The sequence below is a fragment of the Pteronotus mesoamericanus genome, unplaced genomic scaffold (genome assembly GCF_021234165.1).
Source record: "Pteronotus mesoamericanus isolate MK-2021 breed Mesoamerican mustached bat unplaced genomic scaffold, CSHL_Meso_final scaffold_21, whole genome shotgun sequence".
Classification (NCBI taxonomy): Eukaryota; Metazoa; Chordata; class Mammalia; order Chiroptera; family Mormoopidae; genus Pteronotus; species Pteronotus mesoamericanus.
This window is the reverse complement of record NW_026555310.1, coordinates 6,429,758-6,498,038: the sequence shown is the minus strand read 5'-3', so window position 1 is coordinate 6,498,038 and position 68,281 is coordinate 6,429,758. Positions and strand designations below refer to the sequence as shown.

At 55.9% G+C, this 68,281-nt stretch overlaps 3 protein-coding genes across 3 annotated transcripts in view; 1 reads left to right on the top strand and 2 right to left on the bottom strand.

Annotated features, from left to right (window-relative positions):
• RAPGEF3 (Rap guanine nucleotide exchange factor 3) overlaps positions 1 to 10,145 on the bottom strand; it is a 22,987-nt gene extending 12,842 nt beyond the window's left edge. The window contains exons 1-10 of the mRNA XM_054591186.1: positions 9,842 to 10,145; positions 9,166 to 9,378; positions 2,864 to 2,917; positions 2,668 to 2,774; positions 2,342 to 2,463; positions 2,020 to 2,188; positions 1,313 to 1,397; positions 912 to 972; positions 724 to 800; positions 398 to 544 (exon numbers count right to left, since the gene is read on the bottom strand). Of these exons, the coding sequence (XP_054447161.1) occupies positions 398 to 544; positions 724 to 800; positions 912 to 972; positions 1,313 to 1,397; positions 2,020 to 2,188; positions 2,342 to 2,463; positions 2,668 to 2,774; positions 2,864 to 2,917; positions 9,166 to 9,378; positions 9,842 to 9,847 (1,041 nt within the window). The 5' untranslated portion in view covers positions 9,848 to 10,145. The remainder of the gene's footprint in view (positions 1 to 397; positions 545 to 723; positions 801 to 911; positions 973 to 1,312; positions 1,398 to 2,019; positions 2,189 to 2,341; positions 2,464 to 2,667; positions 2,775 to 2,863; positions 2,918 to 9,165; positions 9,379 to 9,841) is intronic.
• Positions 10,146 to 22,664: 12,519 nt separating this feature from the next.
• Positions 22,665 to 30,203, top strand: SLC48A1 (solute carrier family 48 member 1). The gene is made up of 3 exons (XM_054591185.1): positions 22,665 to 22,906; positions 28,262 to 28,429; positions 28,994 to 30,203. Exons 1-3 carry the CDS (start codon positions 22,771 to 22,773, stop codon positions 29,128 to 29,130), a joined length of 441 nt encoding a protein of 146 aa, XP_054447160.1. The 5' UTR covers positions 22,665 to 22,770; the 3' UTR covers positions 29,131 to 30,203.
• Positions 30,204 to 31,447: 1,244 nt separating this feature from the next.
• Positions 31,448 to 66,580, bottom strand: HDAC7 (histone deacetylase 7). The gene is made up of 26 exons (XM_054591184.1): positions 66,440 to 66,580; positions 50,828 to 50,878; positions 47,361 to 47,548; positions 47,132 to 47,222; positions 46,722 to 46,833; positions 45,988 to 46,103; positions 45,720 to 45,845; positions 45,293 to 45,384; positions 44,987 to 45,103; positions 44,666 to 44,846; positions 44,254 to 44,450; positions 43,847 to 44,020; positions 42,487 to 42,706; positions 40,804 to 40,937; positions 40,518 to 40,638; positions 40,210 to 40,259; positions 38,824 to 38,931; positions 37,799 to 37,854; positions 37,575 to 37,662; positions 36,592 to 36,711; positions 36,266 to 36,363; positions 34,955 to 35,073; positions 34,149 to 34,282; positions 33,793 to 33,877; positions 32,514 to 32,649; positions 31,448 to 32,362 (listed from the first exon to the last, which is right to left on the bottom strand). The coding sequence occupies exons 1-26, from the start codon at positions 66,456 to 66,458 to the stop codon at positions 32,317 to 32,319; spliced, it is 2,979 nt and encodes a 992-aa protein (XP_054447159.1). The 5' UTR covers positions 66,459 to 66,580; the 3' UTR covers positions 31,448 to 32,316.
• Between the last annotated feature and the right edge of the window lie 1,701 nt (positions 66,581 to 68,281).

The window sequence follows — 68,281 nt, the reverse complement described above, 5'->3', positions numbered from 1 at the left end:
GTTCAACTCCCACAGCTTGGATCTGCTCCTCACGCCCATCCCTGCTCAGCCTGAGCCCCTCCTCTGCTTCGTCCCTCTGTGGTTCCAAGCCTCCATTACCCTGCCCCCTTGCACCCTGCTCCCACCCCTCTGTAGCCCCGCTACCCTCTACGGTCTCCCACAGAGCCGGAGCCTCCCACAGAGCCGGAGTTCATGGGGCTCACTGAACTTCATCAGCATGCTGTGGGCCTCTTCACATGCCCAGGGCTGTGCTCCCACCTCCCGCTCTCGATTCTGAGCTTCTCTGTCTCCTCTCTCTCCCTCCTCCTCACAGGGCTCTCTCTGGTCCTTCCTCCTGCCCCACACTTCTCCACAGAGCTGTCCTCACCATATCCCCTGCCCTCCCCACCCCCAGCACCTTGATGATACGGTTGAAGTCCTGCTTGTCCACTCGGAGAAAATGACAGTTGTCTTCTCGCAGGATGATGGTGGCCGCCCGGGGTGCGTCGTTCACCAGAGCCAGTTGTCCAAAGTCATCTCCCTCGTGCAGTGTGGTCACCAGCCCCTGTAGCCAGATCTTAATCACAGCCCAACTGCCCGACCCCCAGCCCTCATGGAGCAGACGCATGTCGGGGAGAAGCACTGAGGCAGGAGAAGCCCTGGGAGATCAGCAGCCTTGGGTCTACCAGAGGCACTGCCCATGGAGACACGGGCCAGGGAGCTGGAGAAGAAGGGAGGACTCACCTTGCCATGGGTCACCACATTGACAGAGCCCTTCCAGATAATGTACCATGAGGTGCCCTTGTCCCCCTGGCTGAACACTGAGAGGAGCACAGATCAGGCACACCCTCAGCACCCACCACTTCTTCTCTGTGGCCTCCACCCATGGCCAGGTCCCTGGCGCCCAGCTTCCTGTCAACTGTCGGACTTACACACGGTGCCCGCCTTGCTGTGGGGTTCAAAGAGCAGAACTGCCGCTAACTCCCGCTTCACCTGTGGGGCAGGAAGAGGAGGGTCAGTGGGCAAGTCCCAGAGGCAGAGGGCCAGGTTAGAGGTGAGGAATAAGACATGAGTGCTCGGGGGCAGAGATGTAGCTAGGTCAGTCGGCCTGGGGTTTGGCAGGAGGCAATGCAAAGGGAGGCAACAGGCTAAAAGGGGCAGAAGGACCTTCAGACAAGGATGCTGGGAGCAGGAAATCAGATGGAAATTTCCAAGCCATAGGCAGAAGGGGAGGGAAGTATCTTCTGGCCCAGCAGCTGGTGCCTCCTCGGGTGGTCACAAGGGGGGAGAGGAGGTCCCGGGGGAAAGGGTGAGGCGGGGCCTGCGGACTGACCGAGTTGGAGAGGTGGGCCACAGCCTTGATGTGCAGCAGCTCCTCAAAGATGAGCTCCAGCTCCTCGTCTGTGCGCTGCCCTGGGCTGCAGGCAAGGGAAGGCCGGAAGCAAAGGGTGAATTCTGGGCCCAAGGCCAGGGGTGGGGACTACTCACCCACGGAGCACAGGCCTGGGGTCAGCCGGTGCCTCAGCAAGGATTGTTATCACTAACGGGCCAGCCATTCCCAAGTGCACACTATGTGCCAGACACGGGACTAAGCACTTCTCACGCATCATTTCAACCTGCCCTCAGGACAACCCCATGACATGGGTATCCTTATTCTCCTTTCAGAGAAGAGGACGCTGGCATGGAAAAAGGCTCAAGGCCACCCACTAGTAGCCACTAGGACTGGAATATGAACCCTGCCTGAGGACTCCAAAGGCCACCCTCTCAGCCTCTGCTGCCCCTCAGAGGGGGCAGGGTCTTCAGAGGTCATGCACTCCACATTCTCAGGTACAGAGGAAGAAATAGGGAAAAGGGAAGGTTCAGATCACGCAGCAAGTCTGTGGCAGAATGCACATCAGAGCTCGGGCCTCTGGTCCAGCCAGGGTCCTTTCCCTCAGTGAGAAGTGAGGGATCCTTCTGGAGAGGAAACTGAGAAACCAGAGTCTGGGAGCCACGTGGGAGCTGGGGCCACGGGGTACAGGGTGCAGAGTGCCCACTCACGGCTTCCGAAGTGCCACAGTAAGCAGGGCATCAGGCCCCCGCTGAGAGAGCAGGGCCATAGCCTCAACCAGCTCCTCCTCCAGCTCGTGGACTCCTGCAGGCTCTGGCTCCCTCCCCGGGAAACGGTAGAATTGGGTATCTCGGTCCTGAAAGGTCCAGTCGTGTTTGACTGGGAAGAGGCCCAGACATGCGGGAGGAGAGGAAATTGAGGCTGTGTGGGTATGAGACCCCACTGCAATGCCCACCCCTCCTTCCCCCCCCGCTGACGTCTGCTCCCCAGGGCTGCCCAGCCCCAGGTCCCCTGCCCTGGGCTCAGGCTCACCATGGCAGAGGGCACCTTCATCGAGCAGGACCTGGCAGATTCCCACGGCTTGGCTCCGTGAATGGACCCCGAGCCCCAGGGCCAAGATCCCATCCACCAGCTCCCGACCTGAGCAACATTGCCTACAGAGTTGAAGGGGACGGGGAAAAGGAAGGACAGTCAAACGGCAGGAGGGGAGAGGGAGGGACTCTGTATCCAAAAGTCATCTTCCTAAGCTCAGCCCCAGTGCTGTGGGAAGCAGAGCTGGGCCCACATGCCTGGAACAGAATGAAAGGAAGAGAAAACAGCAGGTGGGCGAGGAGACAAGCAAGGCCTCCTCCACTCACCGATAGAGCCTAAGGTGGTACTTCCGGTCTCGGATGAGGTTGGGGTAAGTGGCCAGGAGATGCCGATGCAGCTGCTTCCCAGCCCTGAGCGCCCGCTCTGTGGATGCCTGGGGCGGGGGGTGGAGCAGAACATCTGGCTCAGGCCCTGATGCCCTGGCCATGCTGCCCCCTCCCAGATCCACCCTCAGGCTTGTACCTGCTCCAGGCTCACACTGAAATCCAGGGACTCCTCGCTGTTGGTGAGTGGCGTCTGAAGGCAAAGGGAAGAGTCCAAAGGTCAGGGCCAGGCCTTCACATCCAGCTCCTGGACCCCGCCTCTCCCCCTTCTCCCCGCCCCTGTCCCAAACCCCAGCACCAAACACATCCATTTACCTACTAATTCAATAAATACAGTTTCCCCCTTATCTGTTTTTTGCTTTCCGAGGTTTCAGTCACCCACACTCAACCGTGGTCTAAATGGAAAATTCCAGAAATAAACAATTCATAAGTTTTAAATTGTGCACCATTCTAAGTAGTGTGATAACATCTCCCTGGGATGTGAATCATCCCTTTGTCCAGCACGTTCACATTGTATAAGCTCCCCACCGGTTAGTCACTTAGTATCCATCTGGGTCATCAGATCTACTGTTGTGGTATCCCAGGGCTTGGGTTCAAGTAACCTTTGTTTTACCTAATAATGACCCCAAAGCCCACTAGCAGTGATGCCAGATACTTGAGTATGCCAAGGACAAGCAGTAAGGTGCTTCCTTTAAGTGAAAAGGTGTGTGTATCTAGGGAAAACATAGTAGATATAGGATTCAGTACGATCCCTGGTTGCAGGCATGTGCTGGGGGTCTTGGAAGATAACCCCTGAGATAAGGGGGGACAACTGTAAACAAATACTCACTGAGTGCCCCAGGAGTCTGGCACCACCTCTTCCCCACACTGGTACTCTGTCCCCAGACACCTAAGCACTGCGTCCCCACAGACGAGCACCCCGAGGTGCCAGCGCTGCTTACTCAAGGCGCAGGCGTGCCCAGGCTGCCTGGTATACCGCACCTGGAAGAGCGCGGGGACCTGAGAGGCCAAGGAGTGCGTGGCTTGGGAGGCCTGGAACGCTTGCTCCTGGGCCTGGGCCTGGGCCCCGAGGCTGATCCTGGAGGCAGGGTCTGCTCCCCGCCACAGGACCCTGGGCAAACCTCCTGCCCTGTGTGGGCCTCGGCGCAACCTGTCAGTGAACACAAACCTCGGAGCCACACTCCCGGAGTCAAAAGCCTGCTCCTCCATTCACCAGCAGCGGGGCTCTGAACACAACCGACCCGCTCCCTGCCTCAGTCTCCTTGTGTATAAAATCTATAAAACACTCCTAATACCAACTTAGGCTTTTGGAAGGGTTATGTGAGTTAATATATAGTGAATGTTCAAAGCACTGCCTGGCATGTAGTTGTTATGTATACGTTAGCTATTACTAGTCACCTGTGAAGCAAAGGGTGGCGGCTTGTTTGAAAGCTCTTTTCCTCTCTGAGATGCTCCTGCTAGTCCATAACCCAGCAAGAGCGAGGACGGCTTGGTAGCACACATGACTGGCTCCGGAAGACCGGTTTTATGGAGAAACATGGGTTAACAAGGTTTCCTGCCTTATGAATTAATTATGCCACCCACCCTATGTGTCCTGGGATGTCGGCCATGAAAACCTCTCCCACCCCCTTTTTTTTTTTCTGCCTTCTGCCACCAGAGAACTGAAATTTGTAGACATCTCTGGACAGAATACCCTGCCCTGTGAGAGCCCGCCCAAAGGCAGGCACTTTATGAAGCATGGTCATCTCTGTGATTTCTTTTGATCCTGTATTAAACAGGATCAGATGTGAACTAGGCGAGGCAGGTATTTCTTGTCTTCTTTGATTTATGAGGAAACAAAACTCTTGAGGTGAAGTACTAGGTAACTCAGTCATACATACTTGAGACAGCCAGGCGGCCATGGATGAACTCCAGTTCCTACCAGAAGTGCTCACATTCTTGGTCTTGCTCCACCCACCACACCTGCTGCTTCCTCTTCCTTCCCCCTGCTCACCAGCACTCTCCTGCTTTCCCATCTGCACTCAGGTCCCTGAAAATGACCTGGCTGGGGAGCTGGGTACAACCAGGCCTGGAGCCAAAACCCCCTTCCCTGGCTCTGGCATCTTCCACCGTGTGCTAGGCAGATGCCTGAGGTCTGGTGTGTGTAGGCGCCTGGCCCAGCACTGGACGGAAGTCACTAGGTGTCCCAAGGGTATCCCTGCCTGGGTCATGGGGCCCAGCCTGGTGCCAGACACAGAGCCCTGGAGACTTAGCAACAGGAAATAAGGAGGAGGAGGAGAAGGAGGAGGAGCCAGGGAAGGAGGAAGGGCAGGAATGCTACCCGGCCAGCCCCCAGAGTTGGAACAAACAGTGCTGAGTGCTAATGACTTGTTGTTGTTCATGTCAAAATGCCCAGGTGGCTCCAGTCCCTGCCTCAACTCCCTTTGGTGCCCACGACCCAGACTCCAGCACACGCTCCCTTCCTGGTATTATTCTGACCCCGAGGGCACATCAGGAGGGGAGGTGCCAGGTCATGTGGTCAGGCTGGTCGCCACCCAGATCCCAGATCCCAGATCCACAGGCCTTGCTTAAGCCATTTCCTGCCCTGCCCCAGGGGATGGGCATGAGGGTCAGAGGCTGGGGGCTCTGGCCCATACAGCTGAGAAGGGGACCTGAAGGCAGCCCTTTCATTTTGCCAAGGGAAACAGGTATGCAGAGAGATGAAGTAACTTACACACTGCTTAGAAATGAAAGATCCTTCTGAATAACCGCTACCAAGGTTGACCCTGAAAGTAGGTGGTTGTCTCCTCTTTCGTGCTGGAGAGTCAGCTCAGAGGTTAGTTACATAACCAGCCCTGAGAGTAGGTGCATGTGAGCACCAGGATTCACACTGTGCCCGTCTGATCCCAAACCCCAAGTTCATAGCCCCTATGCCTTGCTATCTCCATGGCAGCTCCCCCATGTTCCTCCCACTTGCCGCGGAAGTTGAGGTAGTAGACGTTTTCTACCCTCAGGAAGGCTCTGGGCAAATAAGAACTGGGTAAAACAAAGTTCAGTAGGTTTGTTATCATAGTCCCTCTGGGCTGCCACCATGTTGTTGCGGGGCTGCTATTCAGGGGCAGTGGTCAAGTGCGTGGGCTCTGGGGCTGGATGCCTAGGGGCAAATTCTGGCTCTCCCACCACCAGCTAATTGTGTGACCTTGGGCTGCTTATTAGCCTCTCTGTGCTTCAGTTTCCTCACCTCTACAATGGGGTTGGTGATAAAACTATCTACCCCATAGAGCTCTTATGAGGATCCAACCAGTTAGTAATAGAAAGCACTTGGAGCAGCGCCTGGCTTTTAGTTACTGCTTAGTAAATGTTAAGTAACTTGATTAATCTTTATTGCATGTTGGGCATCCATTACCTGGACACTGCAAGACAGGGACCTCGGCTGACCCTGTCCCTGACCTGAAGACCCTGAGCATCAGCTTAGGGGTTCTCCATGGGAAAGAAGTAGCAGGTATGGGTCAGGGTGAAGGTCCTCTCCCACTGCCTCCTATCATGCCTTCACAGGAATGACTCGGGGCAGAAGAGCAGTTGCTAGCTCCCTCCTGTGGCACCAGCGCCATGGGCTGACCCACACTCCCTCCCCATCGCTGAGTGTCAGAGCCCCACTGGCGGGGCAGGCACAGAGCCAGACAGTCACATGGGGCCCTGTCTGACCAGTTCCATTAGGCCATGGCCAGGGTCTCAGGCCAGGGCTGGGCAGTGTGGGTCACAGAAAGGATGCATGTGGCGGGGTGTTACCATTTGCAGCAATAAAAAGTATACCATGAGCTTGGACTCTGCAGCCAAGGTACCCAGGACTCAAGTCCAGCTTTGTCCCTTAGCAGCTGTGTAACTCTGGGCCTGTCAGGTAGCCTCTCTGTGCCTGTTTTCTCATCTTTAAAATGAGACAATGACATTAGCACCTGTCTCACAGGGCTGTTGCGAGAGTATATGATACAATAAAGGTCTTCTGTCCCAGGTGCTCTTAGAAGAGCGTCTGGGACGTAAGTCCTAGATACCTATCAGCTACTATCATTATTTGGACAGGTTGGATGGAAGCATGTTTTCTGAGTCAGAAATACTACCCCCCAAACAATTACTCAGAAGCATCCCCAGGTTTCGCTGAGCTCATAGGACCCACCGGAGGTCATCCAGATCTTGTCCCTGCCTCTAGACAGATTGATCCCTAGAAACCAGACAATCTCCTCTCTCCTTCATATTTTCCAAAGGAGATATTCTTCCATTCCATTCCAGTGTCACCTTTGTCAGAGCTGGCAAGTTCTTTCTGTATCTAACCTCAGGCCTTCCTGGTGTAACCTGCTTCTATTTACTCTTGTCCAGGCCCAGTAGGAACAGAAAGTACTCTCCTTAGGCCTCAGGAAGTTGATGGGTTTCACGCTGGGTTTTTATTTATTTATTTATTTTTTAGAGAGCAGGGTAGGGATGGAGAAAGAGAGAGAGAGAGACATCAATGTGTGGTTGCCTCTCAGGTTGCCCCTACTGGGGACGTGGGCCACAACCCAGGCGTGTGCCCTGACTGGGAATCGAACCTGCAACCTTTTCGTTCTCAGGCCAGCACTCAATCCACTGAGCCACACCAGTCAGGACACCCCCCTGCCCCGCCTTGATTTCCTACAAGGTAGGCATGGGCTGCATAACTCCCAGCACTGTCCTCCAGGGACTATGGACTCTAGCCCCTCACAATGTCCACCCTTTACTCTGTGTGTACACATTCCCTGCCTGGCACCGTCCCTCATGTGAGCTCTTCATGGGTCAAAGGCATCATCCAGAAATGAAAGGTGCAGCTCTACAGGTACCCAGAGTCTCAAACACAGACACAATGGGCTGAAACTACCCCACCCCCATTCCCCAGAGCCGGTCATCAGCAGAGGGTGTGGCCACTATCCTGGCCTGAAAAATCTTAAATTCCTTCTAATCACCAATCCCCACTTGCCCCCCTACCCGGTAGGGGAGAGGCCTTGTTTCTGTGCCTTTGACCCCATTTACTCCAGCAGCCCTCACCCCCACCCTTCCGGCCTCCCCAAGCACACCAGGGGTTGGAGGAGTCAGGAGACAGGCTGGCGGCCTCCTCTACGCCCTCCCAGACTTTGGGTCCCAGGGGATCCTCTGGTGACCTCATTGTCCTAGCACCTGACCTTTCCTCCGCTCCCCACCTTGCCTCTACAAGCTGGGAAGGGGACAGGAAATGCATAAGTAATTATAGCCTGAGAGGGAAGGAGGGAGGGAGTGTTCCAGCCCATTGGCTCCAAGCAGCAGCTACTGCCAGTGACCCTGAAGGGGGAGGAGCTAAGCCCAGAAGTGACCAGCTCCTTTGCCGGCTCCAGAGCCCTATCAGGAGCAGCACCCAAGCCCAAGAGGCCCCTTATCAAGAAGACATTGGGACGGAAGGTTTGGGGGACTGCCTCCTAGATTCTCCTCTCAATTCTGATTGCGAGGATGACCCCTCATATTGGTGGGCCTCCGTTTTCTCAGCTCAGCCTCACGTTTTGGTAGCTATAAATGGAGGTTGAGAGAGGCAGGAGGAATGAGGCAGAAGGACATGGTCATTCCATTCAGTGGGACTTGCCCATAAGAGATAAGCTCTCCCGGGTCTGTCACCTGTTCCTGCTTTCCCTCCGCTTCTCCACGCCTCTACCCAAGTGCCCTCCCAGTACCCCCATACACAGGCGGGCACACAAGACACACACTAAATCTCGGTGCCGTCACTCTATTCAGTCTGGGTGGTGGGGGAGAGGTTCTCTGCTGATTTGAAGCCCGCAACCTTTATCCTGCACCCCACCCGGCCATGACCCCCTCCTGCTCTCCGCGTCACCCTTGCAGCTCCAGAGGTGTTCTTTGCTGGCAAGCGGGGCTCCGGTCATCTCAGACCCTCTAAACTTCTCAGCATCCTTCCCTGAGTGCCCCCAAAGCCAGACGTCAAGCAGTGTTCACACGACCACCTCACCCCAAAAATCAAAAGGCAGAACTGGTGCAGTTCAGTTGCTCACTCAGAGAAGGTCGCCACGGTGATATGTGGAGAACAGTAGCCAAGCTCCCCTCACCCCTGACTTGACCCGATCCCCAGTATTTCACACGTGTCACACACCCCCACCCAGGGAACATACAAGCACCTAACCCAAGGCACTCAGAGGTGACAGATAAGTGACAAATCTTTTGCTTCTTCCCCTCATGCTTAAATGGTGGCACTTGGACACCACACACACACACACACACACACACACATGCACACTTGATGTCGCTGTGTGAGCCACCCACGCACACCGCAGCTAAGCTGCCTGACCCGCTGTCCATCCGGCAGGACTCCCTACACCCCCGGTGCAAGCTGGGCCCCTTCCAGCATGCCTGTGCTCCCAACCAGACCCTCCCCCCTCCGACCCTGGGCCCTGGCCCGGGCAGGCAATGGGCACTCACCCAGCGAAGCCCCTGGATGCGGCTGGGGCGCTGGTGCTCAAGGAGCAGCTGGTAGGAGCAGCTTCGGGGCCGGTGCATCCTCCTTAGCACCATGTTGAGCAGTGTCCCCTCAGGCACCACGTCCGGAAGGCCTCCCACCTGTGGTGCTCCCAGAGTTGGACTGTCTTCCACAGTCAGGCCCACCTGCCAGCGGCTCTCACCTGGCCAGCCAACCTGTGAGGAGGGGAGGAAGGCAGACAGCCATGGGGCTGAGGCGGCTGGACCAGGGCACAACTCCCCCAGGCAGCACCGCTTCCTTAGAATCCTCGGGACTGATCAGGCGGAGGTGCTGCAGCCCTGCCAGGAGCTGGGGGAGGGACAGGAAGACCTTCACTGGGGCCTGCCGGTCTGGCGCACTTAGGGGTCTCCTGCTGGCTGGCGGGAGATTGGGGCCTCCTTCCCGGTCTTCTTTTGAACTTCTGCCCCACCCTGCTGCCCTAGTCTCTGCAGAGAGATCCCCCAACTCCCCGTTTGAGGCTATAGACTCATTGGATCCCCCAGAAATGCAGCTTCCGCTCAAACCCTCCTTCTTCCCTCCTCCCTCACCCCAGACCAACCCTCAACCCTCTCTCTCCCACCCAAAATCCCCATCGGGTCAGCTTCCTCTCCTCCTCACCTCTGGCCCCACCTTACCCACCTTCATGTTCCTTCTCAAGCTCGCCCAGCCGTGCAGGCTCTACCAAAAGGCTGGGGGACCCCCAGCGAGCCCTGGCCAGCTGGGACTGGAGAATCCTGAAGGGGGTGCAGACTCTAAGTCCCAGGCGCAGTGACCAGGGCCAGCTTCTAGCTGGACAGCCTGCCAGAGCAGCCAGAGGCAAGTTTGGGAGGAGAGGCTCCTCTTGGGTGGGTAGAGGGCTGAGGGGTTGGGGGGGAATCCCCCCCCCTCAGCGACGAGAGCCCCGAACCTCCGCCTCGGTCCCTAACGAAAGAGCCAGCTGGCACAGGGCACTGAAGCGAAGCTGCAGCTGGCACTGGTCCGGGCGGGAGCTGTCACACCCCCTGTGCTGCCCGCCCCCTTCCCCTCCCAGACTTGCCTAGGGGGCGGGGAAGGCGGCTCCCGGAGCCTCACCATCAGGGTGGCGTAGGATGGGGCAGCACAGGCTGGAGTGGAGACCGGACTCCGGGGTTTGCAGAGCGGGCAGGAGCCACAGCCCTGAGAAACCCCAGGGGGCAGGAGCGGCCTGGGGGGGTGTGCCGGGGCACCCGGGCGTGTGCGGAGGCCGCTAGGCCCAGGTGACCGGGTAGGGGCGGTGAGTGGCTGCACCGGCCGCCACGTGGCCTGGGAGAGAAATGCAAACAAGGAAACTGGGGAAGGGGGAGGGGGGTGAGTCATTGTGGCCCCACCCGGGAGGGAAATCCGGGCTGGGACCGCTTCCCGCGCTTCCCGGCCAGGGCGTCCAACCTCCTGTTTCGGTTCAGGGTCTCAAACAGCCCAGGAAAGGGATTGGGCTGCTTTCCGGTGGGGAATCCCGCTGTCCGGCCCAGCCTCCCACCGCTGCGCTCCCATAATCACACCACAAGCCCCTACTCCCCGCCCTACATGCACACACCAGGCGGGCGCGGTTGGGAAAGTTGAGGCTGGAGAGAAAGGAATGCGCCTTGGGATGGATGAAGCTGTGGCTGAGCTTCAAGAAAAGAGGGGGTTTTAGAGGGCTACGCCCCCCACCCCACCCCCACCGCGTTCCCAGGCGGCGGTGTGGGTGGAGGCCCAGCCCCAGACGGCAGAGTCCTGTGCAGGCTCTGTACCAAGGCGTGTCCTCTCCTTGGGCCTCAGTTTCCACCACCGTCCTCTTCTCCCCACTCCTGCTTCTGACAGGGCGGAGAGACAGTGGCTCCGCGACAGCGACTCGACTCCTGCAGCGCCGGGTAATTGCTCGGCAAGTTAATGAGGGTTTTAGAAAGAGGCGCACGCCCCGCCCCGGGCTTTCTAGGACTCGCTCCCTTTCGGCCCCATCTCTGTCGCTTTCCCTTTGCTGCTGCGCCTGCCTGGACTGGGGGAAAGCACATCTCTAACAATCCTTCCCCTGGCTCCGGTGGAGGCCCTGTCTTCCACCGAGGATTGTTTTCTTGGAGCTGAGGTGGGGCTGCTAGTTTTGTGATTAAAATCTCAATTATAATGTATATTAGAAAATCTTCCCAGGGCCTTATCAAAACGCAAATTCCATCCCCCAAATTCAGAGTCAGTCCTATTGGTATGACACGAAAATCTGTATTTTGAGTAAGCACTCCCAGGTTCTCTGCTGGGTCCACACTTTGAGAAACCACGGTGGAGTCTTAAATGCCAGGGAAGAAGGGGGACCTGTGGATGAATCTGGCCTCAAGCCCAAAACCACCTATCCAAGTTCTGGGAACCTGGAAGAAGGAAGAACAGCTCAGATATTGATTGGCAGGAAGGGACAACAGGCTGGGGTCACAGGTGGGCTTGGAGCAGAGCGGTCCGGGGGAGTTGGGTGTGGAGGTGGGGAGTGAATTCAAGTTTCAGGTTGCTGTGGCCAGTGGCCTGGTCTAGAAGCTCTTGCAGGGGAGTTTCTAGAGACTGTCAGTGGAGTCTGTATCCTATCATTCTGCTCCTGCTTTGGGCAGGTAGAGAAGGAGCTGGGGAGTGAGGCAGGACGTCTGCTTCTATAGACCTCTCAGCAGGCCACAATAGCCTGTAAGTGCCTGGCGTGGTCCCAAGGGCTTCACATGCCTGTAACCTCTGTCACTACCCTATGAAGTAGTATTATTGTTATTCCCACTTTGCAGACGAGGAAACTGAGGCTCAGAGGTATTAAGTAACTTGTCGAGGCCACACAGCTGTTATTTAATGGAACTGGGGCTTAAACGCAAGTTGCCTGGCTTCATTTAACCTCCATGCAATGCTGTGTTGTGTATACATCATATTCATTCTTCTAATCTGGACTGTATGTCTAAGAGAGGAAGCTAAGGAAAGGGAAATTGAGTGGTGGAGCATATGGTTTTAAAGATATTCATTCAAATTGGTGAAAGTGTTCCAAACCCACTTTCCCCCGTGTATGTTCCCCCTCAACACTACCCTTTCCTTGTCTTTCTCTTTTCATATCTCTTTCTCATTCCCCTCCCCTGGAAGGCTGAGAAGACGGCCTGGTGATGAGCTGTTTACTGAGAGCCAAAGGGGACCATCCGTGTTGGACCTTCCACTTGTCTCATTCTTACAAGTGGCAGGCAAGGCCTCTGTCACACGCCAAGGCCGGTGATGGAGCATGTTGTTATGGCTCAGGATTCCTGGGAGGGGGCTGGCCGGTGGAATGACTGCTCAGTAGATATTTGATTGAGTCTGAGTCCTGGAGGGGACAGGGGACTAGGTTAGTGTGTCTGAGGAGGACATCCCAAGGCAGACAGTGAGTCATCTTGAGGACAATCATGCCATGCCCTGATGTAGCCTCCACCCTGCTCTGACTGTTATTAGGTGCCTGGCAGGTGTGTTAGACAGACAAATAATAATAACAGTTAACATGCAGCAAGCCCTGTCCTTGATACTTTACATACATACATTCACTGATTTAATGATTACAACAATTCTGAGACAGGCATGATTATTACCTCGCTTTACAGATGAGGAGGCTGAGACATGAAAAGGCTAAACGATGTCCCCAAGATCCCACAGCTAGGAAGATGTGGAGCAGCGAGTGATTCTACCCAGGCAGATAGAGTCTATATGCTTTACCACTCTGTGATCCTGTCTCTCAAATATACTGACAGATCCCAGCAAGGGGGAAAAGCCCACATCCCGAATCATTTCCCCCATGCCCGGGTGCACACCGGCTGCAGAGTCGGGGAGGAACAGGCAGGTGATGGAAGCTGAAGAGCAAGGCCCCTTGATGCAGTCTCCCCCTACCAGAAGCATTTTGCCCCATTTCCTTCAGGCAGGTGGCAGGGGACTGCAGAGGCTCCCAAGGAATAGCCATGGAGAGTGAACGGGTAAGGGGGGGGTTTTCAGCCCCTTAGCTTTGATTCTGGGCTCTATTCCTTCCACCCAGGCCTCTTTGCTGAGCTCTACACTTTGCAAAGTCCAGGATCTTCACAGGTCTCTCTCTCTAGGTGGGCCTAAAACTCCCTTCCTACCCACCTGCCCTCCTCCTGCCCTGCCCCTCTTAGCTCCCTACTCTAGGAGCCTCACCACTACCTAAGCAATGGACCTCATTCCCTCCTTCTCCCACATCCGATCAGCCACCAAATCTGGTTGATGCAGCCAATGAATAATATGTCGCAACCATCTATTGTGCCCCATCCCCATTGCACCTGCTCTAGCCCAGGGATAGTCTCTTCCTGCACTTGCCAAGTGCAGGGCACTCTGTTTGCCATTTTATAGGTATCATCTTTTAATCCTCAGAACAATCCCTATTGGCAAATGAGGATACTGAGGCTCAGAGAGGTGGAGTAACTTGCCCAAGGTCACACATTGAATTGGCCAGCGCCAGACGCGGGCAGTCTGAGTGCAGAGCCCACACTCTTCACCACTACTTTGTACTGCCTCCCTGACCACTACACTCAACCTTGCCCTCCTCGTCCTCCCTGTGTAATGCCTCAAAAACCTTTCATTCAGTCCACAGCCTCCACTGCAAGTGCCAGGAACTCTGCTGTACACTAAAGATCTAACTGACCAGTATCTAACTGAGAGATACTGGGCCTCTGCACCACAGAGCCTAGTGGAGTTTCCTTTTATCTCCCTAACACACAAATCTGATTGGGCCTCCCTGCCCAGCACAATTTCTGGCATCAATAGGTGCTTAATGATTATGGGTGGAAATGAAATGAATGGGAACTGTGGGAAGTAAGCTGGTGCCCACTGAGGGTCTACACCCAGCCAGGGTGGGAGGGATGGGGGGTGGTTTTTCAGGTCATTTTCACATTATTCCATCTCTCTCCCTCCTTGCTGCTTCTTTGTCTCCCACTCTTTTCTCTTTTTGCCCTATGCTGCAAACTTTGCTCACAGACACAGCTATGTCATTTCAGGTCAATTGGTGGAAAGGAAAGTGGGAGGTTGGAGAAGTTTTAACTAACAGGCCTCCAGTGTGCCAGGCTTCCTGCAGAAAGCACCAGCTTGGAGACCAGAGGGCGTAAGGGCTCTGCCTGGCACCTTGGCCACTGAGCCTCCTTCAGCATCCCTGGGACTCTACCTTGGCCATGCTGGGTCTACGTGAAGAGGGACTGAGAAGAGAAGACAGGTCCCAGCATAGGGGCTCTACCTCTTGGCTCTGGAAGGCTCAAGGTCCCATGATGCTTGCCCAGGCTCTTTTGCCCAAGGGTGGTTCCAGTTCAGTTCTCCCACCTCCTCCGTGCCCATTCCTGGGGTGGGGGCAGAGACAGGGAGCTGGAATGCTGATGGGCACTCAGCCAAACCTCCCTAAGACTAGCAGGTCGCAGCCAGTCACTCAGGAGCCACTTACAACAAGTGGTGGAGCAGGGAAGCAGAGGAGAGATAGGCTCCTGCCTTCTCCAGGTGGAGGTGAGCAAGCTAGAAGGAGGTTCATGAGGACTAGACAGGCCTGGGAACCAGTGGGGAGATGAGCAAGGCAGGAGGGGGAGCCCACACTTTCCTGGAGGCACAGTCTTCTAGCTGGTGCTCAAACTACCCATGTGCGAGAAGAGCAAGGAAACCATCATGGAGCAGGACTCTGGTGGTGACGGGATGGCCACAGGGGAGGAGGGGCAGGGAGAGCAGCGGAGAAAAGGCAGGGCAGGCCTGCAGCTGCGCCGAGGGAAGGGGAACTGGCCTGCCTACCAGGGAAATCTGGTGTTACACGAAGGTGCATTAATTAGCAGCTCAAATCTCCCACCAGCTGCTGCTTTTCAAGGTGCGTATGTGTGCGTGTTCCAAATACCCAGGAGACACGGCTTCTGACCTTGAGTGATCAATGTTCTAAAATGGTGGCTCCAGTCTGGTTGCGGCCACTTTTCCTCAGGCTCAGGTGTCCCTTTCTCTCACTCCTGCACCCATGTCCCAGCTTCTGGTCCGTAGTAGGCTTTCCCCAACTATGCCACCCCCCAGCCACCACCCACTCTACTTCCTCCTCCTTCCCTCTTCCCCTTCCCAGACTTTCCAAACCCGAGTCTCAAACACTCACATCTTCCAGCCTATGCTGGTCAGCCTTTGCTCAGGGCTCAAACTCTCCCCACCCTGTCCACATGCTTCAGAGACTTGGCGGGCAGCCACAGGGGCCTGAGAGGGGCTCTGGTAGAGCCCCAGCCCCTGCTCATAGATGCCTGGTTCTGTCTGGATCCAGAGCATTGGCTGAAGAGGGGACACAAATGCGGGCAATCAGGACAGCAGGCCAGGGAGAGGGGCCCCTTCCTAGCATCAGGGCAGACCCTCATCCTTCCCCTAAAACCCACTCAGGAAGCGCTGGGGCCACAGAGGAAGCCGAACATTCAAAGACTTCCGGGCACCAGATCCACTGCTCATTTCCTCCCTCCAGAGAGGACACTGCGAAAGCCCAGGGAAGGCTGCAAAGATGGGATTCAGAGGGCCAAGTAGAGAGAAATGGAGCCCAGAGAGGGAAATGGAAAAGAGAGGGAAGTCTGCAATTCTGAGGTGTCAGTTTTTCCCTCCCTGAGGAGAGGCAGCACCTGGTGCTCAGGTGTCAGATGTCCCATCCCAGGTCTCTGGGATGGCCTTCCTGCTCTTGGCTGCCCCTCTTGGCAAAGGCCTTGAAAGCCCTGAATCCCCATTTATTCTTCCCTGGGGCTTCAGGCTCAAGCACCTTAGCTGAGCGTGCTTGCTGGGGCTCAGGGAGCCTCCCAAAGCCATGTTGACCCCAGCCTGGTTCTTCTCCCCTGAGAATGCCACAGCTTGTGCCAGAGTTCTCCCGATGACCCTGCCAAATGCCTGGCACTCCCCACAACTGAAATTAAATCATTGTCCAGTTATTATTAGCGATCCCTCCTCCAAGAGAGTGTAAGTTCCCAGGGGAAGGAACTGACCCTGCTTCACTCCAGGCTCACAACTTGCATAGTGAGGGCCTAGGACACAGGAGGCCCTTGAAAAAAGTTTCTTGAGTGAACTAGGTAAACCAGCTTCCCCTCTCCTGGCGCGGGTCCTTTCCAACTCCCTCATACCCGCCGCCACCCCACCCCTGCCCCGCTCCGCCCTGCCATCTTTCTTCCTAGTACCTTTCCACAAAGTTCTTGACCAATGTCCATGCCTCACTGCTCCGTCCATCCTCTTCCTCCTCCTGGAAGCACCTTAGATGTGGCCACGTGGACCTCTCTAGGGTGTTACTCTTGAGTCCCATGCTCTGGACTGAGCATAGGTGACAGCCTTATTTCTAGTCCCTTTACTTTACCCGGTGCTCTTGCAGCAGGACCAGAGGAGGATCTGTGTGTGTTGATTAAGCTCTGTGGTTAACTTTCTCATTCAATAAATCAAATCCAAAATTCAAATCTAAACGACAAATAGATACTAATCCCTGTGCCAGGCTGCGCCCTTTAGGAAGAGTTAGTGCCCTCCCCTCCTGCCCTCAGCCGTAGTATTGTCTCCCTCCCCGCTGCAGCAGATGCAAGGCCATGTAGAGCTTAATTGCAGGCTTTACCCCTCTCCTTCTCGCTCTCTCCTTCCTCCCCTCACCCAACAACAACCTTGCAGTGAAAGGGAAAAGAGAGTTGGAGCAGGTACCTTGATTGGGGTGTTCAGGTCAGGACATGCAAGCCACTCGAGAACACTGGAAGAGGTGGGCCAGCCTGGGCCCCTCCGCGCTGCCCTCCCAAATGCTACTGCAGCTGTGGTGACACATGCGCTTCCCCTGTCCCCACTTTGATGCTTCTCACCCTGCCTCAGCTACTCTTGAGCACCGAGGACTGTTGCTTCCACTCGACATCTTCTCACTTAGCACCTTTTCACTCAGCATCCTGCGCTCTTTGTGGACTTCCTGGCTGTCAGTGCGCAGGCAGAGGAAGTGGGTCTCTGTGAGAAGCCCGCTGCTGAGCACTTTCACTCTAGCCCTGAAAGGTGAAGATAGCCCCTTTTAGGGTCAGTAGGCAGCCACAGCCATGGGGCGCAGCACAGTGGAGCCACGGTGACCCTCTGGATCTGAGCCCTCCATTTGGGATGCCTTCCTGCGACCTGGGCAGCTGAGATGCTCATGATGGGGCCAGCTCCTCCTTACAGGGAGCCACCTGCTCCTCCTCTCTAAAATACTTCTGCTCTGTGGTCTGTAAGCCTGACCTCAGGAGGATGAAGCTGCAGGAGGCTGGCCACGATGGGATGGGGAGAGGGGACCCATCTCTGTGTCAGGCACATCCTCAGGCTGCCTTAATGAGAGCCACAGCCTTGAACTCCACAAGGGCTGGGAGTGGGCAAAGGGACCGCATAAGGTCTGGGGAGAATCCTGTGGAACTCACCACCTAAGTTGATGCAGAGGAGATTTTAGCTCAGCTTTGCAAAGCTGGGTCTCAAGGCACAGGTTGGGGAAGGCTGCCCCCTAGAGCCAGTAACAAATAATTCTTTATGCACAACCAGCCTTTCTTTTCTTGATTCATTGCGCAAGTATATATTGAGATCACCCTATGCACCTGGCATTAGTCTAAGTACTGGGAATGCAGTGATCAAGGCAGGAAATCAGGTGACCAACCATCATGGTTTGCTCTAGACTGATGGATTTTCTAGGACACGGGATTTTCAGTGGTTAAACCAGGAGAGCCATGGACAAACCAAGAGAAGTTAGTCCCTAACAGATAAAGCCCCTGCCCTCATTAAGGTTATATTCTGATGGGGTGGCAGGGGCATGGGTAGGAAGGATAAACATATACATAAGACAGTTTCACATAGTATAAGTGCTGTGGGAAATTAGTCAGGTGAGGGATCATACTTCAAATTAAAACAGGGTTGCCTCTCTGAGGAGGTAACATTTGAGCTGAGACCAGAGTGGTGAGCGATCTATCTTACGAGCTCTCAGAGAAGAGCCTTCCAGGCACCAAGTACAAAGACTCCGAGGTAGGAACAAGCCTGGCACATTTGAGAAATGGAAAGGCCAGAGTGCTGGACGTGAAGTGAGCAGGGCCGAGACTAGTGAGACTTGGCGAAGCCCTGGTCAGTTCACCCTAACTGCTGTGGGAAGCTCTTGGAGGGACTGCCGCAGGGGAGTGCTATGTTCTGGGTGTTATTTTTAAAGATCACACCAGCTGCTGGGTGGAGAATGGAGTGGAGGGGAAGGAGTGAGCAGAGGAAGGCCAGTTGGGAAGCCGTGGCAGGGGGCAACGGAGGTGATGATGGTGGCTGGACTAGGGTGGTGGCCGGGGGAATGGCAGGACAGGACAGGGCAGACCAAGCTGTGCTTGCTAACAAATTGGACATAAGGGGTGAAGGAAGGGGAGGACTCAGTAATGACGCCTCGGTTTGGGGCCGGGGCCATAGAAAACAAAGACATGCCCCAGATGGCATCCGGCTGGGTAAGGAGAGGAGGAAGCCCTGACAAATCTAATCAAGTGGAATATAGCTTAGCGCGGGTAACCTTGCCACAGCATCGTGGGAGAAGATATATGTGTGGAATGTGCCTGCTGTGGGGGAATGAGGAAGAAATGTCTTAGGAGGCAAGGTCCCTGCAGGTGGGAGTTAGGAATCTGTCTTAATATTGGTGGGGCCCAATTCAAAAGTGACTTCAGAGGGACTGATAGTTCAGACAGGTTAGCCATACAGGACATGTTTACATGAAGTGGAATGAGGATGGTGTGGTGGATAATAAGGTTAGCTATAACAAACAACTCTGAAATCTCAGCACCTTAGCCCAACAAAGGTGCATTTCTCACTCATGTTCCAGTCCGACGAAGGTCTGGGGGATGGAAGGGGTGGTCCTGCTTCATTCATTCATTCATTCTTTCAACATCATTTGACACTGCTGTCTATAACATATGACCTCTAAAATCATCCCAGAATAGGAAGAAGGAATGGAGGATATATGGGAGATTTTTATGGATCCAGCCTAGTAATGATACACATTGCTTCTGTTTGATTCCGTTGCTCAGAACTTGATCCCATGGCATCAATTTAACTCCAAGGAATCTGGGAAGTGTTCAGAGTTCACATTTAGAAGGTCATGTGCCAGAAGAAGAGCTGTTAATGGTGGGCATTAGTCTCTGCTGCAGGCAATTGACGTGGCTGTCTGTCTGGGAGGTGCGGGGGGCAGCGGTATCTGATTTGGGTTGGGATGGGAGTGTGCTTTCTGAAAGTACCTTGGGAAGGAAGCTGATGGGGGAAAAAGAATATAGGGGGCACATCCATGTGCTTGTAGCTCCATAATCCTTCCATTCTTTTCCATTCTCTTGGCCTTTCTCCAGGTGAGATCTCAATTAACTCCCACCTTACCACTGAAATAACCTTGTGAATGCCTTCTCTTCTACAGTTTTCTTTCCCATCAAATCTAACCTGGATATCACAGTCTAACTAAGTTTCCCAAGACATAGCTTATGTCATGCTACTTCTGTTCAATAATAACATTAGTAACAATTTCAACAACAATAAAAATGTGTTGAGTTACTGTGGTGAGTGCTTTAACTGCAGAAACTCAATATAACTTAACCATCACAACAAGCCTGTGAGGTATCATCATTCTCATTATATAGATGGAGCAACAGGGGCTCTGAGAGGTTCCCATGCTAATACAATAGCCACTAGCCATATGTAGTTATTTTAATTAAAATTAAAAACAATTAAAAATTCAGCTAGCCACATATCAAATACTCAATAGCCAAATGTGACTGCTACCATTTTGGACAGCACAGATATAGAAAAAAAATTTTTTTGGTAGAAAGTTCTGTTGAATTACGGGCTCAGGGTCACAAAGTAAGTAGTATCCCTATCTGATTATGAAACCCATCAACAGTTAAGAAAAAGTTTCAGCATCCTCTTAACATTCTTGTACAACCTGGGCCCAAGCTACTGTTACATAATTATTCCCTCATTATTTTCTTGCACAATCTCATGCTCCAGCATAACAAGTTTGCTCCCTCCTCTCCAATACTCCTACTATGTCCACTCATAATATTTTTGCGCTCCTCCTTTCTGTCTGCTGAGCTAATTAATCCCGAACTGACCTTTAAGGTTCAAATAGCTTAAGTATCTCCTGAATCAGCTCCCTGTTTCTGTTCGCACTCCCTCAGCCTGAACCATCTTTCAGATTCCCCTCATCATCTCTTGCCATGGCAGCTGTTCTGCTGCTACTAATCATACTTGTGGACATTTACTGAGCACCTGCTAGGTGCTAGGCACTCTTTTAAGCGTCATGTTTCATCACGCTTGAAGTAGGTATCGCTGCTGTCCCCACTTTACAGGTGGGGTAACTAAGCACAGGGAGGTAAAGGACACGTCTCTGCTTCCTGGTCTTTCATTGCCATTTCACCCTCACACGATTACCCTGGCCGCATTTTTAGAGCACAGAATTGCTACTTCCTTCCCTCCCCTGGCTCCTCAGGGAGGGGGACAGCCTTCTTAGCAGAACACTCAAAGCCCTTTATGTTTAGAACATTTCTAACTTCAAAACCCACCGCTCCACCCACAGACCACAAACTACTTACAAATTCCCAACCTGACATGTTATTTCTTGCCTCTGTGCTGTCTATGCACATGCCGTTCCCACTGTCTGCAGTGTTATCCCAGCCGGCCAGCTCCGAAGCTGTCCCTGGCAGTGCACTCTGGACCCTGGGGCTTGCTCCCACCTCTGAACGGCCAGCTCTCACTCTCTCCATCAGCAGCCCCCAGGGGAGAGCTGGTTTCTGAGCTCACCACATTAAAATCACTTCTCATTAAAAAATATGTGTGTGCGCGTGTGCCCGTGTGTGTGTGTGTGTGTGTGTGTGTGTATTTCCAAGATTCAAATGTAATGGGCTTGGAGCAGAGTCTGGGGTCTTTTCTTTCTTAAGAAGCTCCTGGACTATTCTGAAACGAGGCAAATGGGGTTTATTTACACTGGTTTACATCACTCATTTGGCAATGAATTAATCATGCTCTGCCTAGATTTCATGTGCATGATTGTTACTTAATGCTTACCTTTATTCACTCGCCTTCATTTATTTAAAAAATGTTTATTAAGAGACTACTATGTGCCAGGCACTCATCTAGGCGTTGATGTGAACAAACATGGTACAGTCCCTGCTCGTGGAGTTTAATTCCAGAAGGGCGTGGTAGGCAGAACAATGCCCCCCCCAATGTCCATGTCCTAGCCCCCAGAACTTGTGAATATATTACTTTATATGACAAAAGAGATTTTGCTGATGTGATTAAGGATTTTGAGATCCTTATTGAGATCACGTTAAGAAACATGAAAGTATACAAGAAGTATGATTCCTTACAACAATTGAGAAATTTCCCCTAATAATTGAGAAATTATTTTGGATTATCTAGATTCTTAATCACCAGGGTCCTTATAAGGGACAAGAGGGAGGGAGCAGAGTCAGTGAGAGAGGAGGAGATGTGACCACAGAAGCAGAGGTCAAAGTGATGTGGTGTACTAGCTTGAAGATGAAGGGATGTGGTTGGCTCTAGAAGCTGGAAAAGGCAAGAAACTGGCTTTTCCCCTGGAGCCTCCAGGAGGGCAGTCCTGCCATCTTTTTCGCATTAGCCCAGGGAGACTTACTCTTGGGTCTACAGAACCATAAGATCATAAATGTCTGTTATGTTAAGCCATTAAATTCGTAGTAATTTGTTATAGCAGCAAAAAGAAATGAGTACAAGGGATACTGGCAACTTATTCTGTGCAGGTATGTGATGGGCCTCCACAGCTAGATTCCAAGCGCTTTGAGGACTCTGTGCCAGATGGGGTTTTCCCTTCCAGCTCCAGGCAGGAAGCTGGACCTGCGTTAGGAGCTCAATATATTCCTGCTATAGTTTCCACTCTCTAGAATTGTCTGATTCTGAGGATGGAGGTGATGTTTGGTAGTGATTTGGGATTGCGGGAAGAGGGCAGGGGGAGGGCGGCAGAATGAGGCTTCTGGAGATGAAAGGAAAGGACAGCTGTCAGTGAGGGTCAGGCAGGTATCAAGGTTAGAAGGTGGTGGTGGCAGGGATTCTCAAACTTTAGTGTGAAGTACCTTCTGAGGATGCTTAAAGGAAGTCTGGGAGGGAACCTGGCTGATAAGGGCAGGATGGAAGGAATCATACTTATTGTGTACTTTCACGTTTCTTAATTTTTATGTTTTAATTTTTAACGAGAAATTTAAATCTCAAATTTTAAACGGGAACGTGTCTCCTATTCAGACGTTAAATTTTAAAAGCAGTCACCGCAGCTGGTTTCTATAAACATGTATGGCCGCTCCCCGCCCGTATCCAAATAGTCTGGTAAGTTAGGTCTCAGGATAAACTCGGAATCTGTCTTTTTACCAGGTATCCCCCTGCGTATCAGACAGCCCAAAGACCTGGTGGTGCCAAACTCGGGACGCACGGTCTGCGGCTCCGGGCGCGGCCGGCCTCCGGCCGGGGAGGGCGCTGTGCAGGCGGCGCAGGGGGTGGGCCTGGGCGGAGCACCGGGCGGCTGGCGGCTCCCGGCTTCGGCTCCGGATCCGGGCCCTGCACCTGTGACTCTCCCTTGTGCTCGCCCTCACGCCCGGCGCCCGCAGCCCATGGCCCCGTCTCGCCTGCAGCTCGGCCTTCGCGCCGCCTACTCTGGCCTCAGCTCCGTAGCTGGCTTCTCCATTTTCCTCGTCTGGACGGTGGTCTACAGCCAGCCGGGGACAGCGGCTATGGGCGGACTCGCAGGTACCCCGAGGCGCGGGGGGCTCTGGGGCTGGATTGCGGGGCTGCAGGGGGGCGCGGGGGGTTGGCGGGGAGGCGCTCTGCTCCCAAGGCTCCTCGCGAGCGGCGCTTCCCCGGGGAGCGGGTGGGGTGTTTACCCAAAAACATCCGTTGGCAGCGCGGGCCTCCCGCGGCCCGAGCATTCTCCGGGTGCCTTTGGCACCCGATGCCCCCGGCACCCGATGCCCTCCGAGCCCCGGCGCTACCCCGGGTGCCAGCGTCCCACCTCTCGGGTTTGCACACGCCTGTGGGATCGCATCCGCCCGCCGCCCTATGACAGCCTCCTCCCTGCGCTAAGTGTGAACCGCCCCCTACCCCCACAAACACCCAAACACCTGTTTTGGAGGGTCCGGAGCCCCAGTCACTTCTTCCTTGGGAACTAGGGTGAGGGCAAAGGAGGGGTAAGTGGAAAGGAGGGCTGGGGGTGCCTGGGGAAGCCCACCTGCCTCCTTCTAGTTGGACCGTACCCGAGCAGAGTCCTCAGTGGAGACCTGGAGGAGCACGCTAGGGATTTGATGGAAACTGGGCATTCTGTTTCCACCACGTTGGTGTCTCTTTGCCACCCTTGTGCCGCGGCTTCTCTCCCAATAATCTGCTAAACACCCCCCACTCCCCACCCCTGGCTGCCCTTTCTGTGCCTCAAGGAGGGAAGAAGGGGAGGCAAGGACCAGAGTGAGAAAAGCAGTGCTCAGGTGGAAGGTGCTCACCAGTGATCTGTACCCGCTGTGCACCCTTTGGGCATTTCATTAACCTCTCTGTGTTGTAAAACTGGTGTGAAGATGAAACATTCTGCTTGCTGACTTTTTTTTTTTTTTAATGCTTTGTATGCATCAGGCGCTGTGTTAAGCAATCTGCTTCCATCCTCTCATTTAACCCTTACTACAGTCCTGTGAAATAGGCATTATTATTGTGCCCGTGCTACAGATAAGGCTTAAACTGAGGCTTGGAGTAAATAAATAGCTTGTCCGGGTTACACAGCTACAAGAAATAGTATATGTAGGAAATGAACTTGGGGGGGGGGGTGGAATACATGTAAGGATAATGGTTTTACATATGATGATCTTATTCCATTACCAAAACCCTCTGCCCAAAGAGCCCTAAATGGACTAATGACATATTTACTCATTGCCCCTGAGCTTACTGAGAGCCATCCCCGAGTAGAGAAGGAATGGGAGGTGAGCGTTCTACCTTATAAGGGGGCATACATAGCCCCAGCCTAAGCGATGCCAATCATAGCACTGGGGAGTCACCAAGGAAGGGTGGTGGGTGCCCTGGCTGGGATGCTCTTGTGCCTGCCTGGATGTCCCACCACCTGCGGCTTTCTTTCCTCTCTGGGGACAGCTAGGCCACCTCTGCTCACCTGTCTACTGACCCCTGACTCCTCTCCACCCCCCACCCCTGCACTGTCACCATCTACCCCGTTTCTCCTGGTTCTCCTGGTTCTCTTCTCCTTACAATTTTTTCCTGTTTCTTGTCTGCCCTGCTGCTTTCCCCTCGGAAAGGCGGTGTCTTCAGGCCAGGCCCTCTGGTTGCACAGATAAGACCTGAGATGAGGGGCTGGTTGGGGAGAGGACGGAGGGCCATCCTTGGGTCAGAGCCCTAGCTATCTGCGTGACCTTGGGCCCACCGAGTCCTCCTGGGCCTCAGTTTCTTTATCTTTAAGGAGTGGGAGGAGATGCCAGTGAAGGAGATGGTCTCAGAGACCACCCCCCCCACCCCCACCCCGGCCTTAGGTCTGAAATGTTGCAAATTTGTGTCCTCTCTCATTCTTCTCACAGCTGCCTGTTGGAGAGCCATGAAACAGGCCCTCTGGTTTGTGCTCCAGGGAGTCCGGGGGTTTTCCTCTGACCCAAATTCTGCCCTCTCCCTTGCCGCAGGCTTCCCTCTGAGGCAGGCCAGTTGTGGAGTTGCCTGCAGGGGAGGCACTAGGGCAACAACCAGCTGGAGCAGGGTCCTGGTACGTCTCTGACAGTCTGGCCTTGGACAGCCAGGAGGTAGCCATGGAAGAGCCAAAGTTGCCTGCGGGTGCTGGTGCTGGTGCTGGTGCTGGTGCTGGTGCTGGTGCTGGTGCTGGTGCTGTGGTGGGGCGAGGGAGGGCCTGCCAGGCCAGAGCTACGCACGTGCCCTCTCCACACTGAGGGGGCTCCGAGAAGTCTGTAGCCAGTCAGACTTCTTCCTCTTTTGGGGGTGAATCATCAGCAGATTTACTGACTTGTGAGCACCCACTTCTGACTTGGCATTTTTTAGCTCAGAAACTGCCGAGTCACCAGAAGGCAGCCCTAGTGTGTTCCTTGTCTCTAGGTACCAGAGAGTGGCCGATGTGGATGCTGGTTTCTGGGTCAGGGTGAGCGCGGAGCCCCTGGATCCAGCAGGAAGAGTATTCACAGGTGGAGTCCTGCTTTCTCCCATCCTGGTGGTGTCTGGGAAGAGGAGGCTTGGAGGAAAGACATTGCAGAAGAAATTGTTTTGCTGTGGGAACCCTGGGGAAACACACACTCCTGATCTACATCTAGCAGACAAGAAAAGAGAACAAGAGTAGAAAAGTTGCCCCAGGAATCGAAATGGCTCTGTATTCTTCCCACCACGAGCAAGGGGACCCCTGGGGCTTGGGCCTTGCTTTTCTCCAGGGCAGGGGTGGAGGGCACGGGTGTAAGAACACAGCAGGGCCCAGGCCCGGCGTGTGTCCCGCTTGTCTGCATTTCCCTCTGCGTTCTCCTGGGCTTCTCCTCACCTCCAACTGAGCTGCTGGGGACAGTTTCGCTTGCCCTTGGCCTGTTTATGAGCCCTGAGTGAAGCAGTTGGGTGGAGTGGGGGGTGAGGTCTGGCAGGGACATACAGGTGGGTGGGCCTGGGAACCTATCCATTCTGTGCTGAACTGTGCAGACCACGTGTCCTGGCACCCAGAGTATCCTAGGGAAGGGAGCAGGGCTGAGGGACAGTTGCCTCCTGCTTGAGGGGACCAGTGAACACCTTTGGGTGGAATTGGCGGGGGAGGTCTCTCTTCCACGGAAAGGGGTGAGTGCCAGGGTGGGTGAGAATGGACTGGCCCCCCGACTTGGCTTGTGTTTCTCTGGAGGTGAGGCCTATGTGCAGGGGAAGTGAGAGGTAAGGAAGGCTATACCTGCTTATTAACAAAGAACTGGGACCTGAAACACCCAAGATGGCCACGCTCCTCTTCCTCCTGCTCAGCCCTTTTGGGTACATGGGTGTATGTGGGGGTGGGTGTTTTGGGGACATTGCTGGAGCATGGCCAGTGGACTAAGAGAGGCATTTCCATAGGCCCCTGTTTCAGCATTTCCTAACCCAGAAATTGCTGAGTCACAGAGGAGTTGCTCTGACCTCTTTATTTTTCTCCTGAGCCAGCTTCTAGAATCTTTCAGTGGCAAAGGATCTTAGAGCTCTTCTACTCCAGCCCCTCCGTGGCATATTAAAGAGACACATGACAACTGAGGCAGTCCCAGACAAGGGCTCGGGTGACTGACTGTTCCTCAAATGCACTCAGTGACAATGTCTCCTCCTTAGGGCCCTTTATGAAACCAAACGGCTCCCCCAGATGAACACTTAGGATGCCTGGGCGAAGATAGGGAAAGTGCGGGAAGGGTGGCTGGCCCACAGTCCAGACCACGTAAGATGTAGGCTGAAGCTGTGGGGTTGCTGCCCTGTCCACCTCGGGCCCGCTCCCACTTTCTGCCTTGGCTGGATGGAGGGAGGCTTGTCTGGGCTCATCCTGATCTCAGGGGAGGAGGGACCCACGTTCCAGGCCCTCAGCCCCGGAGGAAGGTTGGGGCGGGCAGGGGCAGAGCTGGGAGAGTGTGGGTGAAACGGCGTGGCGGGGGGAGCCGCAGGGGTTGGCGGGCTGCACCCTCACTGGGCTGGAACCTCGAGTCGCCAAGTTTCCATACCGGCGGGACCTTTGGGCTTGCCCATTTTTAGATTTGAAACGGTAAGGCTCGGAGAGGTCACGAGCGGCACAACAGTGCCAGGCCCCAGGCTTCCTGGCTCGCAGTCTCGTGGTTTTTGTCCCTTGCCAGGCTGCCTGAATTGTGACAACATCTCAGCTGGTAACCAGAGCATAGTTCCCTGATGATGCTCCCCTTTGCCTTTTGTTTTCCCTAACTTAAAGAAAAAAAATTATGAAATAGTTTGGGCATGTGAAAAAGGATAGATCATTTAACAAACTCTCTTACACTCCTACCCACCCAGCCTAAGAAAGAAAACATCACAGACCCAGTCAAAGCACTTGTCTCACCCCCACCTCTCTGTCAACTTCCCTTTCTTCTCTTTCTTGCCACAGATAACCAACCACTTTCTCCAACCAGATGCCCATCCTTCCGGTGCACACTTGCACAGGTCTTCTGCCTCCGAGGACCCCCAGCCTGTGTGGCCCACACCCACCAGGCTGGCGGCCGGCCCTGCCCCTTTCCTCACTCCTCTCTTACGGGGACCTTGCAGGCCTGTTCCAGACCCTTGCCAGTGGAACTGATATTTGTTCCAGTCTTTGGGCTGTGAGGCAGGAACGGCCTGGCACAGAGCGCGCTCATTGTATCGGCTGAGCAGCAGCTGGCCTTGTAGGAGAAGTGCCCAGCCAGGCCCAGAGGGTGGGCCCAGGACAGGCTGGGGATGTCTGGCCTGCCCTTTGCAGCAAACTGGGGGGAGTGACATGGAGTATGGCCACGAGCAGGGTCTTGAAACTTTGAGGTTGTGGCCCCTGTGGGGCGGGCAGAGGGGCATCAGGGCGGAAGGGCTGCTCCCCACATCTGTGGCCCTCACAGAGCGGGAAGTCCCTGGAAAAGCAGGCTGGACTGCAGCGCTCCTCAAACTTTACAATTTCACGACCTCTTTACACTCTCGAAAGGGAGTGAAACACCAAGAAAATTTTGTTGATATGGGTTAGATCTATCAATATGTACCATATTAGAAATTAAAGCTCAGAACATTTTTAAGGATTTAAAAGTAATATTAAAAATAGCATTGCATTAACACAAGTAACATTGTATGTGTATGGAGGGGGAAGTAATCTTGTTTTCCAAAACAAACAAAAAGTTAGGGAGAATGGTATGGTTTTCTATTTTTGCCAACCTCTTTACTGTGTGGCTTAATAAGAGATGGATTCTCTTATCTACTTTTGCATTCAGGTCCTAGTGATGTTAGCAGAGAATGAGACTGAAGAGACCAACACCATCTTAGTATTATTATGCAATACTGGTCTGACCTATCAGGGCCCTTAAGGGCCCTGGGGGTCCCCGGGGTCCACGGCTGGAGGCAGGGAAGAGGAGAGGGGAACTGCTGTCTGTCCCTCTGACCAAGTCTGTCCCACAGGTGTGCTGGCGCTGTGGGTCCTAGTGACACACGTGATGTACATGCAGGATTACTGGAGGACCTGGCTCAAGGGGCTGCGTGGCTTTTTCTTCGTGGGTGTCCTCTTCTCGGCTGTCTCCATTGCCACCTTCTGCACCTTCCTGGCGCTGGCCATCACCGGGCACCAGAGTGAGGGCCGGTTCTGGAGGGGGAGGTGTGGGCGGGCCGATGTGGGGCTCCGGAGTGGACCAAGACTCCGGTCCGGTCCCAAAGCTTACATCCAAGGACTGGGCACATCACGTAACCACCTGTGCCTGGGTTTTCTCGCTGTTAAAGTGAGTTGAACAAGAGTACCCATCCCCTGGGTTGGAAGGGTTCAAAGAAATGCTTGACAAGTACTGAGCACAATGCACCCTGCAGGCTCCTTGAAGCACTGTGTGGTGGGGTGGGAGTGCCCCCTGCTGGCTGCAACTGGCAAGGAGCCAAAGGCTTTTGTCCCTGCCCCTAGGGAATCTGATGCGAAAGCCTGTTGCAAGTGGCCTAGGGTAAAAGTGACAAAAGCAGACTAGATGCTACACACCTGTGACTGGCACTGCCTGCTGCGCGCAAACTCTGACGTGTCATATTCAGTGTCTCTGTAGGATTGGTTCGGCCTCTGTTGGAGGTTGGGGAGAGGTGCCCCCAGGCTTGTGGGATCGGGGCTGGGAAAGGGCAAGGCCTCTCGAGTCACAGTCCGGCTCCTCTCCCCTGCAGGCCTCACCGACCCCAACAGCTACTACCTGTCCTGCGTCTGGAGCTTCATTGCCTTCAAGTGGGCCTTCCTGCTCAGCCTCTATGCTCACCGCTACCGGGCTGACTTTGCTGATATCAGCATCCTTAGCGACTTTTGACCCAGGGGGTGAGGTCTCTGCACCCTGGGGTCCTCAGGACCTGGACTCAGCTTCTGAGACATCGGGCACTGCCTCACCCCTGGGGGACCCCAGAACCGTGGCAGAAAATACATAGCAGGAAGACTTTGGTCTCCCAGGAAGTTGTCCCATCTACTTTGGGGGAGACCTGCATATGGTAGAAAGGCGTCCTGCCATGTTGCTCCTCATTGGCCTGGCTGGAGGGAACCTTTTTCAAATGGATCTATTTTCTTAGCACTCAGTGAGGAACCTTTGTAAGCAGGGCCAGGGTACCAGTGAAGGAGCAAAGAGGCCTTGACCTATGCCTGGGGGCAGGGGGCAGGCGGCTTGTTCACTGCCACCCCAGGAATTCTCCTTCAGGCTGGGGCGGAACCTGGGAAGGTCAGGTCAAGAAAGGGGTCTCTAGTAGAGACCTCAGTCCCCAACCCCAGCACCCCATCCTGTTGTTCCCCCAAGGGTCTTTGGGACTTGGGCAGAGAATTTGGGGTCCCTGTTCCACACAGAGCTGATCTCCCACGAGTGTGCTAGGCTCAGCCATCCTCTCCAGCACCCAAGTCCTCCCTCTTACACGCACCACACCCCTCAGAGCAGGACTCCCCAAATGAGGCCAGATGAAGGGTCTTGGGGAAGGTGCTTCTGCCCCCAGAAGGGCTTCAGGAGGGGGCAGCATGATGTAGGCTGAAAGGACCACTCAGACCTGTGCCTACGCACCTCCAGCCCTGCGTTTCCACGCCCCCTTCTCACACCTGCCCCTGGTCACACCCGGATCACCCAGAACACCCCCGGCCATGCGATGCCCCCCACCAACTCCTGCCCCTTGTCATTGCCCCTCACCTAGGGCTTGTATCTTTTTTCCTCTCCCTTCTGAAGGGCAAAATCGGCTCTCCACCCAGACACTAGCCCAAGGGCTCACCTAACTCAGAGGGAAGGGACTACTGGTACACGTGTCTTTTTATGTTAGGTTGTCATTTTGCACGGTCTACCCCTTCCCCACCTGTGTCCACCCCCTCAGCTCTTTGCCTTATCTGTGTCACTGTCACTTTAGCAGAAATACAGCGACCATTTGTATCAGACAGCCTCTAGCTGTTTCTTGGGGTGGGGGGGCAGGGGGCAGGAAGGCTGGTGGGGCTGGGTCTCCAGTTACCTCATGAAGCCGTTCCCTTAGCTCACATTGTGCCCTGGTGGGCAGGGGAGGGGTTGGTGTCTCCGGGGCTGGAGGCTCTTCCCCTCTGGTCCCCTTGGCGTGGGGGAACCCACCAGCTTGGCTCTCCTCTCCAACTCTTGGCACAGCCCCAGCCAGGGCCAAGATGCTCACGGGTACAGCCTCAGCCATACCATGGGATTTAGTGTCAGTCACCCAAGAGGCGAGGACAGATGGGAGGGGGATAAACCCGCTTCCCTTCATACTCCCCCAGGCTGTGGGGGCTTGGGGCCAGGTCTGAGGTAAGGCGGCTCTGCTCCTGTGGGCTGGAGAAGCCCGGCCCAATCAGACCCACAAAGACAGGCGCAGGCTGCCCTGGCTCCGTCGCCTCTGCTTGCACTGGTGAGCCTGTCCGGGCCTGCTGCCTTACCCGCTCTCTCTTTGAGGCTCAGTATACACTTAAGAAGTCATGGTGCTTTAGAGCAGAAACCAAAAACAGTATCTATTTTGGGAGACTTTTAACTGGTAAACAGAGGCCCCAAGAGGTGACAATAACATATCTGATCTCCCAGCTGGGACTGGAACCCAGGTAAGTCTGATTGATGACTGTGTGGGGTGACTTAGTGAGCCAGGTCTGAGCGACTCTATATCCACCCCCACTCCCGGGGGGCCCTCTATGGACTCAGCCCAAAGCTGCCGCCTCTTTCTTACCCCAGGTGGGGCAGGCAGGGGCAGCTAGGGTGTGTTCAGAACAATTCTTCCTGCAGGACCACGGCCACAAAGGGCGAGGAGCTGGAGGGGGGCTGGTCCCTTCTCCTCCACATTGAATCAGATGCTGCACGCTGTGCCGTGGCGCTGTGTGCCCACTGCACACCCCTCATCGCTGGCATGCCCTATCACATGCACCTTTAAAGCAAATAAAACATTTATTGTTCAGATTTTTTTTCCCTTTTTTTTTCTTTTTTACAAAAAACATGCATACATACACAGGGTGTCATAGTCGTAGGGAAGACACATATATGTCCGCACACAGACACACACATACGCATACACTCGCTTTACTTGGCCCCAGGCCTGGACCCCAGAAGCCTTGACTTTGCCAGGGCAGCCTCCCCTCCCCCATGTCTTGCATCTACTCTCCCACCCCCTTTCCCCTCAGCCAAGCTAGTCCTATATGGGGCAGGAGTCAGAACTGGGGTGGGGGAGACCCCAAGAAGAGAACATTCCTGGAGGAGGGCAGTGACCGAGGGATCCCTGGGGGTCACGCTGTGCTTCTGAGGGGAGATGAGGGTTTGGCACCATTGGATCAGGAAGCACAGAACTCCAAGAGCACCCGTCCGCTCCACCAGGGCACTGAGATGGTCGACGTAGGGGGGCCTCTGGCAGGGGCAGGGACCGGAAGGGAGGCCTACCGATGACTGCTCCTGAGGGAGCTTTGTTTCACTGCCCGGTGGTGGTGGCAGGGGACTGGGGGGGCTTCCATAGTCATCTGAGTAGACAGGCAGAAGGAAGGACCCCCTCTGCACTCAGGGATACAGGACCCCTTGACTCCTCCTACACACCCCCCTCCCCCCAGTCCAGCCCTCAGAGCCTAGGAAAGGCTACCCTGGCTGAGGCCAAGTTCACATTTCTGTGTGGAGCCTGGGGCTGTGTGCAAAGTCGGGGGTCTGTGGGCCAAGAATAGTGGTCATGAGTGGGCCCGACTGAGCCAGTCCTCCTCCATGCAGTCCTGAGGAATGGGGACCCAGCAGGGGCCTGGACCCCACAGGGGCAGACTCTGTTCTTGGGAGCGCCCTACTGGGGCCTGACCGGCTGCCTCGCCTGCCTCCTCAGGGTCCTCTTTGGTCCCTATCTTAGACCCAGGGGCCTTCTTGGGCTCCTTAGGGTGACTATCAAGGGGCTGTTCTCTGGCCACAACTACCTGCCCAGAGGATCTCTGAAGACCCTAGGAACAGGTGCTGTTGCCAGAGGTGAAAAGGGAACCAGGTCTGAAGGGCAGGGTGGGCCGGCAGAACCGTTCCAAAGCCTCAGAGATTCATAGGTTCTTCCTCCTCCGCCAGCTGCTCTGAGGGCCTGGGGGAGGAAAAGCCAGATGCTGCAGAAAGGGCCTCAGCCCAGCTTCAGGAAGGCTCAGGAGGCTGGGGCGGCCGTGCCAGAATCTGGGATCCTCAAGCTGGGAGGGCCCAAGGGGTGGGGGTGCTGCTGGCGGGGGGTCTGGCGTTACCTCTCTTCAGCCAGGATGCCCACGGAGAGGGATGCCAGTGCGGTCACTGCCTCTACTTCTGCGTCGGCTCCTGGCACCCTGGGCACCCAGGACTCTGGACAGGAGGCCAGGCGCTGCATGCAGCCCCAGTATTTACCTGGGAAAAGACACCAAGTCAGAAAGGGTTAGGGAAAACAAGTTCCTCCAGCCTGCCACACCACACTTTCTAGACTGATACTGAGACTGCAATCGCAGGCCACGGGCCTGAGAGTAGTGGGTGGATCCTCAATCTGGGGTTGGTTCTCTCTCCTGCCTCTACCCTCAACACAATGCCTTCCTCAACTTGGCCCCCAGAGCCCTGACAAGGGGGACAGAGGAGATTCAGTGTGACTATGAAGTGGCCTCTGACCTATTCCCATAGGAGCGGGGTTCCGAAGAGCACCAGCAGGGCCTACTTTTCCCCAGATGGGGTCTGAATCGGAGAGACCTCATAGATCCCGAGCCCTGGCCTCCTGGAGCACAGCCCCAAGCAATGGTCAGTCCAGCACTCAGGACAGGAGCGGATGGGAGGAGGGAAGGACACAGCACTGGGAGAGCTGGCCGTCACCACGGCTGCTCTGCATGGCCATCGGCAAGCTACCCACCCGCCCTGCCTGTTGTGAGAATTAAAGTCCATGAAACACGCCCAGAGCCTGGCCCAGCGTGAGGGCTCTGCACAAAGTTTCAGCAGCGTTTTTATGTTACCTGCGTTCCCCTACTGAGCCCCAGGTGTGAGGAAATCTAATTTTTTCATTTTTGTATCCCTAGCACAGATCAACGGTCTTTAGGCAAAGCGCTCCATGGACGCTGAGCTGAAGAAAAAAAAAACTTAAGGTGTTTGCCAAGTGTGGGATTATTCTCAGACCCAGCCCCCAAAGCAGGCAGAGGTCCCAAGTCCCTTGCAGCTGGGACTGAGGGTCACGGTGGGAGCCAGCACTTTCAGCAAGCAAGGCGTGAGTGCAGCTGTTCACCTGGCCCTGGCCTGGGTCCGTGGCTGGAAATGGGAGGTCAGTCCTGTCTTGAGGCAGCCTGTCTGGTGGTCCCTGCTGGGTCCTCCCTGAGGGCTCCAGGGTACCTACTCCTGGGGCAGCTGCCCCGCCATTCCGCCTGAGGTAACGTACAGGAAGCCTACTCCGGGCCAGCCCCAGGGCTCCAGGCCAGGGCTCCTGGCAGTGGAAGCTCAGGGGCCCTGGTCACTGGGGACAGCCCCCTGAGCTTCTCCCAAGTCTGGGGTCAGTGGGCGCCCTCTCTCCACACTCACTGTGCACCCGGATCACAGCTTCCAGAGAGCGGATGGCGTTGAGGTTGGGTTTCTGTTTCCAGGCTTCTTCTGAGAGGGGATCCACCTACAGGAGAAAAGAGTACATCAGCCACCAGTCTCGAGGACCCACAGCCCAGCTCTCTCTCACCCCAAGGGCCCCGGCTTTTGGGGCACAAACAGGCGTGTGCTTCTGGCTCTGCCTTGGGCAGGGAGTGCTGGCTCCACACCTTAGCTGGGGAAGGGGCGGCCACTGCCCCCCATCCCAGGCCTGGCCATCCCCCTCCGCCTGGGAGCCCTTAGCAAGGAGCCCCACGCTCCTTGCCCCATGGAGGCACGGAGCAGGGTGAGCCACTTACCTTATTGCCCAGAAGAGCAGCCACACAGGCCTCGGAGGCATCACAGATGGCTGTGAGGTCATGGCCACCTTCCAAGGCCAGCACCACTGCACCTCCCGCCAAGCTCATCAGCTGCTGCGTCATGTACCCAAAACCTAGTTGGTTGGGGTGAAGGAAGGAGGGAGTTGGGGTGGCGGAGAGGTAGATTATGTCCTGCTTGCTTCTTGCCTTGTAAATAATGACACAGATGCAAAACTCTCTACTTTCCCAAGTACCATCACAGAGTCCCATGTAAAACCTATTAGCATGCCTCACTCAGGGCTCAGAGAGGTTAAGGGACTTGCGCACAGGTCTGCAGCCAGGGAATGTCAGGGCTAGGACTTGAACTGGGGGCAGCGATGGCGGCAGGATTTCTTTTTCACGGAGCCATACCATCTTCTCTTTCTGCCCTACAGGACCTGCGGCCCAGAAGGCTGAGTGGGCTCCTCTGTGTTCTGAGAACACTGCTCCTCCTCCTCCTCCCTCAGGAGAAGCTACCAGCCCAGTCTGGGAGTGACACTCCCAGTTAGGGTTGGGGAGTCCTATGGCTGAGCTTCCTGGGTCCCCAGGGGGTGACTCAGTCAAGCCTTCCCTGGTGAACAGAGCTGGTCATGAGAAAGGGCCCTGGGCTCGCTAGGCTGGGAGAACCCAGGGAATTCCAGGACCAGCAGCCATACCCCAGTCCTCATACTCACGGTCCTGGGCTGGACCCAGCTGCTTTCCCCTTGCCTTGGGCGGCCCTCCCCTCCCAGCCTAGGTCTCATTCCCATGGGCTGGGCCGTCCTTACATTTGGCGGAAACATGGTAGCCACCCAGTGGGGCCGGGTGACCCTCGGCAGCATCAAACCCAGCCGACACCAGGACCAGATCTGGAGAGAACTCTCGGGCGATGGGCATCACGACCTTCCTGTGAGGGTGCAAGAAGGAGGGCTCACCACACCGTGCAGGGCTGCTGGGGACGGGGCCACAGGTCCCCACCTGGAGCCAGCCTGATCCTGCCAACTTTACTGTGGGCACCCTGTTTTCAGAACTCCCAGATATCCAATCTCCCACAAGTATTAGTGGGTCCCCCTGACTTCCTTGACCTTGGCTGGCCACCCAGGTCCCTGGCACAGCCTAGGGACTCGGCTACCCAGTGCTCGTAACTGGCACAAGGCAGGAAGAAGCCAAGGATGGGAAACCAGAGGGAATAAAAGAGGAGAAATGTGTGTGTCTGTAGAGTGCAGTGGGCGTGGTGACAGGAAAGGGACAAGCTACTAAGCCTCAGAGACTAGAAGCACTCGGTACTTAGTTGCCACCCACTTTGGACTGAGTTGACCACACCTCGCCACTCACCACCTGAGAGCTGACCAGGGTGACTACACTTTGAGATCCTGGGCTGCCCAGATCCATCCTCTCCTCCTCAGCCACCCCAACAGCTGCCTCCCTCCATCCTTGACCCACCTCTAGGGTCCATTTTGGTGTCTTTCAAGGCCCTGGGCTACGGGCACGCAGATGCCAGGAACCCAGTCCAGGGCTCCTACAGAACTGGCTCTGATGGAAAATATCTCCAGAAAAGTATTTGGAGACCTACCTCCAGGGTCCCTTTTCCCAAATGGGGTAGAGGGGCCCCCAAACTGGAATATAGAAGGGCTCCTCAACAGAGCCCCAAGCTGCTCTTCTAGAATGGCTTTTGTTAAGCAACTCCCCCTATATGGACGTCATCTGCTTTCCCTCTGTCTTCACAATTTAAGTCTTTCATCTTCTGCACAAAGCCCACCTCCTCCAGGCAGCTTTCTTTGATTAAATGTGGCTGTTCTGCTCACTCCACTCTGCCCATCACCCAGCACTCTTGGTGATATGTGACTTTTTAAAGCACCCTTTGACTTTTTCATTCTGTTTCCTGTCTTCCCATTGGGACTGAAAGCTACTTGAGGTCAGTGTAACAGTGTCGTTCCTTTTGTTTGCTTTGGTTCAGGGCCTGGCTTATAATGTCTGGTAATTGAATGAGGACAGGCTGAGAAGTCAACTGATTCCTCCAACCTGGTGCTGTTGGGAAAAAGGACAGCGGAGGGTGGCCTTGACGGGCTGGGCCTCCTCTGGGCCTCCAGAGCACTTACCTGAAGGCGGTCAGGTACTCAGGATCCCCCATTGGGGGGTCCAGACCTCCGGCCCAGGCCACGTTGACGTTGAAGCCCTCACCGCTGCCAGCTCCCACCTGGAAAATGGGACACAAGAGAGACATGAGGAGAGCAGCGTCCCAGCCGAGGGATGCCAGGATGCTAGTGCTGCAAGACCAGCTCATGCATCCCCTTCACTTACAGATGAAGAATCCAGAGAAGCTAAACAATCTACCCAGGATCACACAGCTTGTTGTGACAGAGGCAGAGAAAGGGTCATGTGGGACAGAGGCTGGAAGGGGTAGGCCCGACATGTGGTGGGTTACCTCATCCACAGCCCCACTGCCTGGGAAGAAGTTGCCATCGTCATGGCGATGCAGGGAGATGTAGAGCACACTGGGGTCCTGGTAGAAGGTTTGCTGGGTGCCATTGCCATGGTGAACGTCCTGTGTGGGAGATGGGCAGTGGATTAGGGAGGGTCTGAAAGCAGAGAGATGGAGACTGGAACAGGTTGGAAGGGTTTTGAAACCCTCACTGCTGTCTTGTCCAATGTCACGGAGTGATGCAGGCGATTAGAGACCAAGCTCAGCTACTAAGGGGCAGGTACACAAGGCCCAGCACCACGCGTCCTAGAAATAGCTATGGTCTTGCACTTGGTAACTTCACAGGACCATGCATGGGTGCGAAAGCTCTTCCACTGTCAGCTTCTGCATCGGAATGTCCCATTCACAGATGTCAATGCAGAGTGGGTTAGCTTAGTAGTTAGATGCATGTACTCTGGAGCTAATATGAGAATACACCTGGTTTCAACTCCCAGTTTCAGGATGTACTAGGTGGGTGGCTGTGTGCAAGTTACTTAACCTCTCTGTGCTCACTTTCCTTATCTGAAAATTGGGTTATAGTCAGGATTAAATATATCTCATGTAAAAACTATCAGTGTCCACATGAGATTAGTGGTATGTTAATGTTATCTGCTGTGGCTGTTATTGTCCACTACCTACAGGGGAAAAGAAGAAATTAGATCTGCAGAAAGAAGCCAGAAGAGGCCAAACAACAGCACTCGAATGGCTCCTCCCATCATGGAAGTCTGCCACAGCTGGAGGTCTTTCCATTCACCACATGTCCTACCAGCCCCTGTGATGGGGCGGGGGGGGGGCGGTTGTCTTCACCCACACTTTACACAAAAGGGGAAACTGAGGCTCAGGAGGCCTATGCAGAACTAGGACATGAATCGACATCTCCTGACACCAGGCTCAGGGCTCTGTCCCCAGGGCTCTCAGGTCGGCAGGGCCTGGGCTCCGACACCTACCCAGTCCACAATGAGGATCCGGCTGGCCTTGCCCTGTTGTTGCAGCTGCCGGCAGGCAATGGCCACCGAGTTGAAGAAGCAGAAGCCCCTGGGAGGAGGGAAAAGAGGTCCTGACAGCCCATTCTCTCCCGTGCCTCCACCTCTCCAGCCTCCTCTCTCCACTCGCTCCTGGCCTGGCCCAGCCCCAGAAGGCTCCCCCAACCTAAGCCTCCTCCGGGCCTTACATGGCTGTGGAATGGTCCGCATGGTGTCCTGGGGGCCGAACCACAGCAAAACCGTTCTGAAATGGAAAGAAGGCTTATCAACCAAACAGCCAGCCCTCTGACCTCATCTCCATGAACCTGTCCCCAGCCCCAGGCTCCTCCCCAGAGGAGAAGTCATAGGGAAACAGCTGACTGCGGCCAGGATGGCTCTGAAGCGCCCCAGCACTCACCCCCCAGGCCGAGCATCCTCTGCTCTCCGGCTGGACGTGGACACAAAACCCCCTGCCCTAGCGTGCCCTGGCTGTTAGCACTTTGTAATAACAACAGCTGTTTGTTGAGGCAAAACTATGTGCCTGGCACTGTGCTAAGCACTTTATAAACACTGGATTTCATCTTAAATACATCTCTTGAGGTAAATGTTATCTAATCCTCACAACATCTCCATCTAGTTCACAGACGTGCAAAATCTGAAGTTTAGGCAAGGTAAGCAACTTGTGCCGAGTTGCCTGGTTGTAAAAGGTGGAGCCAGGAGTTTAAGCCCAGGGTTGCTCCCTTAACTGAAAAGGCCCGCCAAGGGGCAATGACACTGAGGGCCCCGGGCCCTCCTTGGGCTGAGCTCCTAAGCCATGGGGGGAGGGGTGGACCTCAGGACAAGCCCCTGTGAGGTGCCCAGCCCAGAGCACCAACTCGGCCTATAAAACTTCAGCACGGCAAAGGACCTATTGGCCAGTGCTCGGAGGTCCGGGGATGCTCTGCACATTGCCTATGGTCACACACTGGGTCTGTGTTAAATGATCCTGCATGACTGCGACTCTGCATCTCGTAGTGATCCAAGGTCCTGGATCACAGTGGCTGGGCTCTCCACCAAGTAACCTGAGCCTGGTTCAGTGCTCGTTCTGGTTCCCAGAACTCTCGATTTCCCTTCCAAAACACTGTGGTGCTATCCCAGGGGAAGGAGATAGTTGGGATTCCGGGTCTGGCCTTCCCTGCCACCCCATCCTGCTACTTCTTCCATGGCTTGCCTGCCTTCAGCCCAGATCTCCTACCTTCAGCTCGTGGGAAGCCACTTTGAAGGCCAGGTCGGTCACGCTGCCGGCGGCCCAACGGGCTGCATTGGAAGAGTGCAGCTCATTCCAGATGGTGTCAGTGTCCACCTGTGGGAGCCAGAGTCAGGGCCCGCATCATCCAAGGCTTCCCACAGGAGCCAGGGCCCATGGGTGGTGCCCACCCCATGGCCAGGACCCCAGGGGCAGGGAGCTGGGCAGACAGCGCTGCCTCCCCAGTGCCCCACCGCCCAAAGGCAAGGCCTCCTGTATCCCCCAGTCCCAGCATGACGTCTCCTTCCCAGCTTCAGTCCACATCACCAGCCCGTATTTGGCCAGCACTGTGCGGGCGGCATCGCGCCTGCCTCCCCGGTCAGAGGAGGGGGCATGGCGTTACCTGGGCGGGACTTGGGGTTTGGGCCAGGAGCGGGTTTTAAGCCCCAGCTGGCTCTGCTCAGGCCCTGCGGGACGGTCGGAGCTCGAGGGGCCGTCTGCACCACTGTCTTCCACTCAGGGCCCCTAGCCCAGGCTGGGAGGCCCCCCAAACCCAGTCCCTGGGCCTCAAGGCTAGGGAGGGGCCGGGGGGCATGATGGGGAGATGGGGAGGGCGAGGCGGACCAAGAGAGGCGAGGAAGGCAGAGAGAGTCTCAAGAGGCTGGAGAAAGAGAGAGAAAGAGAGAGACAGAGAGGGAGAGGAGGGAAGAGAAAACAGAAGCAAAAACAGTTGGAAAAATCAGAAAGTGGCAAGAAATGGGAAGTTGTGAATAGGGCGCTGACTAGCTCCCAACAGTCCCCCCAGCTACAGCTCCCATTTCCCTTCAGGACTAGGCCTCCATCCCCTGCCTCCACACACCTGGCTGGGAAACCGCTGCAGGGACCTTTTGAGGCAAAGAGAGCACTGCTAGGGGGGCAGGAAGCCCCCCAGGCAGGGTAAGGAGAGAGGGGGGAAAGTTGGTGGGTGGGAGGGAAGCGCCTGGGTCCCCAAGGACACGGGAGGCACCCCCACAGTCCCAGCCCAGGCAGCCCTGGCTCTGCCTGGAGGCTCGCTCCAGTGGAACGGCCGGTCCCAACCCCCGGGGCCTGGGGTCTTGTAAGGGAAATGATGTGGGCCCTACTCTTCGAACTAACTGAACATTTACCAAGCACAGTCTAAGTGTGAGGCACAGGGCTCCACACTCAGGTGACACTGGGGGACTGAGGACACACCTGTCCACAAGGAGCACCTAGCCAGCAGAGGGGCATTATGGGAAAGCCCCTTGCCCGCTGGGTCTGGCAGAACCACAAGAACAAGCAGGCAGGGCCTGGGCCTGGGCCTGAGCCTGGGGTAGTGGAAACGAGGAGATCTGAGAGCCCGTGCAATGCCCGCTCAAGACCCCCGGGCACACTTACCCCAACCCCACCACAGGGCAGCATCACAAACATCCGCTGTGCCAGGAGCCCTGTAGGGAGAGGCCCAGTGTGTGTGAGCTGAATCCTCGTGGCCTCTGGCCTGGCCGGGAAGCAGGGAGGCCCCGAAAAGGGGTCTGGGGCAGGTGCGCAGGCAAGGTAGGGGCGGGCAGCAGAGGGACAGGGGGTGGCGTGGGGGTGTTGAGAGCGCGGGAGAGACAGACTGGGCAGAGATGAGATGAGAGATGGGTTGGGTGGGCTAGGTGAGCCAGGGGAGGTACAGGGGCCCCCGGCGCTATTTGGGCCCCTACCTGCCAGCTTCCCGTTGTCCAGTTTGAGGCGGCTGAGCGGGTTGGTGCCATAGAGGAGCACGTGCCGCTCGGAGTGCACCGACTGCAGCTCCTCCAGGGAGGCCTTCCGGCCCCGGAGACACTGAGGAAGGGCCCACAGAGCTCCTGAGGCCCTGCTTGCCCCCGTCCCCGCCATTACCACCAGCTGGCCAGTCCCTTCATCTCATGCTGGCTCCAGGGCCTCTACCCCCTTCCCTTCCATTACTCTCACTGCCTCAATCCTGTAACCCCCACCCCGCCTCCTCACCTCACACTGACTTCGGAGTCCCCGCTCCTGCAGCCGGGACCAGATGCTCTGGATGCGGCCCGCGTGCTCTGGGTGCCTGCTGTTGTCTCCGCAGGAGCACTGATGCTTCAGCATGACCGAGTCATAGACCAGCCCTGGCAGAGGCAGGGGTCAGAGCCAGGGCCCCAGGGCATCCCCAGTGTCAGCCCCATACCTCCCACCGGAAGCAGGCCTGGCGCACACACCCCTTACCCCATCCTGAACCTTGGCCCTTCACATCAACTCACGCCCGCAGCTGCTTACCAGGCAGCCTCACTACCTCACACAAACACCAACACAGCCCCAGCCAACACGACTGCTACATGGCCACGGCCTTGCTGACACACGGGCACGCCTCATGTGACCAACGCCTCTACCATGACCTCAAGAACTGCAAGCCTAACAAAAGGAGGCCTGATGGGCTCTCACACTGGCTGTCTTGACTCAGATAAGGCTACTGAGGGGGAGCAAGAGGAGAAAGAATTCGTCAGAAACCCCCAAACTGGGAGCTGGGAAGCCCACAGTGACACTGGGCCATGTGACAAGACAGATGCAGTTTTAGGGAAGCGACTGTTTCAGCAGGACGCCTAGAAGAGGACCCTGTACACTGCCAGTGGGACGGTCACTTTCAGCAAGTCTCGGGACATCAGGGACCTTCAAAATGCTCAAGCCATTTGACCCCAGGATGCCACTGCTTAAGAGTGACCTTCAGAAGACAACCCCAGGGGTGAGGGAAGATTTATGTACAAGGAAATTCAAATAAGGAAAAATGAGCAACGAACTGCCCAACTAGTAAGAAACCTTTAAGTAAAAATAAAATACTATGATGAAATACTGTAAAAATCTCACTTCTAAAGATTAATTATATCATGAAGTGTTCGTAATACGCTAACTGAATGAAACCAGGGTACAATGTGTATATGGTATATGTGGCATTTGTATGTGTACATATGGCCAGAACAAAGCAGACAGAATATATCAGCACTTAAGAGTGGTTGCCTCTGGCCCTGGCTGGCGTGGCTCGGTGGATTGAGCGCCCGCCTGTGAACCAAAAGGCTTCCAGTTCAGTTCTCAGCCAGGGCACATGCCTGGGTGGTGGGCCAGGTCCCCTGGCTGGGGGTGTGCAAGAGTAGCCAATTGATGTGTTTCTCTCACATCGATGTTTCTCTCCCTTTTTTCTTCCTCCCTTTCCCTCTCTCTGAAAACAAATAAATAAAATCTTTAAAAAAATAAAGAGTGGTTTCCTCGGGATGGTGGGATATTAATTGGCGATTTTTATTCTATCTTTATGCTTTTCTACAGTTTTCAAAACTTCTAAAAATTCTTTTGAGCTCTTTTTACAAGCAGAGCAAAAACAATGAATACCATTTTCGAAAGGCCTGAACCAGCTGTCAGGAGATCCTGACAACCCTTAGCTTGGCCTGGCTGCCAGCTTGCTATTTGACCACAAGCTTGCCACCTCAGATTTCCTGAGCCTGGTCTTCTCAGGTGCAAAATGAGAACCACCCCCTGCTTCAGGGACACTGTGTGGATCTAATGAGACCAAGAAAGTACTCTCTGGCCTCAAAAGACGTCCTGAGTGAAGCATCGCACAGACATGCTCTGGTGCCCACGTGTCTGTGCATCCCGCCCCCTCCCTTCTGCCCACTCTAATCCAGGCCTTACCTGTGGTGAAGGGCAGGGTCCTGGCAGGGGCCTCTGAGCTGGGCAGAACACGGGCCTGGCTGGCGGGCTCGGGGGTCGGCAGTGAGGCAGGCGCGGCTGGGGATGACTGAGTCCTAGACAGGGGCCGGTGGGCGCCCTGGGCCAGGGGGAGCAGCAAGGAGTCTCCAGTGCCTACCCGGGGGAGCCGCCCGGCCAGTCGCTGTGGCTCCCAGAGGAACACCTGGCAGATACAAGGGGTCTCAGTCTCCAGGTTCTCAGAATCCTGCTCCCTGTGCTTCTGCCCAAAGTGTCAGAAACCTCCACACAGGCCCCCTTCCTGGAGAGATTCCAGGATGCCTCTAGTCTTGCCTCCCAGCCAGGCTCTGGCCTTTGACTCCAAGCTCCCTACCCTACCAGCCCCCCAAAGGTCTGCATCCTAGACTGACCACCCCAATCCCCCAGAGCTCCCTGGGCCCTCAGGATTCCAGGTGAGGGAGCGCAGGCCCAGCTCGGACCAGGATCTCATCTCCAAGGGCTGGGCAACTGCCCAAGGACATGGGGATCTGCATGAGCCACTGCATATCTGGGGACTGTCACCACGTCTTATGGGCCCACTTCATATTTATGAAGGAAATCCTAACCCCCAGTACCTCGGAACGTGACCTTAAGTGGAGCCAGGGTCTGTACAGAGGTAATCGAGTTAACATGAGGTCATTAGAGGGAGCCTTCAACTAATATGACTCTTACCTTATAAAGGGGAGAAATTTGGACACAGGCATAGACAGAAGGAAGACAGCGTGAAACCACATGGAGAAGACAGCCGTCTAAAAGCTAAGGAGGAAGACCCGGAACATCTCCTTCCCTCACAGCTCTCAGAAGGAGCCAACCCTGCCAACATCTTGATTTCAGACTTTCAGCCTCCCGGGGGCAATGAATGTTGTTTAAGCCCCCCAGTGCGCAGTACTTGTTACAGCAGCCCTAGGAAACTCTTACCCCAGGCTTGACTCACAGGGTGAGGGTGCTCTGGTTGAAGCACTTGAGCCTGCTCTGCCCTACTTCCTGCCCTAGCCACCTTCCTGGAATCAGTACAACTGGTCCCAGGGAGAAGCCCTAGGGTAGAAGTGTGTCTGGCCCCACGAAAGGCTGGCCCCACTGCTGGACAAGGGACAGCTTCACCCTGAGTGTACCTGCGCCTGTGTGTGTGTGCACGGGTGCACGCGTGCGTGCACGTGTTTCCGCACCTCAGTGTGGCTCTGGCAGGACAACCACGGTCTCAGAGCCGGTCCCTACACTAATATCCTATCTCCCTCCGTTCCGCCTGTGCCAGGCCCCAGCACCTCCTGACTACACCTTCCGAGGGGGCACGTGGGCACTGCCGTACCTGCTGGTGCTGCTGGAGAGGAACGGGGCCTCTAGCTTCATGCTGCCCGTGGCTCAGCTCCCTGTGCTCCAGGCTGTCATCCCCCAGGGGCCCCGCGCCCCCACCATCCGTCTCCAGGTCCTCCGCCGAGGGGATCTGCCGCAGTCGGGGCTTCTCACTCGGCTTGGCTGGCCTCTGAGGAGGGAAGAGGCCCGCTGAGAAGCCGTGCTGGAGTGTGGGGTGCGGGGTGGGACGTGGTGGGCTAGGTGGCTGAGACTCCAGTGGCCATGCAGCTCTCGGCCCCCGGCGAACACAGCCTCACCCTGGCCCTCCAGGTCCCTGCCGTTCCAAAGCCTCCCTTCTTCTTTCAGCCCCCATGGGCCCAGTTAAGCAACCCCTCACCACCTCCCCTGCCCAGTTCCCCTCACCTTGATCAGCTGCACGTGAGGTTTGAGCCGCTCCAGGCGGGGCTGCAGGGGGCCCAGTGATGGGGGGGCGGTGGCACTTGGGGGCAAAGGCTCTGAGCGGGTCCGGCTCAGCGGCCGATGGAGGCCTGACCCGGAGAGCCGCTCGGTGGTCAGTAAGGACTGGGCAAAGTGGAAGGGCAGGGGCCCAAGCCCGGGCACTGGAAAGAACGTGGTGGGAGGGGCATAAGGAGGGAACCATAGGGAAGAATGGAAAGAAGCAAGGGCATGGGTGGGGGGCAGGGACTCAGCAGGGAGACGCACAGAAAGATGAGGGGGCAGCAGAGGGGACAGGAAGACTAGGACCTGTCCCAAGCTTGGACCCTACCAGGGTGCAGGGATCCGGCCCCTCCCCTGGAGAAGCAGTGGGACTCACCAGTCAGCAGGGGGGTGTGAGAGACTGAGGGATCCAGGAGGAGAATGGGCTGCAGGCGAGAGGGCAAGGTGCCCCCAGCCTCAGGCTCCAGGCCGTGGGGCAGGAAGAGGGGAGCATGGGGGCTCCCTAGGACCGGCCCCCGAGGGCCCAGAGTTGGGTGGGTCCTGCGGTCACCATCAGCCTAGGGGAGAGGTGGGAAGGAATCACAGGGGAGCAGGTTCCAGCAGAGAGAACAGTGCAGGTGATGGGGTGAGGCAGCAGGAGAAGGGAATGAAGGAAACCAGGGAGCTTGGCATGGGGGAGGGCACCTCAGCCACTCACCCTGGCAGGGGCAGGCAGCCCCAGCGTGATTGTGGGCAGCAAGGACTCTGTCGGCAAGGCGAACGGGGCCAGGGAGCTCTCCTGCCGCCGCAGCCGCAGCCGCTGGCCCAAGAGCGCCTGCCATGGGGAGCAGGGCAGGGGTCACTGGTCCCAGACCTTCACCCCTGGGCGCACCTTCCCCAGAACACCCAGGAGGCTCGGGTGGGGCTGCCAGACCCAGCAGCCCCAGCCTGGTCAGGGCCATTTGCTGAGAGGGAGGCTGAGCCTCAGAACCGCCTCTGGAGAGTCCAGCCAGCAAGGCCTTACCTCGGAGCCCAGGATGGGGTTGGGCCCGTGCTCGCTGTCGTTGGGAGAGCTGCACCCTGACGCAGGTGTGCTGCTACTACTGGGGGAGGAGTCTGAGGGTTGGGGAGAGAGGGAGGCTCAGTCAGAGACCAGGCAGCAGCCGGTAGCCAGGAGGGCGGCCTCTGCTTCCTGCTTTCCTCCCGGAAGGGCAGGAAGAAGGCAGGCCACCACTAGCCTTTGGACACTTTTTTAAGGCACCTTTTCTGGGCAGAAGTCAGCTTAACCAACAGAGCAGGGCCTGCCTTTCAGCTCCAACTCATCCCCTGGCAAGCGTGTAGGACACACCCTGTACAACCACCCACGGTAACCCGAGGAAGGGATGCCTCTTGGTGGGACCTGATCCAAAAGGACAAGAGCAGTCTTCCTCACCCACACTGCTGGTCCTCACCTCCGAGGGTCTCCGCAGGGCGCCGCCGGAGGCTGGGCGGGGCACTCTCCTTTCTGAGCAGTGGATTCTTCCTCCGCTCCAGGGACTTCTTGGGCTTGTAGCGCAGCTTCAGGTTGGGCTCAGAGACTGTGGGAGCACCAGCGTTACTCAGCCCCACACCCACCCTCCTCACCTTTGCCCGTTAGCCTTTCCTCCCAGCCATCCCATGTTCACGGCCCACCCCCTTAACTCCTCAGGGGCGCGTCCCCTGCCTGCCTGTCCCACTCACCTGTCTTACGCAGAGGGAAGTGTTCCGGGGGGTCACTGGGCAGGCTGGGAACAGGAGGCAGGAAGGTGCTGAGCATGGAGCGGGCAGCTCCTTCCGTCTCCAAGGGCTCGAGAGTTCTGTGGGGTGAGTGCCAAGGCTGCTTCAGAGGGGCGGGGATGTCCAGCGGCCTGGCCGCCACCTCACTCCTCGGGGGCCCCTTTCTGAGCATGGCCATGGACCGGCCAGGGGAGGGGGCCGCCAGCAGGGTAGGCAGTGTGGGACCGGCAGGAACAGGGGCCATCTCCGGGTGGCAGCATCGGGCCACCCATCCGACCAGCAGCCCACATGCAGGCCTCCTGCCTAGACAGAGAAGCCAGGGTCCCAGACACACTGGGGACTGTCTCTAGTGGGAGGAACCTGCTCTAGGAACCAGGATATTTTTGTGCTTACGGGAGACACAAAAACAGACGGGACTTATGTGGCAAAAGGAAGCCAGTGTTGGGAGGGAGGGGTGGTGTGCACAAGGAGAAAGAGCCTCAGGTTGCAGAGGGGGAGAGAGAGTGGAAGGAGAGAAGAGGGCAGGTGTGAGTTGGGAAAGGGGACTGGAACAGGCACTACTAAGGGAGGCGAGGTGTACAGGTCAGGTGGTGGGCAGCTGGGAGGAAGAGAAGGGGTACAGGAGCGCTCACAGGAAGACGTGTAGGGAGGAGAGAGCACGGCAGGCACACGAGGGGGCAGGTGGGAGAGGGGGTTACCTGTAGGGAATGCTGGGGCTACTGGGATGGACCGTTCTCTCTAAGGCTGCCTGCTGTTTCTTCAGAATCACCTCTGCCAGCTTCTGCTTGACTACGCTGCTGGCCACAGCACCTTGCAGGGGCAGAAAACCATGACTGGGTTTTGGGTGGGCGGACAGGTGGCCTCCCGGCACAGTCTCTGCCCATGGCCCTGTCCACATCCCCAGTACAAGGTGTCCCAGGGATTCCTCAGGCAAGGGCCAAGTCCGAGGCCCACCCCAGACCCGCCCCCCCACCACTCCCACCCCCACTGACATTCACAGGCAGAGCCCGTCACGCAGAGGGAAACCTAAGCGTCAGTCCCACCCCAGGCTTTACAAGCGCAGGTGGGTGAGCCATGGACACCGGGCGGGGGCGGCTTCCATCCTTACTTCGCTTGCTCTTGTCCTTATTGAGAAGCTGCCGCAGCTCTTGTTCCTGTTGCCCCACCGACAGCTCGGGCATCGGCGTGTCCATTGGGAGCTGTGGGCAGGGCCGGCCGCCCAGGAAGGAGCAAGGAGTTGAGGACTGAGCCAAGGGTCTGGGGGGAGGCTAAAGGGAGGGAGGAGGTCTGGGGGCTGAGCTCAAGGCTGCCTCGTGTGCAGAGAGCTCTATCTTTACCCTCATGGGCTCCACCGAGCGCTGTGGCTGCAGGCCTGCCAGGAAGAGGTGGTGGTGCAGGTGCTGGGGGTGCTGCAGGGCCAGCAGTGCGGGCTCCGGTGGGGGCTCCACCGGGGGCCGCTGGCCCACCCGCAGGTCCATGGGCTGGGGCTGAGAGTCTGGCGTGTCTGCACGGGGCCTGGGGCAGCCTGAGGATGCAGAGGGAACATGGTCAGCAGGGAAGTTTGTCTGTAGGTGCATGGCTACAACCTCATCCGCCTCCTTCAGGCTCACTTGACTCAAAACGACAAAACGTGCTCTAGGGGCCTTTTCCTCACCTCATCCTCACCACAGTCCTAAATATGTTGCCTTTCCAGGCAGAAGGCTAGGGCTGTAGGGATTTAGAGATGGGCTGAGAGCCCTTTGGCGGTACATTCTGAGCCCTGCCCTGTCTTTCCCTTCTGTCCTGCTGGAATGAGGGTTTGGCCCAGTGGCCCCCAGTGTGCTGTGTTCAGAGAGATCATACTGGTAGAGTCCCCTTTTATTCAGCCTTCAATCCCAAAGGGCCTCACTGGCCCTCTCAGCCACCACACTCCCTACTCTATCCCAGGCCATAGGATAAAGAAGCGCAGCTTCAAACCTACAGCCAGGCGCTGGCCACCACCCCAGGCCTGCACAGCCCACGTGCCCAGGGAGCCTTCTCTCGGGCGCCCTCACGCCAGCTCTGGGCCTGCAGTGGTGAGGGCTCAGCTCAGTTGCCTCTTCTCAAGTGTCCTCTGCACCCACGCCAGGAGCACCCTGGCAAGGCTGTGGGTGCAGGGGCTATTTATAACTAGCTGCTGGACCAGGTTCTCCACCAGCACAGCCAGCTAGGCCAGGCTGAGCTGGGCAGCCGGAGTTACTCCCAGAGAAGGGGAGGCGGGTGGAGGTGGGAGCAGGTGCCCTCAGACGGAGCACGCAAGCACTGAAACCTTTCTGGAGAGGCCTCCTTCAGCTCATGCAGTGCTGAGCAACCCCCATTAGGACAGCCCCAGTCTGTCCTCAGGGCCTGAGGCTGGGGGGAACTGGAAGGCACTATGGCAACGCACCAGCCGGGCGGTCAGGAAACCGACCTCCTGACCAGGCCTAACTCAACCATTACTAGTCATTATCTTAGCATCTGTAAAACATGTGTACGTGTGGCCTCAAAACCCTCTTACCTCAGCATCCACATATGCCCTGGGAAATACTTGTTACTATTCTGTTGTCCCAAATGAGGAAACTGAGGCTCAGGTGAAGGCTTCCCTGCTCAGGGCAGATTGAGAACCTGCCGAGGCCAGTGCTCCAGCTGCATTTCCCCCTCACCTTTCAGGGAGTTGTCTGGGGGTTTCTCACTGGGCAAAGAGGAAGGGCCTACAGCAGGCCGTCACCAAGGGGCACCTGCTCGAACATTCTCACACTGTGAAATGGAGACGAGAAGAGCAGAGCAAGGGGGTGCTCACACAACTCTCCAGATGATATCAGGAGACCAGAGGGGACAGCTGTATACCCAGACGTGGCCCATAGCAAGCAATTCACAGTTTCGATTCCCGACCCCTTGTTTATGTATCTATCCAGGGAACCCAGAGTCATGCTGGTTGAGTCTAGGCTTCCAATGCCAACACACTGTGGCCCCAGGAAGAGTCTCAATCCCTCGACATTGGTGTCCTGGCTTCCTGGGGTGACTCCCCTAATGATGCCAGAGGGACCTGGAGGAAGCCAAGGCAGGCCGCTGGACTCGCAGCTAGCGGCTTCAGCCACACACAGGCTGTAAACAGCCCCATTCCTCACTCCCAGCGCCACCATGGCCTCCAGAGCAAAAGGCTTCTGGGGAATGTGGGAACGGCTCCCAGAGCGAGTTAGCATCTGGAGGTCTGAACGGTCTGGCGCTAACCCAGCCCCTCTCACCTTTGCCTCCCACACTGAACACAGCCCTTCCATCACAGCCATCAGCCCCCATCCTGTCACGGCCCACAAGCCTTTTGTCCTCGGTTTTGCTCACGATGTCCCCCTCTCGGTACTGTCCTCACTCCTCAATTCTTTTTTCCCCCCTTTTTCTTTTTTTTAATCTTCACCCAAGGACGTGCTTATTGATTAGAAAGAGGGGAAGAGAGGGAGAGAAACATCAGTGTGAGAGAGAAACATCGCTCGGTTGCGGCTGGTATGTGCCTCCCCACGGGGAACCAAACCTGCAATGTAGGCACGTGCCCGGACCTGGAATTGAATCTGTGACTTTTTGATATACTGGATGACACTCCAACCGAGCCACACTGGCCAGGGATCAATTCTACTTTTCCAGATCCTACCCTTTCTTCCAAGCCCAGTGAGAGTCTTTGCTCTTTCCCGGACCCAGCCCAGCGCCCCATGGATTTCGATCACGTTGACAGTTCCGTGCCCTATAAATATTGCGTGGGCAGGGACCGCCTCTGAGTTAAGCTCCAGGGCAGGGACTTGTTTTTGTTTATTGTTCCCTATCCAGCACCTAAAACAGTACCTACCACATGACAAGCACCCAATAAATACCAGCCAAAGCAATGAATACACCTCTGTATCTCCCCCAAAATGCCTACGAAGGTGCCCTGGCACAGAGACGGGGTTCATTAATGTTTTTTTTTCTAATTTCCGTATTTAATTTTTAGAAAATTGCACATCTATGAAGATTAAATAATAAGAGGTGATGAATATAATGTGTTCTGAATGAATGGATGAACATATTAATCAGCTGTCCCCTCGTTTGGCACTGGCCGCATATTGTAATATACTACAATTTTTCTTTTTATTCATGTGTCCTATCTCCTCAACCTGCCTATAAGCTCTTGGGCAGCCAGGATGGAAGCAATGCGGAAGTCGGGCCTGCATTTCTCCCTGCCACGGGTACCTATTAAGCATCGGGTATGTACCAAATAGGCCCTCAGTGGATATTGGCTGAAGTTAAGGAGAGGCAGCCTGCATGCAGCCCCAGCCCCAGGCCACAGGCCTGTCCTGGCCAGAGCTGGAGACAAGGAAGGTGAGAGAAGCAGGAGGAGCAGTCCTTCCCCTCCCTCCCAAGCAGCACAAGGCACCTCCGATCCTGCACGGGCTGCCGTGCCCACCTTGCACTGAAAGAGTCAACAGTCAAGAGCATGAGCCTTCTGAGGCAGGGGCCTGAGTATAAACATTAGCTTCCTACTTGCCTTCCTGTTTCACTGCATCCAGCAAGACAAGAAGAGCATCCTGCCTTTCCTCTTCCTGTCATGCTTCCTAGCACTGGGGCCAGCCGGGATCCAGGGTTGCCTCCTTAGCTCCACTCCTCACCCCTTTCCCATGAAACCCCTGCTTCGCCCTCTGCCCCGGGACCCCAACCTCCTGCCTCCTTGGAGGACCACCCAGCTCCCTGGCCCAACCACCACTCAGCTCCCTCTCCCTTCTCAGGTCCTTTCTATCCTCACCTTCCACCTCCCACCACCGTCTCCCTCAGGACTGACGCTTACCTGTGCGGGGGGGGCTGGGGCAGTGGGCACCCGGGGTCACCTGGGTCCCATCTGTAGAGAGAAGAGAGATGGAGTCAAGGGGCTGTGGGGAGGCAAAGGGCCGAGCCAGGCAGACACCCTGCCGCTCCAGGAGGCCCCCTCCAGCTAGAGCCCTCCAGGTCCCGGCCCCTCCGCCAGCGTGTTCAACCAAAACAGAAGACTCCACCCCCTTCCTTTCCTCAAATTCTCATGCTGGATGAACGCAATCTTCAGCTCCTCTTCCTCATCTGATCTACTAAGCAACTCAGACAGCTGAAGGAAGGAGCTCAGTCCACAGTGGGAACCTGAGGCAGCCCCAGTTCACCCAACGAAGTCCTCAGCCCCCACCATGTGCTCAGATACACTCTTCCCTGGGCCCAGGTTCCCGGACCAAAGAGAGAGAAGGCGGCTGGGAGGTGAGGTGGGGCTGGAGGTGGGACGGCATGGCTGGTGAGGCCTGTAGAGACCATGCTGAAGATGCCAGGAGGGCGAGGGCGAGGGCGAGGGAGAAGCAGGCTTGGAGGAGGGGAGCTGAGCCCACAGAGGCATCCACAGTGCGGGAAGGGCCCGGTCATGGCCTGGAGGTCATGTCAGATCTGGTGGGAGCCCTGAAGTGATGGAATGCACAGCCTGAGAACCCCATAGTTGGTACCCCTTTTCTCCTACTGCTCCATCCTGTGTCCTGCACTCTGCTCCCCAAGAGAAGAGAACTACTCAGCCTTTTTCATGAATAACTGGAAAACAGAAGTGTTTCCTTCTAGAAATGGCCACCTGTCCCAGGCTCCTAAGCCCAGCCCAGAACCCCCTCCAATTCAAAAGCCATGAAACCCTACGGTAAGGCCAGAGCTGGCCAACAGCAGAGGGGCCCTGAGGAGTAAAGGGACTGGATAGGGCGGGGGAAGACACAGATGAGTCGTGAGGCCGCCTGTCCACGATGGACACTTTCCCTCCTGCGGTGCCAGCTCAGAGCCAAGGAGACAGGAGGCCAGGAGACCGGACAGCCGTCTGCAGGGGGCATTTGGCAAAATCACGGAAGCCCTCTTCAGGCAGAAGGAATATTTTCTGGAGGACAGCTGGTGAGGGCTGTTCTTCTGGGTCTGTGTCCAAGGGGCAGCCCCAGTTCCTCTTCTAGAGCTGAAAAGGAGAACTCCCTGCAGGCAGGCGCTGCTGGGGGAGGGGGCAACTCCAGGCACAGAGAGACTCCTGCCAATCTGCCTTCAAGCGCCAGGGCTCCATGCTTTGAATGACAATGTTTGGTAGGGAAATGCCACTCCACCTATTCAAATTCGGCCTGTCTTTTGAAGTCTAGTCCAAGCCCACGTCCTCATGAGGCTCACCTTGACCTCTCTCTCTTGGCTTCCCAGAGTACCCATTCTGTGTCTATCACATGGACACTCCATGAATTATGATCTCCAGGGTGTCATTTGTCGGCCATACCCATCTGTCCCTAGCACCTTGCTGGGCACACAGTAGGCTCTGTTAGAAACTGGTGAATCGAACATAATGACTCTCTCCTGGCCCCATGCCTAGGACATGGCATGAATATTTCTCAAGATCTGTAAGCCCCAAGGAACACTGGTGGTGGAGGCAGCCTCTCCACCCCAGGACGTGGCAACCTGTATCCCAGGCTCTCTCGGGGCCTCCTCTTTCTCCTGTAGGACCTGGTTCCCCAAGAGAGGTTTCTGAACCAGGCTCCAGAGTGCACTCTCAGAGGCCATGTCAGGCCTAGAGTCCCTGCCTCCAGAAAATTCTCCTGACTGCCTCTGTCCCTGCCTGAGGGCTGGTCAGCAGCATTCACGCTTGGGAACAGAGCCAGGTTCTCTGCGCCTCCCTCCCCTGGGAACCACGAATTCCGGACACCATGCCCTCTCTGAACAGGAGAGAAACAAATGGGCCTGAACTCTGCGGTGTTTGCTCCCTGGCCCCAAAGGGGCGTTTTGCGATGCTGATCGATGGTCGGAAAAGTTGCGGGCACGCACACGAGTGTGTATTGCCAACAGGGGCTGCTTCCAAAAGCAATTCCTGGAAAAGGTTCTGCTTCTTCCCTATGCTGACAACCTTTGAGTTCAGAAGAGCCTAGAGCACAGAGATAAGACCTGCGGAACAGCTCTCCCGCGTCCCAGAGGGAGGAAAGGTATCAGGAGGCACCCAGTCAGTGGCTGAACACGCAGAAAGTGAACACGCTCTATCCCAGGGTTGGGGATACAGTTGGGACCCCTCTTCTCCGTGGCCCCTCTCAGAGCACTGTTGTCACTAATTCGGGTTCAAACCGAAATAAGATCAGGAGTGAATGGACCCTTTTTCGCACGTCCCCTGGCCAGGACGGAGACCTCTCCTTTTTGGAACCCTGTCAACCCGCCACTTCTGCCATCATGGGAAGCAACTCCAGCCGGACCGAAGAGGCATGCACCTGGCAGCGGGGCACTGGGCTGGCCACGTCCGCTCCCCAAACCGGAACGCCTGCTCTCATCCCGAACCGCAGAGCTGTGGGAATCCCACCTCGTGTGCCCACCCCGGCCCTCGGAAACCTCCAGAGCAGACACAAAGGCCGCTCTTCTTTCCCCTGGGCACCTGCATGGGCTGGTCTCCCCTCCTACCTTGTTGCCTTGGGCCTTACCTGCCCAGCAGAAACCTGAGCCCTGCCTGACCACCTGCTCTCCCAGGTGTGGCAGGCCCTTTGTCAGGGAGGGGCTCTGCCACCCAGAAGCCCCCTCCCAATACCTCCAAAGCCTTTTTGACGCTGTTCCATCTGCCTGGTCTCCTGACTAGCCAAAAAGGAGGAGCAGGAAGACCCAGGCCCCAGCAGCCAGAGGAAAGCAGGCAGCAGCAGGAGGCCAAGTGCTGGGTTCAGGGCCAGCCCCCTCACACCGCACGTGGTGGCTCCGGTCCTGTTTCCCTGACACAGGCGGCACAAAGCTTGACTCCGTGTTGGGCTGGCAGGGAAAAGGAGAGCTGGGGGTGAGACGGCTTCAGGAAGATGCAAAAATAAACAAACACCAGAAAGAACATCACGGTTGCCTGGCCTCTCCGACACAAAGCGAGGGCTGAGCACAGAGAAGCTCTTCTTGAAGGCACTCGGGTCACAGGATCTGAGAACTTTAGGGACCGATGCGGCTTTTAGATTGTTCAGGCCATCACTCTCACTTTACCGGGGGTGGGGGAGGTCACTGTGCCCTGGCAGGTTAGTGGTACAGCCAGGCCAGGCCAGGCCGGTGCGGGGGGAACCCCAAAAATCGACCCCAGGAGCAGGTACTGAGTACCTCCAGGTGAGGCCACTCCTTCACGGGCTAAAGAGATGGAAATAGGAATGAAACCTGGTTCTCACTTTCATGGAGTTTAAAATAAAGCTCCTATTTTTTTTTTTAAATGAAAAAGTATGCTACTTATAGATACTAAAAATATTCAAAGAGCCTCAAAACATATGAAACAAAGTTTCTTACTCATCCAACTCCCTTGAACTTTCCTAGAATCAACCCCCCCCTTTTTTTTTAAACAGTTTCTTGTATCCCCCTTCCAGAAATTCTCTTACTCACTTTCTTGGCACTAAGCTGCTTATTGCTCAAATTTATTCAGAACCCAGGGGGCTGCAAGCTGGCTGGAAACTCCTGCCACACAAAGGGATGCAAGTGAAAAGTCCAGAGGATACAGGACATTGGTCTTGAGGTCAGATCGACCTGGGTTCAAACACTGACTCCCTTGGTGACCAGCAGGGAGAGCCAGGTACACAATGTAACCTGGTCAAACTTCAGCGGCCCAAGTAATAAAAGCCTAAGAAAATCTGCTTGGAAGCAGTCATCTGAGATTTGCAATGCTGTGTGTGAAGCACCTAGCATGTGCTAGGTGCTGACTTAATGGTTGTGATTAATACTGCTTGCCCTTGAACTTGTCTGTAGCCTCCATTCTGGCATAAGCATTTCATCCTCCCTCCTCTACCACAATCCATTTCCTCCCAGAGGCAGTCCCCAGCTCCATCTCTTATCCCCTGCCCCTCCCGCCTGGTCCCAGCCCCTTCTCTTCCACCTGAACTTGCACGGACTAATACCTTACTATGTGCCAGAAGTTGTTCTTAGTGTCTTACATGTGCTAATTCATCTCACCCTCATGACAAACCAATGAAGTGGTTACTGTTTTTATCCCCATTAAATAGACCAGGAGACTGAGGCCCAGCAGCATTAAATAAATACCTTGTCTGAAGTCATATAACCTGGAAGTGGCTCAGCTGGGACTTGACCCAGGCCATGAAGCTCCAGAACCCATGTTCTCAACCAATTCACTCCACCACTCCGGCCCAGCACTTTCACGCCACACACCATCATCGAGAGAGCAAAGGCAGGCCCTAGCCGGGCACAGGGAAAGACTGAAAAATCACACAGCCCCACAGAACCTGGCACCAGAAGTAAACCCCACCCCTGCTGCAGGTGAGGGGGTAGGAGCTGCCTATTTCATCTCTGGGGCCCCATGAAGACAATCCTGAAGAATCACCTCTCTGGATAGCAACTGACTGTTGGCTTCCCAGGTTCCACGTAACAATTTCAGACTTCACATGGGACCATGAGGCTGGCGACAGGTTGGGGGGTCTAGGGGGAGCATCGGCTTCATCTTCTGCTCTGCCATCATTTTCCCTGCTCTTGGGCGCTCTGCCATTTTCCTTCTCTAGAGGCTCCCAAGTCCCTCGGAGCTTCTCTCGTGAGCATCCTAAAGCAAGGTCCGCCGTGCAGGCAGAGGGCCAGCTCCGCACGGGGACAGAGGCTGGACTCCCAGGTGAGTGGCCTGGGGCATGGGCCTGCCGCAACAATGCCTCCTGTCAGTCCAGGGAGAGGGGACTTTAGCTCCACAGGCTCAGCGGCTGTGCGCCAGCAGGAAGCTGGATGTGAGAGCCGCAAAGCTGGCCCTCTGCAAAGCTGGCCCTCTGGCCTTCAGCGAGGCAAGCAGGCCCCTTTCCCCACACTGGGGCCGGGTGGCAGCTATTTTTAGCTCTTGACACCTGGGTATTTTGCAGCCGCAGGATGTCCGGTTTGGAGTCTCTTTCTGGGAATCCCACATGCGGCTGTTGTAAACAGCCCCACGCAGCGGTGGCCAAGCTGGGAGCCTCGCCCCCCTTTCTGGTGTTTGAGATGAATCAAACAGGAAGCAGACGTAACCATGGCAGCGGCAGCTTGAGCTCTCCGGGGGTGGGAAAAGCGTCCTCCCTGGCTCTTTGCCCCTGCCCCAAGTCCTCTACCTGACTCCATGCCACTCCTCATGGATGGAGACCCCTGGACCCTGAGGCAGGGAGAGCTGGGCCATTCTGACTGCGGGCAGCTGTCAGTTCTTGGAACTAGTACTCTCTGGAGAGCCTCACTGCCCTCTTGCAAAGAAAAATGGGGTTTTCTTCATGCTCTGCCAGCCTCCGGGGGCCTCTCAGACCTACCACTCAGTCCTCCCCTGCCTGCTCTCTGTGAAGGTGTGAGGGGGAGAGCAGAGCAGAGCTCGGGGGGCAGGCACCCACTTCCTGTCACCCTCAGCCTTCTCCTTACAGCGCAGGACCTGCCTGGCACGCAGGGAATTCCTGAGCAGGCAGGCCCTCCCGGTCCCAGCCCCCTGGTCCAGACTGCCCCAGGGTTTCTCGGCCGGGGAAGCACTCCAAAAATGAAAGTTCCCACTTACCCTTACTCCCCGGCACTGGCAGCTCCAATCCCTGAGACAGGAGGTTCGCTAGGATGTCTAACCACCATCTTTCCTATCTTAAGCAAAACATCCTGAAAGGTCTAGATGGGGGCCCCATCTGTAATATGGGGAGAAGAGTGGAGGTTCTGTCAGCTTCTGACTTTGTCTCTCCCTCTCCCCCACCCCCTGGTGCCCCACTTAAACCAGCTGCTCCCTCTTAGCAGTCAGTCCCAGACAGTCTTTCTCAAGGGCCAGCACTTGCCCCAACAGGAAGCATGGTCACCGCCCCAGGGCTGCCTCTCAGAGCCTCTCCTCCCCGCATAAGTCTCGCATTCATTCACTTGCCCTCCGTGCTGTCCCCTCAGCTTCTGGGCCCTCCTTGGCCAGACCCGGCCGCCCTGTGTGTGTGCCCCACTCCCACCTGCCCGCCTGTCGGCTGCTCCCCGCTGTGTGTTTGCCCCGTGATGGGCCTTCCTCGGCCCCTCTCACCTGCACTGCCCATGAGGCCACTGAGCCACTGCGGAGACTGCCAGGGGAAGGTTGACGTTATTTTAATATTAATATTAATAATCACAGTATAATTATAAATTAATATTAGTGATGATCAACAACCACATATTGAATGTTTACTGTGCTCTGGTTGCTGTACTAGGTAGGCCTCTCTCTTGTACTATCTTATTTGGTTCTCATGACAATCCCATTAAGGTAGATGCTATTATCATCTGCCTTTTACAAAGAAGGAAACCGAGGCTCAGTGAGGTTAAGAAAATTGCTGAGGTCACACAGATGGCAAGGAGGGCTTCTGGGATCCCAGAACCTAAGCTCATAATCACTACACTGGTGCCTACGGCTAGTTCCGCCCACCTCCGTGGAGGGCCACAGGGCCCAGCTGTGCCCTGCCTCTGAAGGCCTGGGGCGGATTCCCAGTGCCGGCATACTCCCACAGTGTGCCGGTCCTCCGTCCAGAAAACATCCACAACAACAAAAAATAAAAGCAGAGAGAATCATCTCTGCCCGTGTCCCTCACATGCCTTTTTGTCACCAGGAGGCACTCCACAAAACCCCATCTTCACTTCCTTTTTCATCTTATATTTTCCCTGCTTTTTCGATGTACATGTTCCCACTTTATTGTTGCCTGTACGCCACCTCCAGCAGGGCAGAACTAACTGAGCGACCCTCCCGGGGCTGCAGGGAGGGTCACGGGCTGTGTGAAAGCCCTCTGGGTGGAAACCGGCGGCCGACACAAATGCAGGCTGCATAACCACAGCAAGCCACCCATCAGGGCAAGCAAATTCTCTTGGGAAGAGACGCTCTCCTGCTCCCTCTCTTCTTTCCTCAGGACGGACGGACACACACACACACACACACACACACACTACCCCTGGTGGCAGGTAGAAGGGATGGAGCACCCACTAGTGCCAAAGGGACCACCCACTTTCACGGCAGGTTCCTAGGGACTGGAGAACACAGCCAAAGGGCTACTGGCACCCTTGCCCCTGGGTGAGGGAAGGGCAGAGGCCACTGCGGGGGTCCTGGCTTGCTCCATGGCCTGGGAGTATCATGGGTATGAGTCTGTGAATAGCAACGAGCTATTGATGAATGCTCGCACTAACAGAGAAGCCACATTAATATTAATGACAGAAAATACACCTGAGATGGCCATCCTGTGTAGGCCTCTGTATACCCCTCATTTTGCCTGTTATTTTAGAAGATGGCCAAGGCCCGTAGGGCAGATTCTCCAGAAGATATGATTCCCTTTTGTGGCCAAGGCTGCCCCTAAGACTTGGTGAGCCGGATTTTTCCAGATCACAAAATCCAGCCCGGGTGCTCACCCAGCCTTCAGGGAACATAACAGCCAGATGCCTGGTCCTGGGTACTGATTTGGACAAACCAGTTGTGAAAGACAATTTCTGGCCAACTGGAAATTCAACAAATTGATGAAATGAAAATGTACCTCAGTGGCAGGCGGAGAGCACTGACTGAAGAACAGCATGCACAGTATACTCTCATATTGATAACAAATACAGTGTAGAAAGGCATGTCACAGAACGGGAAGGTGTGCACTGAGATATGATGGCAGTGATCTCTGGCAGTGGGGTTGTGGTGTTTTTTAGTTTTTAATTTTTGCTTGTCTGCCTCTATAATAACAACAATATATACGTATATGCACGCACGTGCACACACACAAATAAATATGAAGCAGCACAGCCGATGGGCTGTAGAGTCAAGATGCAACCTCTGGCTCCCAGGGACCTAGACCACGGGGCTTTCATCGACTCTACGTACCGCATTCTTGGACCGCTTATCTCTTGAGGTTCTGCGTGATCTACAGCCAGCGTCCTCTGCCTTCCCTGAATCACGCAGAGGACCTAGCACAGGGCTGGGCACCCAGTCAGGACTTAATGAATGCCTGCAGGCTGAATAACGATCATTTCCTGAAAGAAAGGCCTTCTGCCTCTTCCAGGGCCGCTGTGCTGGGAATACTCACTGCTGACATCACCGACCTTCCCATCCCTCCTCTGCCTCATGTTCCTCTTACGAGCTGCCAGGGAGGGGCTAACATAAAGGTCACCCCAGCAGATGTTGGCAAGGTACTCCACATCGTGGCCCCTGGGGGCGGCCCCGTCCCAGATCTTCCCCAGTGCCAGCTGGACATGAGACCCTCAGGTCCCCCGGAGCCCTGCTTCACTGGGGGCAGTAAAATGAAAGGGAGAAGGAGTCCACCCTATGACTTCTGGCTCCAGACGCCTGCTGCTCCGGGCCCTTATGGGTGGAGGAATCTGGAACAGTGAATTTGGCCTGGTTTTTTCTGTGAACTGGGACTGGGCCCAGTTTCTGTTCTCCATGTCTTCAGCATTCCCTATCCCTGACCTTCAAAAATATGAAAAATAACATTAATAATGATGACGAATATTCTGTGTACACTGACTTCATACCAGGCACGGTGCTAATGTTACTTACTTTAGTCTTTATAGCAACTCCATGAGGCCGAAATTATTATTATTTTCCCATTACAGATGAAGAAACTGAGGCACAGAGAGCCCCTCTGCAGGAGAAAGAAGGACTCTACAAAGGTTATCTTTGCCTCCCCTGTGTCCTTACAGGAAGGCCCTCCTGCCAAGCTTTGCAATGGGCACAGCAGATCTAAGGTGATAATTAACATCTGTTGGGTACTTTAGAATCCACCAAGTGCTTACACATGCATGTGAGAAAATCTCCACTTGAAAGACTAGGAAACCAGGACTTAGAGCTCTTGGCAACCTTGCACCAGTTCCCATTCAGCTGGGATTCAAACCAGGTCTTTGGCCTCAGAATGGCACGTTTCTCCCCCTATATCTGACATTCCTCCTGGCTCAATTCTCAAGGTAGCCCTGAAGGCATGGAAGGAACAAGCACATCCTCCAGACCCCGGAGACAAAGCCTGCACCGCGCCCCTCGTGCCAAGAGTTGAGGTGCCAGCACCTCCTCAGAGGCTCTGCCGTGACTCACTCCTGGGACCCAGGGGAAACACAGCCCTGCGCTGTGGGCAAACACAGCCTGCCACCCGCCCCGCCTCCAACTCCCCGCCTCCACATTTGCTAACTGAAACCCGGCTGCTGCTATTTTTAACCCTCCAGCTCCCCCTTGCCTGGGGCTCCCCGCCTTCACCCCACCCCCACCCCCTTCCACAACTGGGTGCCACCAGCCTGTCATTCTGAGAGCAGTTCCACAACCTGAACGCCCCAGAGGGCGCAGCGGATGCCCGTGCAGGTTTGTGGGGCAAGCAAAACAAGCTGGTTTCAGTCCAGTCCCGAATTCCCCCACCCCGGGCTCTTTCCGACCCTGTGGCTCCCAGCCTGCCCCACTTCTCCCTGCCATCCTGGGTGCTGGGGGAGGGAGGAATGGAACTTCGAGGACTGGGGGTGACTGCAGGGCCAGAGCCCTGAGAGGGAATAGGGCACCCCTCATTCTCCCCAGGGCACAGGCTGGCTCTGAAGGCCCAAGGTCTCTAACCACCAGGGTTCCAATCCCTGCAGGCAACAGGAGGAAAAAAAGGAAGTGGCCTGGAGACAGGGCGGGGATGGTGAGTTTAGCCCAAGGCCCTCCTCATTAGGAGAAGTCCCCTCCCCACCCTGCTGTGGCCTTTGTGGAGGGGCTAGGGTTGAGGTAGGCACACTATGCGGTGGGGGTGGGGGGAGGGGGGGGGCGCTGAGCGGCGGCGGGAGGTGTGCGCTGAGCAGCCTAAAGGAGGCCCAGGTAGAATGCCCGCAGAGGCGGGGACAGCCGGGGCCTCTTCTCTTACATGAGGGCTCCTCTAATACTCAGTGATCTAAGGAAAGGACTGCACCTTTCTGCAGCCTGCAGCTTCTGGGTACTACCAGAAGAGGCTGGCGGTGAGAGGGTCTGAAGGTTGCTTGCTGATGTGAAAGTTAACTTCATGAAAGGGGGAAAGGGCAGGACAGCAGGGGGACCAGCGGGGAGCACTGCCTTCTGGCTGATGTCTGTCCCGGTAGGCTGAGAGTCGCAGTCAGTGTGGGGAGCAGATTCCTCCACACCCTCTCTCCTGCCCTGATGTGTTTGGCCAGCCTCCGCCTCAACCCTTCTTTCGGGCTCTGTCCTCTCGTCCTGGACCTAGGACCTCGGTCCTCTCTCAGCCTTGACTCCCCTCCCTCTCTCCTCAGAGATTCTTGAGCCAGGTAAATAAATTCCAGTGGCCACAGAGGCAGCCAGGCTGGACCCAGAGGGGAGGGACTTGGCACAGGAGTTCCTGGGTGGGGAGATGGGGAGGAAGGGAATGAGGTAGGAGGAAGGTGAGGCAGGAGGGTCAGGAATGGGTGGCACTTGAGAGCTCCTGCAGGGAGGCTGACACCTTCCAACATCCAAGGTGTCCACAGGGCCCTGGACTCGGCGCCATGAAGGAATGGCTGCTGCCCCAAGCCACCGAGCGAGCGGCCTGGACGTTGGCCCTGTCCCAGCCCTCCCTCTTTTTCTTCCCCCAGGCCAGCCTCCAGGGGCTGCTTGAGGAGCGGAGACCCTGCTGTATCCCAAGTGAAGGAAGAGGCTGGCAGTTCCCCAGGCAAGCTCAGAATGCTCTGAGGGCTCACTTCTAGTCCAGGGACGCGGGAGAAGGCATCAATGTCACCTTCTCAGGCAGGCCTCCCCGGCTACCCTTTCTAAGGAAGTCTCACGTTGTTATTCTCTATTGCTGCACCCAGTTCATTTCCTTCTTAAGGTTTATTACAAAGTGTAGCTAGGTATATGTACTCATTTCTTTACTTGCTTACTTGTTACTGCCTGTCTCCTCCACAACAGTGGAAGTTCCCGGAGGTTAGATGCTCTGCTTTTGTGTTCACTGCTTACCTGGGCCCAGTGCGTGGCACACAGCAAGGCTCAGTCAGCACCCAGGGAATGGAGGGACAGCGGAGTGACTGGCTCAGTAATGGAGCCTCCTTATTGCCAACATACCTTTAGGGTTGGTGCTCAACTATTCCAAGATTTCCCCAGGGAAGAGGAGGCAGGATGTAACAGGAAGAGAAAGGTCAGGAAGCCTGGGACCCCAAGGGAAAAGCCAAGGCCCAGTTAGTGTGTGCGCTGGCCTCACCTAGTCCCCACCATCATGCCAAGGGTGGACATGGGCATACCTGCATACACAGAGGATGCATGGCTACACCCTGGACCAGTCTTCAAAGGCTTGAGTTTTGTCTTGGTTCCCCCTCTCAACAGCCCTGTGTCCCTGGACAACATACCTACCGGGTTTTGCCATGTATAATGCACACCTTTGCCCAAATTTTTTAGGGAAAAGTAAGGATGTGCATTATACATGGGTAGTACTAATTCCGTATCTATATCAAAGTTTTTAATTCTTTTATTTATGTTTATGCGTTAAAAGTGTAACTCTAGAAAGCAATAACGATATCTGTATGCAAAATAATACCCTGGAATATGATCATCGGTTTTGTATATAAATAAAAAATTGAATTAAAAAATTAAAGCAAAAGATTTCTTTCCTGAAAGTTTGGACCAAAAACTTGGGTGTGCAACACGGAAGCGCAATATGCATGGCAAAATATGGTACCTTCTAAAAGTCTCAGTTCCTTCAAAAGAAAAGAATGAAGAGATTGGCCCAGATGGTTGGTCCTCAGGTCCTCAAACACAGCCTTACACCAGAATTGCCTAAAGCACATGTTAAAATCCAGATTCCCAGGCTCTCCCCTACAGATTCCGAATCTGTCTGGATGGGGCCTAAAGAACTTTTAATTTTTTATTTAAGACTCTCCCAGCTGACTCTGAAACAAATGGTCCAGAAACTGACATTTGAGGACCACAAATGAGGTGGTGCTTTCCAGCCAGCACCTGGGCTTCTATTAAACAGCCATTTCTGCACAGGTATACATCCCCCCCAAACATGAACATATACCCCACAGAGAGCCGCAAACTGCAGAGGTATACACTGTACAGATAACACATGTCGGCACTACACGTGTACACGCTCCTAAAGGACCCAACACCAAGCCACCACACGGATCACAAATTGCCACAGAACCACATCTACAAACTCAGCCTGGGGCATGCTCACAGGCCTTGCACAGCCAGTGTGCACACACACCCATCACATGTTGACCCACACTAAACAGACGCTATCCTGAATTTATTTTGCCTCTGGGAACTGGTCCAGGACCAAAGGAGCTCTGCTCTGCTGATGAAAACATCCCTCCCGCCTCTGCCACCTCCACCCCACCCCCTGCCCCAGGCAGCACGCTGTCCACCTCCACTTTGCAGGCATTTTGCAGGGGATGCCGCGGAAGGAGGCCAGCGGAGAGATGGGATGAGGGGAGACACAGAGCCCTCCCCAAAGCCCAGCGGCCGCTCTCTGCCTAGTCTCCCCACCCCGGGGAAATGCAAAAGGGCCTCCACCCAACTGCCCCTCAGTGCTTGCTCTGCCTACTGGCCTAGATTCCCAGGCCCCCCTGGTCCCAGCAGCCAAAAGAGCTAGGGAGGTGGCCAAAATGTAGGGGCTCCTCCTAATACTCAGGCCTCTAAGGAAAGGGCTGTCTGGGGGCACCTTCCTGCAGCCCAAAGGCCTGGGTCCCCCAGGGAGGGTTACCACAGAAACAGGGGGAAATATCACAGGGAAACACAATACCCGGCAGGGTCACCTGGTGACCAGGCTTCCTGCTGTGTTGCCCACCGCCCCCCTCATCTCAGAGGCGAGAGCCTCCTTCTCCAGCCTCCACTTGGGCCTCCTCTCCCTTGCTCTCTGTCCTGCCTCCCCTGGGCTGGGGGATGCAGCCTTGCACAGCAAGTCTGCCCCTCTGCAGTTCCAAACAACATCCTCAGGGATGGCCCTCAGAGCTGAGCCCCCCACTCCTAATCCTACCAAGGCCCCCACCACAGGAAATCAAAGCTTCCTGCCCCAGAGGAAGTGCCCCATCCAGTGAACAAATCCAACACACACAAACGCAGTCCTGGAGCCTCGGGGCGGACAGATGCCCTCCCCCAGTTCCCAGGCCCACTTTAGGCCCCAGTCTCAAGTCTGGCTGTGGACAGGCCAGGGCCGAGCTGTGAGGGGCAGGCGTGGGCAGGACCTGACCCAGGCCAGGGGAGGAGGAGGCCAGGAGAACGGGCACCAGCAGAGTGAGGTCTGGTTGTAGCTCCACAGGGCCTGCCATTCCCTACTGTGTGACCCTGGGCCTTGCATTAGCTCATCTTCTCTCAGGTCCCTGCCAACATTTAAATTACCAGCTGGTAATGAAAGGTCAGGACAAAGAAAACAAAGAGGAGGTAGGGGTTACACAGGCTTCTGCCTCCAGGTCCTTGGGCAAGCATGTCCACAGCCAGGAGAAGGCCCCTACTGGCCACCCCCACCATGCACGAGTTTCTCACTCCCATTATCAAGAGTAAGGAGGAGATGGAGGAACGTCAAGTTCCAACTCTCAGTCCCAGAAGTCACCACGAATGAAAGCTGGGGTCCATCACCCTGAAGGCAGTCCGGAGGTACATAATAGTCCCCACATGGGACAGCAGTCCCTCTCTTTATAGTCAACTTCTCCTCTGTGCCCTAGAAAGTGCACCCAAAATTTCCTCCCCATTTCATCTGATGGGGAAACTGAACTTCAATGTCAAAGCCGACTGACCAGTTTAGATTTTTGGGAGGGTCAGTGCAAGACCTGAAAGCGACTTCCCAGCCTCAGGATCCCAGCTTAAGACCTGGTAGCCAGAGAGACACCCCATCCATGGGCTCAAGCTAAGAAACACAGAGGCCTCAGGAGAACGCTTCCCCAGGCCATTTCAGATGTAACAACAGTGGCGGCTCTAAACTTGGCCCTGCTGGGAGCGAGGAACATCAGGGGACTCAAAGGCGAGGGAGGAGTCCCAGCAGGTCCAGGACCTGGTTCCAGTCTTGATTCACTGCGTACAACAGAGCAGGCCTGCTTTGTGCCTTAGTTTCTCTTAGAATTAACTGCAGAAAAGAGGAAAATTACTTATTAATTGAGGTGGGTAGAGGAAACAGCAGGTAGAGAAAGAGAATGAGACGCTAAGCAGTGAGGAGCTACGAGATGGCTTGCAGAAGCTGAAAAGGGAGCCTGGGAAGTCTAAACCCAGTGGCGTGAGGAGAAAAGTGTATGTGGCAGTTGAAGCCACTTCATGGACAGGGTCCTGTTGGGGAAAAATGGGCTGCCAAGGTGCCCCATTAGGGTGTAGGAAACTGAGTCACAGTCTTCCTTCTCTCAGCCCAGTGCCTGAGCAGGGATCTTGAGGAAGACCCCTGAGTCCAGGTGCAAGTCCCAGCCACAGGCTGAACAGTCCAGATGTTGAGTCCTCAGGGCCACTAAGGTCCAATGTCCTATTCTCACTATAGAAATTGGCAGGCCAAGCTGGGCCTCAAGCAGATGTTGAATTGGTGTGTGGAGAGGGATGGGTAACAGCAAGACAGCCAGGGTCCAGATGCAGGGGGGTGGCCTCTAGTGTGCAGGACAGCCAGCAGGGACAAGGGAATGGCCTGGACTTGGTGGGAGGAGCAGCAGTGGCTGGCCAGGTCAGATTCGAATGGGCAGCCAGAGAGAAGGAAACGGGGGTGGCGGGATCTGGGTGGCCTGCAGGCCCCAGAGGGCTCTCTCCCAGCCCACAGGTCTAGAAACTCTGCGTGTCAGAGCCCAGCCCAGCTGCCAGATTTGCAGCCTCCTCTCATACTCCCGAGCACCATCAGACTCCAGGGCTGGGGCGGGGTGGGGGGGGGCGCACATCCTGTCCCCCACCACTCATGACAGAGCCTGCGGTCCCCACCTCTGCCGGCCCCTCCGCAACTCACTTGGGCACAGGTGTCTCTTCACCCTAATGGGTGAGCAAGGGTGGGAGGCGGTGCTCAGGGAAATCTCCCTGTCCAGGACCCTCCATCCAAGGGATCATTTACCCCCAGCCAACGGGTTGGAGCAAGGCCCTGCGGAGATCCGCGAGCTGGGGGCGCTGAGGTCCAGCGCCAAGAACCCAGCCCCAAGAACCCAGCCCCAACTCAGTGGGTCCTGCCCTTTGCCCTCTCGCTTCCAAACCTTCCGCTCCGGAGCACCGCCCCCTCCCGGGGCCTCGCAGCCGTCCCTCCCTCCCCGGTCCCCCAGCCTGTCCTCCCCAGGAATGTGGGTGATGGGACCCCGGATTCAAGCATCGGCGGCCCGGGGCCTCCAACTCCCTCCCTCGGGCCTGTCGCTGCCCCCGGGGCGGGCGGATGTGGGCGCCCAGCGGGAGGCCCGAGTCCTCCGGCCCCCGGAACCAGCCCCGGCCAGGAGCCTGCCAGAGTCCCGCGGAGCCGGGTGGGGCAGGCGCGGTCCTGGGGCGCACGCCGGACCAGCCCGTGGGGTGCCCGGAGTCCAAGCTGGAGCCTGAGCCCGAGCCCGAGCCCAAGCCGGGGCGGTTGGTGCTGGGAAGCCGCGCAGGGCGGGGCGGGCGGGACGGGGGCGGCAGCCCGGTACTCACCAGCGCCGGGACTGTGCATCCAGGGGCCGGGGCCCTCAGAGCGGGGGGCTCATGGCGAGGCGGGGGGCTGGGGCACCGGCCTCACATCCCCCCAGTCGCCGGAGGCTGCAGAGCGACTGTGAGACGGCGAGAGGAAGGGAGGGGGCCGGGAGGGGGAGGGCCCTGGCAGCCCGGCCGGCCGGGTAGGATGACAATGGAAGGAAATGCTTTATCTGAGCCTGAGAGCGGGCCAAGGGGGAGGGGAGGGAGGGGGCCGGCGCTCGCGGCCCTGGGACACACCACCCCGGCAGACGCAGCACTGCGCGGCGGCGGACACACCGCGCGGCCCGGGTGGCAGCGCAGGACCCGGAACGCGGGACGCGGCCCCTATCCGCGCGAGGTCGCCGCGCTGCGTGCCGCGCAGCCACAGCCGCAGCGCACCAACCCGCGCACAATTCCCGGAAACCCGGCTACCTGAGCGCCTGCAGCCATGCATACCCGACATGGACATACATCCATGTTTACACAGGGCTAGAGTCAGGGAAGGACCCCCACGCCCACGAGTACAGACAAGTAGAGCCCACGAACAATCACACTTAGGGACAGTTGGACACGCGTGGGGTCCCAAGCCCCATGCAAGGAATCTCAGACAGACCCCCCCCTTCTTTCACGACTTGCCTGAGGAAAGTTCCAGGATCTGATTTGAATCACTGCCCAGCCCTCCCCCTTTACCACCCCCCACCCAACGCCTGCTGAGGGGAACAGAAGGGTCCAGCCTGTTCCTATTAAAAGAAAAAGGGGATGGGGGCGGTGCAGATTTTAAGTTTCCTTTTTTTAAACAAATTTCTCAAGGGATTTCCTTCCCTTCTCTCCTCTTCCTCTCTTCCTCCCATTCCTCTCCCCCCACAACTCTCCCCCCCTTTTCCCCCTCCCGGTCCCTATGAGTCAAACTTCAGCAATGTGCCCAGTGTCTCCCAGTGCATTACAGCGGATCACAGAAATGTTCCAGTCTGTGAGTCGGAATGTAGCCGCCTCCAGCCCTCCCTCAGCTAATAAACTCAGCTCCTGCCGGCTTTGCGCAGCAGCCCTCCCTGCACACCCCCTGCGCAGCCCCTTTTAGCAGAAGGAGGTCAGATTCAGGGGTCAGAGGCTGACGACCTCACCACTCTGCTTCCCGGCCTAGCCTATCAGTTCTGTCGCCTCTGGCAATCTGCTGGGTCCGGGACACCGTGGCTCCTGGGAAAGAGAGAGGTCCGCAATGTGGAACACTAGGGGCCTTCCTCTCCTGTGAGGCATCACCACCAGAAGGCGGAACACAACCTCCATCTCACCCCGTCCTCCCTTCATCCTAGGAACCCCAACAGTCTCACAATTCTACAGAAGGAGAAATTAAGGCTAAGCCAGAGGCAGAGCCATGGCAGATGGGAAACAAGAGTCCACAGTGGCCTAGGAGGGCTTGGCCACACTGAGGTTCAACTTCTGACCATAGACTCCTGGTTCCCACAAGCACAGGTCCAGACTCACTTCTTGTTGCTCCCTGGGATTTTTGGCAACTGACTTCCTATTTCAGTCCCTTTCCTGTCCCAGCACTCACTCAGCAGGCAGTGAGTGCACTTGTTACCTTATCCTCACGAAGTTCTTTGTTGGCCTTCAAGCCCTCCTTCTATACGACGACGGCGCCATACTACACACATACCTCTCTCCTTTTTTCTGCTGTTCTGCCCAGTGCCTCCAGGTACTTAGTGCTCTATAATGTTAGTTGCGATTATTGCTGTTTTTGTTTCAGCCAAAGTGGGCTGCTGGCTGCTCCCCTTTGTGTTCCCATTCTTTCCCAATCCCTCTCCTTGGCTCATTGTGTTCCCT

Bases quoted from the DNA above. Each gene is read 5' to 3' on its own strand.
- SLC48A1 (XM_054591185.1), top strand. From the start codon at position 22,771: ATGGCCCCGTCTCGCCTGCAGCTCGGCCTTCGCGCCGCCTACTCTGGC. The intron at 22,907-28,261 runs GTACCCCGAGGC...TCTGTCCCACAG, and splicing joins GGCTATGGGCGGACTCGCAG to GTGTGCTGGCGCTGTGGGTC. The intron at 28,430-28,993 runs GTGAGGGCCGGT...TCTCCCCTGCAG, and splicing joins GGCCATCACCGGGCACCAGA to GCCTCACCGACCCCAACAGC.
- HDAC7 (XM_054591184.1), bottom strand. The intron at 44,847-44,986 runs GTGAGTGGCTGA...CCTCTCCCCTAG, and splicing joins GGCTGCCTGCCCCTGCCAGG to GCTGATGGTGACCGCAGGAC. The intron at 34,283-34,954 runs GTAAGGACGGCC...CCAACCAACTAG, and splicing joins CTACCATGTTTCCGCCAAAT to GTTTTGGGTACATGACGCAG.